Source organism: Toxotes jaculatrix, chromosome 1, assembly GCF_017976425.1.
Source record: "Toxotes jaculatrix isolate fToxJac2 chromosome 1, fToxJac2.pri, whole genome shotgun sequence".
Classification (NCBI taxonomy): domain Eukaryota; kingdom Metazoa; phylum Chordata; class Actinopteri; family Toxotidae; genus Toxotes; species Toxotes jaculatrix.
Window position 1 is genome coordinate 24,979,684 of NC_054394.1, and position 72,089 is coordinate 25,051,772.

General features: G+C 42.1%; 2 protein-coding genes across 4 annotated transcripts; one reads left to right on the forward strand and one right to left on the reverse strand.

The window, feature by feature from the left end:
• Positions 1-1,367: 1,367 nt before the first annotated feature.
• gldn (gliomedin) lies at positions 1,368-5,918 on the forward strand. Its single transcript, XM_041040926.1, has 10 exons — positions 1,368-2,155; positions 2,616-2,667; positions 2,757-2,774; positions 2,900-2,998; positions 3,532-3,633; positions 3,793-3,909; positions 4,195-4,278; positions 4,366-4,491; positions 4,625-4,775; positions 4,857-5,918. Exons 1-10 carry the CDS (start codon positions 1,616-1,618, stop codon positions 5,320-5,322), a joined length of 1,755 nt encoding a protein of 584 aa, XP_040896860.1. The 5' UTR covers positions 1,368-1,615; the 3' UTR covers positions 5,323-5,918.
• On the reverse strand, positions 5,900-42,782 carry dmxl2 (Dmx-like 2). Of its 3 annotated transcripts, XM_041040807.1 has the most exons (56): positions 42,395-42,782; positions 36,270-36,395; positions 35,929-36,000; positions 35,724-35,802; positions 35,376-35,520; positions 34,380-34,446; positions 34,088-34,260; positions 33,588-33,768; positions 33,274-33,454; positions 32,669-32,887; positions 32,305-32,576; positions 31,342-31,611; positions 30,976-31,205; positions 30,246-30,448; positions 29,787-29,908; positions 29,329-29,418; positions 29,121-29,229; positions 28,898-29,017; positions 28,494-28,721; positions 27,823-28,109; positions 27,137-27,309; positions 26,382-27,033; positions 25,830-26,159; positions 25,627-25,746; positions 25,050-25,185; positions 24,316-24,426; positions 23,976-24,145; positions 23,122-23,219; positions 22,851-23,016; positions 22,149-22,413; positions 21,790-21,992; positions 21,210-21,611; positions 20,650-20,832; positions 20,236-20,532; positions 19,929-20,120; positions 19,725-19,801; positions 19,294-19,424; positions 18,519-18,764; positions 18,025-18,210; positions 17,611-17,694; positions 16,141-16,331; positions 15,903-16,036; positions 15,706-15,791; positions 15,351-15,552; positions 15,115-15,232; positions 13,635-13,700; positions 12,675-12,761; positions 12,144-12,265; positions 11,858-11,996; positions 10,688-10,748; positions 10,376-10,503; positions 10,214-10,291; positions 9,988-10,079; positions 9,835-9,887; positions 9,513-9,730; positions 5,900-7,904 (listed from the first exon to the last, which is right to left on the reverse strand). In XM_041040807.1, exons 1-56 carry the CDS (start codon positions 42,479-42,481, stop codon positions 7,695-7,697), a joined length of 9,468 nt encoding a protein of 3,155 aa, XP_040896741.1. In that variant the 5' UTR covers positions 42,482-42,782; the 3' UTR covers positions 5,900-7,694. The 3 variants fall into 3 exon arrangements, with proteins under 3 accessions (XP_040896741.1, XP_040896667.1, XP_040896585.1); XM_041040733.1 differs by lacking the exons at positions 17,611-17,694; positions 18,025-18,210 and having other exon boundaries at positions 35,724-35,799; XM_041040651.1 differs by lacking the exons at positions 17,611-17,694; positions 18,025-18,210.
• Between the last annotated feature and the right edge of the window lie 29,307 nt (positions 42,783-72,089).

Sequence of the window (72,089 nt, forward strand, 5' to 3'; positions counted from 1 at the left end):
ATATTCACGCCACACAGTTCATTTCAATATATCCTCACTTTATCTGAATCATTTAGCAGCTTAGCAGACTTTAAAGAGTCCAAATGTAAAATGATCTTTAAAATCACCATAGTGCACCCTTTAGAGTATTTTGAATCAAAGATCCATGAGAGGAACGTTTGCTCCTCTCTGCTTTTTGTTATCGGTCTCAACTGGAAGTGCCCAGAACTCAGTGAATGAGAGATAACAAAGGAACGACCTCAATGCTCTTAAGATTGTATGTACATGCACATCTACATCTACACATCTGCTGGAGCGATCCAAGCTGTCCAGCTGTCACTGACCTACAGCCTCAGGCAGGAGCCTACACACTCCAGCCGTGGTCAACAGAGCTCAGGACCTGAATCTAACAGTAATGTTGCATGTCTATTTTCTTTCTCTCTCTACCTCTTCCAGCCTGTGTGTGTGTGTGCGTGTGCACATGTTATATGGGGCACAGCATTGCTGCAGGAACATGTAGGTCAGCTACATGAATCCAGCACTGCTTCATGTCACCTGAGAGGCCAATTAACTGAATTACTGAAACACACTGTTTTGTTGTTGTACGAATTACTTGGGTACTTACAGAACATGGACCAGCTACACCTACACTTAAGTCAAAAGAGGCAGCGACAACCACCTCTCACAGTGAAGAGTGCTTCAAATGCCTGGAGCTGATTTTTTTTCCTGCTGAACTGTCATTTTTCTAGTGATATGTCACTTTTCTGGCCCAAATCAAAGCAATGGAAATGGGTCATTGTTGCAGTTGGTGGATGGAGGCTGTGAACATGTGACAAGGACCAGCACCCAGGGGAGAAATGGAGGAAGGAGTTGGGAGTTGGAGAAGAGAGGGCACGAAGTGGAATGTATAATGATGTTAATGCATTTTGATGCGATGTATTTTCTTTCAATTCAAGACTGGTTTTGTTGGAACAAAAATAATAATAATTTCGATCATAGTAATAATAATGTCTACATGTCTGTGAACATCAATGACCAGTCAGTTTGTGTGTGTGTGTGCGTGTGTGAGATGTCAGTCTGCCCACGGCGGTGCAGTGGAATGGGTTGTGCTGAATATAAATCAGGTGACTGAACAGGCGGGGGTTTATTCCCAGACAAGCTCAGAAGATTGTGTAATGCCCACTCCTACATTACTGGTTTGCATGTGCACACACACACACACACACACACACACACACACACACACACACACACACACACACACACACACACACACACACACACACACACACACACATACACATGCCCACACACACATACACACAACCCTGTCTCCACTTGGCGAACAACACAACAAGCACTGTATTTACCAGTCTGCCTTCAGATAGACCACACGGCTGGAGCACAGACACTGAAGCTGACTGGACTCTATTTGGAGGTTTCTAATAATCTGGAAAGGAACCTTGTAATTCAGCAAACAACCTCCTTCCTGTTGGATTAGTTTGGGCTTAATTGGTTTGATTTGACTTTTGGTGGCAGCATCTGGGACTACAAGGTGATACAACTTGAACTTTCTCTGTCCTGTTTGACTTTTGTTCTTTTATATTCACTGTGCTGGAACTGTATTACCCTGTGAATGCTGAGGTTGGCAGGTGACCCTCAGAAGAGAGGAGGTGAAGTGGTGACCATGTGGATCCCGACACCCAGCATGACTCTCCCTCAGCGGATGGTGCTGTATGGGACGTGTGTTGTGGCGTTGATGAACTCTGTGGGCCTTCTGGTGCTCCTCGTCCAGCAGAATCAGCAACGTGCCTCGCTGGAGCAGACAGACGCAAGGCTGATGGAGGTGGAGCAAAGCTCGGTGGTGGAGTTCCTTCAGGAGGTGCCCAGGGGAGCAGCGGGGCTGCGAGCGAAAGTGGAGGAGCATCCGCAATACCAGTATCAATACCAGTACTCCAGGAACAAGAGAAGTGAAGAGCTGGAAAAGGAGCTACAGCAGGAGCTGCAGGAGCTTCGCCAGGAGGAGGGACAGGAGCTCTATCTGCAGGAGGTCAGCCAGGAGGTGGGAGAGCAAACAGAGAAGAAGATGAAGCACAAGCACCGACACAGCCAGAGTTACCACAAGGCGCATGTGCAGGACGACATGATGATGATGATGACTTACTCCATGGTGCCGGTGAGATGAGATATCTGCTGAGAGACTGTAAATAAGAGAGAAAAAATAAGTATCTTGAAATAATTTGATGAAAAATGCTGGATCACCAAGGCAATGGTCCAGACCATCAGGGGGACCCAAAGTTTCCAGGTCCCGTTTGTGGTAATTTGATTAGTTCTAAATTTGTGTGGTTATGCTGTATACACTACCAGCACAATACAAACTGACATAATAGGGACACATAATCTCAAGGCCCTATGTTGTAGAAAGGCCCAAGTTAAATTCTGCTTTTACGACCTCTGTTGTTTACGTTTTTACTGTGATCGCATGGATCTGAATACTTCTTTCGCCACGGGTGGGGTCAGTGCGTGCCCAAAGCTTAGTTTTGTTACACGTCCACATAACTGATTAATTAATCTCTGCTGCTAAACTTCCATCACAGTGTTTTAATTATATTTTGATATTTTCTCTTTTTCTTCAGATCAAGCTGTTGATCGACATTTGCAACAGCACAAAGGGAGTCTGCATAGCTGGTATGTCTTATTGGTATACTTTAAAATACATAATCACGTCCAAAATATCGCTTTTTATTCTCTTAACATGTTCAAACCTTCTGTTGCAGGACCTCCAGGACCGCCTGGTACGTGAACCCTTAATTCTGGATCCAAACTTAAAATCTAGCCATGCTGTACGTCTCCTTTGTGGCTTAGTGACCCATATCTGTGCTGAAAATGTTTTCCATTCAGATTTTTTGTGTTTCCGTAGGTTTGCCTGGCGCTGATGGTTTGCCCGGCCACAATGGGACTGATGGCATCCCGGGACTGAATGGACTGCCTGGGGCTGATGGGAAAAGAGGAAAAAAAGGTAAGGAAAAAGTGAGGCTCTATTCTGTTTTTACTCACCATCCATTTTTATTAATGCCTCGGGCTATGCTGGCCATTTAAGTGAAGAATGACTGTTACAAATTAACCGTAAAAGGGTTGAGAATCACCTAGGGGTAAAAAAAAATACCAAAATACCACACTTAAAATCAAATACACACAAAGACACCAACAAAACATACCAATCCACTCAGTTTCCTGATCTATCTGTGAATCATAATAACATCAGATTTTACAGACAGTGCAGTCTATATATAATTTATGAATGACTTGAGAGGCTGCCGTTCTCTCACATTCTCAGCGAATATTATTCATCTTTGTGGTTTTGGGCTTCAGCTCAATGAACCGGAAAACTCTCTTCTTGTATTCTCCCACTTCACTCTGTTATCCTCCACAGCGGAATGCATGATTCACCCAAGCAATTCAATGGTTTCATTCATAGTTTTAACAATAGGGTAAAGTGTACTGAGGTTATTAATGCATTTTCAGAGCTATTTTGCGTAATGTCGTGCACAGGGCCCGAAGGTGAGAAAGGAGAACCGGGTGAAAAAGGAGAGCGAGGAGAGCCTGGTCCGCCTGGAGAGAAGGGACAACCGTCCAATGATGTCATTATTGAAGGCAAGTAGAGCTCTACTCACTTCATGTTGCTTCCCCAAGTGACTTGAACTGATGTAGGATGGATTATAGTTTTTAAAAGGCCCACATCTGACATATCCTTATCATGAACCTACTTTTGTTTCCAGACAGTTTAGATGTTGTCCCCTCTTCTTTGTGCAGGTCCTCCTGGTCCCCCAGGACCTCCTGGGCCCATTGGCCCACCTGGACCTCCTGGCCCTCAAGGCCCTCCCAGAACAAGACATCACAGAGCCCACCTTCAGGCTGCTCAGACCCTGGGTGAGATATATGCTTTGTGACTGACATTAAAACTTTACCTTGGAAGCAGTCACTGGCAGAACAGTTTCTCCACAAGCTCCATTTGGTAGCTTTTCTGATCGTATCAAATAATCTTCCCCAGCAGATGGAGTTGATCACTTGTCATGGAACTGAAGATAATAATTTTCCCAATTTTTGAAAACTCATAAGACTTGGATGAGAAGTTGTTCATTGTCTCAGAAAGCTTTGCCAAGTAAACAGAGTGTGTGAACACTGAATGATGTGAAATGGAATTGTTTCTAACAGGGCTGTTACAGGCAATTCCAAATGATGAAACTTCATCTGCAAAGGAGGCTGTGAAACTACACGAGAAGCCTGTGAAGAAGAATGGTATGTTTTCAGAGAAGTGCGTACACATGTACAACATGTGCTGTGTGGTCAAGAAGTAAGCATCGCTGTTGTTTTGCTTCCCCTCAGAGTGCCTGATTAAGTCTCTGATCAACCCCAGGAATGTGTCAAAGATGGAGAGCACATTTGGCTCGTGGATGAAAGACACCGCTCAGCTGAACGACGAGCGAATATGGGTGGCAGAACATTTCTCTGGTGGGTTGGTCACAGAGAACCATAAGCACGGATGCACACAGAAAAAAAAAGTTAGCCTTTGTGTGTCGAAGCAATACAGGCATGCTAGACTACAGGATTTCTAATGCTGAACATGTCGCTCATTCTTCTCCAGGCCGTGTGGTGAAGGAGTACAGAAGCATTGCCTCCTTCCAGAACAACAGCAGTGATGTTGTGGATGTTAGAAAGTTCTATCAGGGCTGCGGACACACTGTTCACAATGGTTCCTTCTATTATCATATTGCTGGCACTTCCAGCATTGCCAGGTAAGCGAGTGATGCAGAGCTATTATTTCCATTTGTTCCATTCCTCCCTGATTAACAACATGCTGCTTTGTTTGTTCACAGATTTGATTTTCATACCAAGAGGCTTCACACTCTCACTGTAGACAATGCTTTGTACCACAACCTCGCCTACCTGCTCCACAACTCCAAGACCTACTTCAAACTTGCTGCAGATGAGAACGGCTTGTGGCTGATCTTCGCCTCCAGTGTGGATGAGAGCATCATAGTGGCCCAACTGGACCAGAAGACCTTCTCCATCACGTCCTATGTAAACACCACCTACCCCCGCACCAAGGCCGGCAACGCCTTCATTGCTTGTGGTGTCCTGTATGTCACTGACACCAAGGACACCAGAGTCACCTTTGCTTTTGACCTGCTGAAGGGGAAGCCGGTCAATGTGACCTTTGACTTGAGGTCTCCGGGTGGAGTGCTGGCAATGCTCTCCTACAGCCCAAAGGACAGACACCTGTATGTGTGGGACCACACCTACGTCAGGCTCTATGTGGTCCATTTCATCTCTGATGAGTGAACAACAGAGCCTGAAGATGCCAGACAACATGCAGACAGGCTCCAAACTCCACCTTTGGAAACTGGTCATATTTAAGTTTTCAAGAGAGGTGTAGACATCACAGTCTCAGCTCCATCGTCCAGTCAAACGATGTGGTCGGTTGTTAAAAATCAGTTTCACTCAAGGAAATGTTTGGTTGTTAATTAATGTGATATTGTCATAAATAAATACTGCTGTATTTATATCCTATTCTCAATGTACATGTGAGATTTTGGAGTAACTAACGGTGTGAATTCTTTTTTTCTCATTTTGTATCAAACAGTTCACAAAATGGAACTTATTACTCATCTTTTGTGTCTCTGTGTTGTAAGTTGTTAAATTATTTTGTGTGTTTGCATGGCAATTATGTTTTATGTATTTTTATACAGAGGAAAGTCATCCCCCAGATATTCTGTACATGTATAGACAGTCCACCTGCCTTTGTAGTGCAGCAACATGGTCCCTGATTGCTTATTCCTCTTCACAGAAAATGAAAAATGAAAAAACAAAGAAAAAAAAACCCAAAACAAAAACAAACAAAAAACAATGCCAAATCAGCCTGATGAAATAAAAAGAATTTATTCACTTTACAAAGGTAAAACTCTGACCATGACCTGTTCTCTCACACACCTTCAGGCTCAAGTGCCCTAGTAAGTGTCTACCCATGATATTGGCTTCTTCTGCATTATTACATGCACCACACACACATACACGCACACCAGACACCAGTAGGACCATTGGTAAAACACATAAGATACATACAGTACACATAGTGGGCAGAAAGAGGGAGAGAAACACAAATCTCTTTAATAAATACCATACATACACTTACAACTAATCCAGCTGGTATGATACAAACCAAAAATAAAGAAATGCTTTCATGTTTGTACAAGCTGTTGTGGTGTGTGTGTGTATGTATATATGTAAATATGTATACATATATATATGTGTGTGTGTGTGTACATATCTATATATATATATATAGATATATATACATACGTATACACACACACACGCACACACCTATTTATTTATATAATTTATATATTAAAACTATTTTAAACGTTTAACTACTTGGCCAAATAAAGCCAGACATTCATTTGTATATAACAGTTTCTTCTTCAATAACCTATTTATTTGAAATAAACTTTTAGTGTCTCCAGAATTTGAGTGCAAATATCTATTCCTTATGGATGAAACAGTAAAAACAACTAGCGAGGTAACACACTTACATACAGTAGACTGTGTTGCACATCTCCCAGTCAGATACAGTAAAACCCCTTACATTCCTAAAATAAAAGGCAATAAGTTAAATAGCTTTACAAAGGAATGGCCAACCAAACAAACACAAACATATAAATACTTTAAATAATAAAACTAAAAAAAAAAACATCTTGTGCAAAACCAGAAGTGAACCTTTGTGTTTCTGCTCTGGGTGGGTGGGTGTTTAGGTTTGGACCAGACAGATGGAAACATTTAAATCACAGTCACAGGAGTAAAACACATCATCTTCCAAACAGGAATGTTCTAGCAGTGACTTCGCCACACAAACAGGCATTTGAGGGCAGGTGAGCGGGCAGGCGTACAGATGGCAGACACAGCAGAGTGAACACACACTCCACGACCAACCCGGGCCAGGCTGAGCCCAAACCGGGAGAGGCCAGAGTGAGTGATGGGCAGCCAGTGCAATTGGTAGGCGGGGTAGGGGTGTGGTGTCATTATAGGAGCAATGCACCATCAACTCTTCCATAATGGCTGAGAAAAGCTGGGCAAAAAGGCAGGGGGGGGTGGGGGCAAAACCATTGAAACAAAATGCAGATTCCAACAACTCGATTCACACTGGAAACCACTGACTTAATAACAAACCACAGTGCTGGTTACAGTAGATGCTAAGAGATTTCAGCTGTGGGCACAAAATGACGACAGTTACACACTTTTAAAATTTTTGCTTGAGCACTTTTACAGAGCACTATCAATAGACCTGTGATTGCACCGCGTAACGAGAACAGGACATGCATAGCTTCCCTATGGACACACTCTAAGAGTAGAGATTCTTCAATAAAATTACAATAAATCTAGCTTTAAAATCAAGTATGATAACTTTTGCTTGTTACTTTGCTTTCAGCCTTTGGGAAAAAAAAAAATATTTGCAGCTCCGTTTTCTCATTCTGGATATGATTTACATCAACAGTAAACCCATGAACACTGCACACTCTGAAAGATGCCAAAAGCATGGTGATCTTTTGACTAACTCTTCCCCCATCAATTATACTATTAATGCCTAGTGAGTGTTACATAAGCTTTTTGTGTTTTTTTTCTTTTCCTCTTTGGACCCTCAGAAGTGGAAGTAGTCGTTACAGGACGTCAACCAAGCTGCTGGGGAAATTGTAGCGGTCAGGGAGGACCCTCATCTTCAGGGTGCCATCTGCTCCACACGTGAAGATGCGGTTACCGGGCCGCGTCTCCACCTGCATGACACCGGCGCCGATGTTGCGGAAGATGGACTGCTTGGCATGCTCGTGGCTAAAAGAGTGCATGAGCCCGTGGCCGGCTAACTTCCACACCTGGAGACAGAGAAAGTAAGAGAGGGGACAAAACAGATGTTAAGTATCTGATTGATAAAAACTGATAATCAAGCTGATAGATGTCTCACCATAACCAGCAGAACAAGTTACACTAAAGATTTAAAATCGGTTCCTGGCTCTGTCCAAAGGTGATATCACCTGCAAATCTCACTCAACAACACTTTATCACGCCTGATTACCCTGTACAAAAACCCAGGAGAAAAAATCAGGGTTCCTACAGATTTCTACAAGTTAAATTTAAGACTTTTTCAAGACCGCTTAGAACAGAATTTAATCAGTCAATTTCTCAGCTCTGCTCCCTTCGCAACAATCTCCTTTTCAATTAGCTCACCCGCCGCCGTAGCAACTGTAAATAGATAACCACACCGGTCTTTGCTCGTCTCCCACCATAGTCACAGTGAAGCCAAGCGTTACATGTGCTTTGTCATATTTCCTCGTTTCGGGTGACTTTCGTCTCATTATCTCCATCTCAGCGGTGCGATGCCGGGTCACACACACACACGCCCCCGCCCCTGGCATCGCACTGCGCCCCCCGAGGGGCTATTTGAGAAGGACTGTACTGGAGGCACTAGCTGGCGCTGAGAGGCTAACACTGGCTGATGGTCCCGACGCAGAGGCAAGCATAGCAGAGATGGCAGAAGTTTGCTGTATAACTTTTACGACAGCTCGCGTGACTCCAACGCCTTGATGCCTCCCATTGTCCCTAATTTAATCGTTTTCTTGCACAAGGTGCAGCGAGCCACAAACACATTCCCTTCCACCGGCGTCAGCCAAGATGAGAATGACATTTTCTGTAACCACAAACTGTTAAACTTGCACTTCCCCATACTGTTTACATTTCTACTTCTCGCGGTGCTGCCGCGCCCGCGAGCTCATCAGTGTTCGGGAACACTTGACGTCACCGTTGGGCCGAGTGTTCTGCGATCACATCCAATGGCGGGCTGCAGAGTCAGCCACACCTGCTGCTAATTTCAACACTAATTGTCAGGTTGGAACAGGTGGAAATGACGTTACTTTCTTTGCGGGTTGGAGATTTCCCACACATTCAAACACAATACAACGAGCGAGTTTAAGACAACACAATTTAAGACCTATGACATCAAATTTAATACATTTTAAGCCTTTTTTTAAGGTATTAAATTTAGATTTGTAAATTCAATACTTTTAAGACTTTTTAAGACGCCGCAGGAACCCTGAAAAATGTCATGTTGTGGTTTTGCGAGTGTTCAAAACTATTTCTTAGCCGGGAGTGTTGTTGTCCACATGCATTCCACCTTGGCAAGACACGTTTTGCTACTTAAAATACACCCAACATCATTGTAAAGTCCAGCTTTCCCCAGACCATTTGTAATTGCAATATTTGTCCTGCATCAGGGATGAAAGCTCTATATCTCACAGAGACTGATGATTAAGCCTCACTTCAAAGAGGTGAGGACTTCACACATAGATGGTATACTACTTGGCAATGAGGGGTGATGTTCTGATCTTATCAAGTGGGTACTTACCCAGAATAAGACATTAAAACTCAGCACAAACAAAACAATGTGATTTGGCAGGTCAGTGAGTGAATGATGACGCCTGAGTCACCTTCATGTTGCCCTCCGCAGAGCCAGTGACGAAGAAGTCCTCGAAGGCATCCAGTGCGAGGGCCTTGATGGCTGAGTCATGGGCCTGGAAAGTGTGGAGCAGCTGCCTCTGGCGGATGTCGAACACGCACACAAAGCCCTTTCTGCCTCCAGTGATTAGCAGCTGCTGTTTCGGAGCATACTGCAGAACAGTGGCCCCGTTCTCATGGCAGGGGAATGCTGAAGGGTGGGTGGGAAGAAAAGTGAAATTGGATGACAAATCAACTTCATACACAGGAAAAATCATTAAAATAGGCTTGTTTGAAGCATTTGGGATTTCTTACCATGGACCATGGTATTGCTAGGTGAAATCAGAGTATCCCACAGGCAAACATTTCTGGGGAAAAACCGAGGATAATATTAGTCAGTCAATACCAAGAGGAAGAAAAAACAGTAGTGCTGGTTTAATAGTGGTGTTCCTCAGTGCAGATGCTGACCTGTTATCATTGGACTGTCCGGCCGTGGCGATGAGGCTAGAGGATGTGATGAAGGCAAAATCGCCACAGGTCTTAGTGTGGCACTGCCAACTCTGTCGGCAAGAACAGGACAAGAGAAACAAAGAATACATATTCATTTTAATGATATAGTTAGTTTTATATCTAAACATGTGTATGTGTGCTGAGGTGGTGATGAAGAGGTGAGGTAGGTGGGAGGTGACCTCACCAGGTAGGGTTTGGGGTTGGAGGATGTCTGGTTGACCTGCCAGAGACTGAGGAAGCCCTCTCCATCAGCAACTCCACACTACAAGAAGAGCACATAGCAATCAAGAACAATCATACTAGATAGACAAAACACAGGCGTTGCAGTGCGTGTGAGTGTGTGTACCTTATTGCCTTGGGAGTTGAAATAGAGCCGGGTGACTCTAGCGTTGCCTGCTTGTCTGAAGCAAATAAGCTGCTGAGGTCTGTTCCATTCAAACATTCTCACACTGCCGTCCTGAGCCCCTGTCATGTCTGACAACACAAACAGACACACAGAAATAGGGACAAACACAGAGAAAAAGAATGGGAGACAGACATGGGGGGAAATGAAAGACAGATGAGAAGAAGATAAATAAAAATTACAGAACTATAAAACAAAAACTTAGCTTTATACTGGTGATGATTCATGTGCACAGGCTTCAATGTGGGCACTTACAATACTGATATATGGGGTGGGATGTCATTCTCTTCACATTATTTAAATTCCGCTTCATAATCTGGAAAAAAAAAGCAGATGAAAACATTTAAATAAAAACACAATTCATAAAGTATGACGTCCAGATGTGTTTTATGAAATTTAGCCTTTTCCAATTTATCAATATTTCTGTTATGATTTATCTGTTTATCAAAATTTTTGGCCCCAGTCCTATTTCTAAACACTAATTTGTTATCACACTTCATTCACTGGGAGTGGAAACGGGAGGATGTTTCACTGTGTTGGTTCTTTACTGCAGAATAATACAACAGTTTAGATTCAAAGACGAGTCTTAAATCTCTTGGCAGATAAAAACCACAGGCAGTCCTGTCTGCAAACCTATTTATTGCTCTGAGAAGATGCAAATTCTTGTGTGAGCTCCCCTGTTTGTAGTGTATGTTGTTTCTGTCATTTCATATGTTGCATATCAGGAAGATGATGATCCATCTATCAATCCAGGCACTAAATGGATGGGATCTTAATCAGACCCCTCTGCACACTTAAGAAACTCCCTTCAAAATTCACTGAACCTGTATGACTCTCACTGTCCTGTCTTGCTTAGTGTATCACACTCAGAATTTATCAACATGGCTGGGACATAGAGAACCCTGGCAGTGAATGCATATGACGCAAATCTGCACCTTGGGTAGCCGGCTGTGAGAGCTGCTGCTATCTGTGTTTACATGAATCCATCTCTGCCATGGAAACATGCCTCCTCTCTGTATCAGCCTCCATAGACTCAGCAGGTCAGCTGTTTAGTCGTTATGTCGTTAGTTTGGTTCAACAATGATAAGAATTAAAATACACACTTCTGAAAATGTGCAGAGGCCTCTTTCAAGAATCAGAGGCTTCTTTCAAGTTTACATTTAGAACCTTTGGGAGTTAATACATTTAAAACTGATGTATCTGTTGTGGACCACAGATTGTCAGGAAATTAAATGTCCACAGTTGTACCACGGAGATTATATGCTGCACAAATGCTCCAAAATAGAGCTTAGTTTCCCCCTAGTGGTGATTACTAACAACTGCATATGCCACCCTGCCTGGTTTGATTGTGTTTGTGTATATACACACACACACATATATATATATATATATATATATATATGTTTGTAGCAGATAAACTCATACCACACTGGCTCCCATGCTGGTCTGCCCACTGCCGAGCCATGGCATAGATGCAGAGACCGGCATCTGTGGTGGTGCAAAAGGGACAGAGCTAGCCTGGGCAATGTTGGTATGAGAAGAGCGATGGTCTATGTCATCAGAGCTGTAAAACAAAACATAACCCGTCATTTTTTTTTTCCTTCTTTTTTTTAGAGATGTTAAGAAAGTTAGCAGTTTGGGGGCACTGAGAATTCAGCTTGTTTCTTTGAGGACAGTGAAAATGCCATGTATTATCTATCCTGAATCTGACCTGCGGGACTCCTTATCAAAGTCCTCCCCTATCCACGTGAAGGGCTGGACAGCCACTAGAGTAGACACGTCCACCTCCTGGACATCATGAGTGGAGGCCAACACTATCTCATTGGAGTTAGCCTGGGTCAGGAAGGTAGCACGGAGAGGAGAGAAGTGGAGGGAGGAAAAGACAACATTAAAGGTGGACTAGGAGACAGCTTCATCTAATTTCCTGAAGAGGAACTGATATGTATTTGTGTATTCAAAAGAAGGTTCCAGGAAAGGATTATGTAATTAGGTTTTGTCACACAGTGTTGTATTTACCCTATACTTAGTACCAAATTACATAGTTCTTTCCAGGAAACATCCTAGAAAATAATTATTATGGGCTTGTACAACAAAGGGTTTCCCAGTATTTTCTAATCACACAAACACGCAAACAAACACACAAACACGCAAACACACAGAGAGAGAGAGAGAGAGAGAGAGAGAGAGAGAGAGAGAGAGAGAGAGAGAGAGAGAGAGAGAGAGAGAGAGAGAGAGAGCTTACCTTATTGATGGAAAATGCCATGATTATATCAGACTCCTTGTGAATAATTTTAGCCTTGCCTCCAGGGTACCCCAGATCTGCCTCTACCTGGAAAAGCCAAGAAAACCAATACGAGGTTCAACACTCAAAAGCTACAGGATTCTTTTCAGCTTTCAAAAATTAATGTTCAGAAGCCTATGCTTCATAAATACGGTTTATGTTATGTTAATTTCCTTCTATTAGGAGTAGGACAGAAAAATACATATTTCCATAACATTTTCTATGGGCCCTGAAGTTGCTCTATAAAAAAATTCCCACTTCACATGAAAGTAGCTTCAATTACAGCCACATTCACAAGGGGAGAGAAGCAATCATAGGAGAATGTAACATGTAGAGGTAAACGATTAAATTTTGACAGTTCTGTCTGTTGATTTAGGTTTCCCCAGTGACAACACCCTACCCGATTAGCAAGCTTCATTCAGCCCTGACAGTGAGCATGCAAGTTAGTAGGTCTACTGTGTGTGCCAACTCTCTTAAGGGAGCCTTTTTTTTTTTTTTTTTTTTTTTTGCTTTTGGTCCAGCAGAATCAGTCCAGCTAGAGGGAAGAGAGGAGTGAGAAACACAGGGAGACGTGTTATTGGTAGGGATTGGATGTGAGGTTTTGTGAGTGGATGCCGCAGGTGTCCCAGTGAGAGGGAAAGATCAGAAGTTAGATCTAAGCATAAGAGCCTTGGGTAGATTTTATGCCAGAAAAATTGCCAGGGCAGTCACTATCAGTCCAAGCTGGAGAGGAGACATCAAGAGCTTCACCCAGTTTGGTGCTACCTCTAACCATAACCTGAAAACGCCTGTGCAGCTAGTGCACAGTAATTATTTTTAAGTTTAATGCAATTTCTCCTTCAAGCTTGGGTTTGCAGTGACTCTTCCAGACAGACGGACAGTCAGAGCCAGGACCTGGGCTGGTACAGTAAATTATACTACCTTACGGGGACTGCTAGCTCCTGCTATGCAGTTTGGGCTTATACGGTCCATATGGTTCTCTATAGACTACACAACACACACAGAGGCAATATAGACACAGAACACACAAACACAGCACGACACAAAACACATGCACAAACACAGAAAAATAATACATGGAATGAACAGAAAATGAAAAAGGTTGACAGGATCTTTGATGTATACTTGGTGATAAAATATCATTAATTCCAAATGTAATAATAATAAATTGAGAATCTATGACTATAATCCCTGAGATTTTTGTCAGCTGTAGCAGCAGCCCGTCATAAAAGTGATTACATAATAATGATTATCTCAAGATATCAGAGATGGCACTGAACTGTCCTGTTCTCGATTAAAGATGCGTAAGAAGTCAAAGCAATGATAATAACAAAAATATCAACAACAGAGATAAATGTCCAGCAAGCACTTCCCTGTGCATTATAATGAAGCGATGGATTTAGATGAATGGGTCAGGGTTTCAAAATACCCCACGGGCATTTAAATTTATATTTCGGACAGTCATTTATGATCAGTGATAAGTTTAAAGGCTTCTGATAAAGACCTCAATAAATCATCATCTCCAAGCTTAAGTGTCTTCCAATGCAAAATGTCTACGTGGATATGTGTCTGTGTGTGTGGATTCGGTTTTCTGTTCCTCTGGGTAACCTAATGTAGACATGCTGTGCAAAAAGAACAGGAGTGAAATTAAAATATACACTGAATTGGCCCAAATATAGAATTCCCAGTACAAAAAAACAAAAAACAAAAAACGGACCCTTTTATAACACCTGTTACATTAAAAAAAAAAACAGGAAAAATTAAATTCTTGTCTGGTCACATATTTGCACACACTTCCTCATGTTCTCAGCAGCAGAAAGATTTCCTTTGACCACTTTTTTAGGCTTCTGCTTCTAACATGATTTTCTGACACTACACTTCTTGGCTGCAAGATCATTAGTGTCAGTAACCATTAGTGTGGATGTCATATGGTTATTATGGCATACTTTTTTAGGGCTTTTTTATTTGATAGGGACAGTAAAGACGGGAAATGTGGAGAGAGAGAATATGGGAATGGCGTGCAGCAAATGGTCGGGCTACTAGCTGCCTAGGGCATTTGCGCTCATAGGGTATGTGTCCTGACCACTCGGCTACTGGGTTGCCCTTTATGCTTTAACTTTACTTCCCAGCAGTGACCATGTCTTTTTCATTTCATTCTTTTTTTAAAAATGTAATTTCCAAGAGAATATAGTCTTATATTTGGGCCAATACAGTAATTGTGTTAGAGGAGGTGAACTAACTAAATAAATGACTAAAAGAAAAAATGCAAACATTCTGGTGTAAATATGAACTAACATGGCTGTTAAATAAAACAATGGAAGGTTTAATCGTCACAGCTAATGAACACTGAACTGGGGAAAAAAACAAGCCGACATTTTTTTTGCGCATGTGGGCCACTGACCTCACTCTGCTTCCTTTTCTTAGTAAAGATGTAACGGATCAAAGTCTCTTGAAGAACTTCCTGTTTGACCAGGAAATGCCAAAGACGCCGGGCTGGAAAAGACTGGTGGTTCTTTGTCCTGAAAGAAAAAATATGGACAAAAAAAGAAACTGATCACACGTGACTGGGGCCACTAAAGGTCATCATGGTTATGGTATATTTTCATACCATTCCATAACATCATATCTAATACTCACTTGAAGGGTGTGTTGTCTGGCTCTAGCATGGCCTTGTGTCGGAGGATGGCGGGGCCACCTCCTGCACTGAGGTCGGTGGGGTAGGTGTTGATGTAGTTGGGAGGCGGGCCATCAAACTTGTTCATTCGCTCCAGCAACAGCTGCTCCCAGTTCTCTAAAGTCTTCAGGACAGCGTTGCTGAGAGGGGACGTGACTGGTAGGTCTGTGACACAAACAAATACATACATGAATATTTATGTATATTTATACAAATTATTCTCAGATTATACTAAAATATTGTCTTCATAAAGCATAAATCTTACTATATATTAGATATAAGGAGCTGCTAATGATCAATGATGAGCTGAGCACATACCTGTGGAGTCAAGGCCAGTGAGAGGGAGAAAGTTCTTGACGTTGTGGTGAGCCAGTTTCACCATGACCAAGCGGATCAGAGCCCAGCTATGTACCGAAGGCAGACGGACGTGAAAATTAAAATATGAGGCACAGTCGGCAAAACTGGCATAAAAACAACATAAAGATGACGTAAAAACAAGAAAGGCTGTGCACTACCTGTAGGAGTTGGGGTCAGAGTGCTCCGTTATCTGCGTGTCAGAGAGGAAGGCGTCATCATCATCTTCATCATCCTCTGCGCCGCTTTCATCTGAGTCATACAGAGCACTGCTGTCTGACAGCGGCAGGAAGGGCTGAGAGGGAGGAAATAATGATGGAAGAAAAAAATGAAAAGGGCAGGTACGGAGAAAGAAATAGCCCGAAGACAATGAACCACAGACCTACATCAAAATCTTACTTTGGCCACAAAGTAGTCCCACATGCTCAGCTCTGGAGGAATGAACTTCTCCCTGTAGGTGGGTCTTTCTGTGGGTACAGGAGGTGGGTTGGCTGGCGTCTCCTTTACGGGGCGTCCAGGGACGAGCATCCTCATGTTGAACCTACGTCTGTATCGGTCCACGTCCTCTGCTGGGGGCTGAGGGGGAACCACTGAAGGGAGGAGAAGAATGAAGAGATGGTATCTTTCAAACACAGTGAACACAGACCAATGCTGAGGATGACCTGAGACTCAGCACCATTTTAAATCCAAAGGGAGGCCAAGAAATAGATCAGGAGGAAGCGAACTACATCCACAACCTACACAGGGCACAGTATAGTGTACATCCATGAAAGAGTTGAACTGTGACCATTTTCCTGTCTAAGGATATGGTTCTTGTCTGCAGTATAACTTTGTGCTATGACTGTGATGAGTCATAGCACATGAATGAAAATCAATACACTTGGGAAAGAGGAGATGCAAATGCACAAATACAAACATTTAGGATGGAGGCACAGGGCAAGACACACTAGGCTGTGCACAAACCTGCACCATTATCCTGGGTGACTATCTCTGGCAACGCACCAGACAAAACAAGACAAGACACAAACCAAAGTAGACAGTGCAGTTAGACACACAGATACAACACAGATCATTACATACTTGAATTACAGTAAATATTTGATGTAGTGCATGGAAAAATACACACAGAAAAACACATCAAACAGCAATGGCGAAATTGCTGAGTAGTTGTGTGCTAAGCCTTTTTTTTTGTATCCACAGCCTTTGAAGGACGTAAACACAATGAGACTGGTGAATGTCACATGTTTATTGTGTTTAAAAATGGGTGTTAATAGGAGCATGACTGGGAGGCATCGATATGTAACGTGTGTACGGCTGTGTTTGTGACATGCATGTAAGTTTGCAGCAGTGCTCAAAAGGGCAGAGTCTTAACATTTGGCAAAGTGAGTCCTATCAACAGACTGGCATTTAAGACCCCCAGCCCCCCTCCTCCATCCAGCTCTTCAAAAGGCTCTTGCTTTTGCTGAGAGCTATCTCTGACTCTACAGTGATATAGAGTCTAAATGCCAGCCCATATCTTCCTCCCCCACAAACACAATATGAGCACAGATTACGGTGTCCTAACGAATAGGAATGCTCAGTGTCAAGTTCAGTCAAGAGACTTAGACTTATACAGCAAAGCTACTCGGGACGTAGCTTAATTTCTGCAAATCTAAAAATCTGACAACCATCTGAGTCAAGTCACACAAGCGCTACCATCAGTCTATGATGCAGTTATTACCTCTGCTACAAACTATAGACACTCAGTAACCCTGGTCTATTCACATCCTATTCAATCATTTATTGCTACAAATAGGACAAAACAGAACTAGTAACGCAGTTCTAGCTCTCCAGTGGTATATCACAGTGTAATAACTTCTCAAGGTGTACCTGGTTTAGTCTCAGATACAGATTTAGTCTGAGAGGGCTGCTCAGCCTTGGCCTCTGAACAATCCCGGCTAGGCCCAGCAGTTGCTTCAGTGGCACAGCAGAAATGACACAATGAGATGAGCACAGAGGACATCACAACATATACATGCAAGGCAGTACACACACACACAGACCTACACAACCACACACACACTCACGCAAACACACACAGCTGTTGGCTTATCATAACACTGAACACAGATGACTATGTCTTCATAGCACTAGTGGGCTTTGTTGTTTGTAATGGGCATTCAATAGTAGCTGCACAAAAGAGAGAGGGGTAAGTCAAGCATCTGCAACAACGCAAACCTGTACAGTTACCATGCACCGCAATCCTGCAAACCAGCACTGCAATCCACCAGCCCAGTTACTCACAGCTGGCCTTAGTTGCTGGTGCCCCAGTGCCCAACCCCTCTCCCCTTGAAAGGGGAGGTGGGGGTCGTTTGGGGCGCTGGGTTTCAGTGGGGATGGGAGTGGGGTTTAGGGTGAGGCTGCTCTGCTCAGGTCTTCCTGTCTCTTCTTGAGACTCCTCTGGCCTGGCTGCCTCAAAATCAGCTGGCACTGGGACACAGGGCAGAGGGCACACTAACACAAGACACTACACAGCAGCAGCATCTTAGGAGCATCAACAGGACAGGACTTGGTGAATATCTATGTAATTAAGTAGATAGACCCAGAGGGATGAAAGCATTGCCTCAGATGCGTCTGACCAGAGATAAGTCATGATGTAGAAGGCCAACAAATGGAGTTAAAGAGGACAACAGGAAGGGCAGAATAAAGGGATAAGGATAGATGACGAAGACCGTGGAGGAAGACTTGATACAGCCACGACGTGTAAATGTATTAGTAATGCAAAATAAACATTTTACCTGGTGGTGCCTCAGGCCTCTTTGGCTTAACAATGACTTTGGCCCCTCCTCCAAACACAGCAGCCCACATGCGATTGTTGAGGGGATGTGCAGCCAGGCGGAAGAGTTCATTGCAGCTGTGAGTGCCCAGGCCATGAATGAGCAGTGAAAGATAAACAGCCACGACCGCTTCACACAGCAGCACATTCAGCCTCGGCTGGTCCTCCTCTCTGGCAGACGTCAACAGAGAAATCAGGGACGACACACCTGCAGAGAGAGGGCACACATACACACAAAATGGTATTTGTGAAATAGATTAACCTGTAATTTACAAAAAATAAGTTCCACAGACATACAAAAACACTATCTCTGCACAATACCGAACACATTTATACAACATTTGCATGATGGCGTGATCAGTCTCTGCCGTTCCGTTTCCTTCCCAGAGGCCATGAAGCTCCTATTATAGAACACCATCTGCCTTTCTGCATAAACACAGACTGCCTGCTCTGCTTTGCTCTTCCTCACCCTCTGCTTTTCATGCTCTCTCTCAATCATATCTTTGATGCTCACATGTACTTCCGTGCATTCTGTGACTCTGGAATATGATCTTACTTTCAATCTCATTAAAACTGTTTTTAAGAGAATTACAACAAAAGCAGAAATGAAGACTCAGCACCTGATGGCAAAGTTATCCTTTTTTTTTTAAAAATGTTTTTTTCTCCTGCCTTATGTACAGACTAACTCTATTTGACCCCAAAAATTCCACTGCTTGGAAAAGAAGGGGCTTTGTTACCTGGCCACTGTGCAGGAGCAGAGTTGGGAGTTATATGTTCTTCAATGCTTTCCGTGCGGAGTCGTTTCCGTTCACTGAGTAACAGGCCCTGGTACACCATCCCTGTAAACTGGTTAGCCTCTGTCTGGGTGCTGCAAAGACAACAACAGAAAGGTAAACCAGGAGTCCAGATCACATAAAACATACATATTCATGGGAAACACACTCATTGGTTTTCTTTCCTAGAATGAAATGAGAAGATAAACATCAGTCTTTTTTTGGAACCAAAGAGAGGGTGCCGTTTAGCCAAGCTTAGCATCCAGCTAATTTCCAAAAATGTTAAACTACTAATTTATCTCACAATGATGTTGACTTGGGCTTTCATTAAAGGGATGCAAATAGAATCTTGCAGAAACTGTCGAACCTGTGGCACTGCACTGAGGCATAATTACCTGTAGCTGTGGCTGTCACACAGTGCTTGATAGATGCAAGCAGACAGAGATGCTGCTAGCGTGTGTAGAGCATTCACCTGAGGGTGAAAAACAGATGCATTTCATTATTCAACATCAAAAAGAACGACTTCAGATGAGTGTGAAAAACGCTGTAGACTATATATTTTAATACTTATGAAGTTCGATTTTTATTTGAGTGCTGACCCGATCATCCATGATGTCAGGGTGTGGTGGGACCTCCATGAAGGTGATAGTGTGGAGGACGTCGTGAATGTGGTTGCTGAGGTGGAGAACGGGATTTGCAATGACTGTCTTGGTGGGGGCAATGCAAGCTGATAGCAGAGGCAGTGTAGTAGGCAGAGGCAGGGGGGACTGTAGCTGTTTCACTGTGGTCTCCTAAAGAGTGAGAGAGGAAGATGTAGATTTGCTTTTGCTGAACAAAGATTGTTTTGCACAAATCCAGCAGACGCACGTAACGTGTATGTAAGAGTATGTCCATATGCATGTGTACCTGCTGGCTCTCCTGCAGTAGGAACAGAAGTTCCATGCGAACAGAGGTGACTCCTCCTCCCTTGGCTCCATGAAGGCTGCAGTAGGACAGAAACACCCTCAGCAGGGCCTGGTTCTTCCTCAGCCACGCTTTGCGCCTCTCAGAGTGCTGCTGCTTGGCCTGAAGACGACGTCGCTCCATCTGGTGACGCTCGTAGGCCCCGGCCTCTGTGTGCTCCAGGGCCTCATCTGATATGTCCACCGATGCTGTACGCTCTCCCCAGCGCTCCATCTCTGAATCTTCCTCCTTCCCTTCCACCTATGTGTCAACAATTTTTAAGGTGAATGGTCAACCGGGAGGAGAAAAAGACTTTTTCTAATGCCTTGTACTGCATAAGTAAATATAAACACTGCATGAAATATTATCAAAGTGTACCTTGTAGTTGCAGATCTTATGCATGCCTGCTATTTCCTTCTCTAGCCAATTGTAGAGTTGAAAGCGGAGCTTCCCTCCATCCACCTCAAAGCCTGTGGCCAGAGTACGCAACTCTGTCATCAGAATTTTCAAACAGGCACGGAACTTGAGCTGCTCGGCTATCACATCCACCTCTGACTCACCCTGAAATATATGAGAGTGAGTTAAAGGAAAGAGTTTTAGGGCTGTCCAAATCCACAATTCCAAGTCCACGAGGGGTCTCAGGCACCCTTTTCTGATTGTTCCAGAGAGAGACAGTATGTTCTGGGTACAGACTTCGAAAGTACTTAGCAGACTTAGTACATAGTGAAACTTTATCTTGCAAACTGCTGGACAGTTTCAACTTTACACATTAAAACTGAACTTTGCAATCCATTAGAAATAACTTGTAGATTTCTTTATTTTAGGGCAGATTTAAAATGGAGATATTTTCAGCGTTTCAAGTATGTATAATCATCCTATCCTACAATAATTCCAGCATTTGTAACTGTTGTAGTGGATACTAGATATATTTTAGTTACCTGTGAGTCTGCTCTCTGCAGTTTAGGTCCACCGCTCTCTGAGATCCCATCCACTTTGGTCTCCGGCTCTGGTTTCTTCATGGTCAGACCACCATCATCATCCTCATCTTCATCTTCATCATCTTCCTTGTCATCTCCCCAGTCTAGCTTCAGCTCGTCTTCCTCCACCTTGACCAGAGGCTGACTCCAGTCCAACCCATCTGCACTATCATTTCCTCCCCAGGCATGTGCAGGGGCTGCTGGGGAGCCCCAGTCCAGACCTCCCTGTGTGCCATTCTCCAGGGGCTGGGTCGAGTTTAAGTTCGCCTTGGATGAAGCTTTGCTGAGAGGTGAGGAGCCAGATTTCTTGGTAACTTTGGGAATCTTGGATAACACTTCCAGAGCGAGAACTGGGCAGCCCACCTACAGAAGATTTAGACATGTCTGAACACTTTCTACAACATATAATCTTTGCATGTTTGATTTCGAAATTGACATTTTATCAGACAAAACAACTGTAATAACTCAGGTAAGTAAAAATGCCCCAACTTTCTCTGAAAAATTGGATTGGAGTGAGTGGCCTTATTACTTATGAGCCCACCTTGAAGTGTGCATTGGCAGTAGTGAAGAACAGCTTGCGCTCTATTAAGTTGATCTCATCTGCGCTGCTCTTCTCAGCAGTGAGGCCAACAGTTGTTGCTGTGGCCTCTGAATTTGCAAAGTGGCGACGGATGATCAAAGGGTGTGTCCTCAGGTAGTTATAGAAACTAAACACCACAGGATTGCAAGATTTCACCATCACATCTAACAGAGAGAGATGAGGAAAAGGGAGCAGGGAAAGAAACAACCTTTAAGCATGGCACACAATACAAACAATGAGCAGAGAAAACAGGTTTCAGTTGATCTTGTGTCAATCTTATGATCATGTAATCCTGAGTGAAATGTCTGCAACCAACTAACCAGGGTTCTCATCATCCTCTTTGGGGATTCGCTCCAACAGTGTGTCCAGGGCTCGTGTGTAATCCTTCATGATCCAGTAGGCTATGCTGCGGAGGAATGGGTCAGGGTGCAGTCTGGAACAGTGGTAACCACTTCCATCCCTGTTACAGCCCAGGACCTTCTCATAAAGGAGGCCTTGGCAAGTGGATGAATTCTCAAAATCAGCCTCATACAACCTTGCGACTATCATGGCTAACTGGAGATCCTCCATCTTCTCCATCAACACCTACAGAGAAAGTAGAGAAATTTAACACATTTTAAGGTGGTAATTTTCACTACTACATATATGTGGAGCTGAAGCATACAAGGCTCATATCTCTGTTTCTTTTTATGGGGGGGCTATCTGTATATTTTGACTGTGAGGTAAGGAAAACTCAGGCCAAGGAAAACTATGCTCGCTTTTAATCTTATCAGTGTAATTTAGACTTCTCTCATGTGATTTAAAGGTTGCAGAATTTCCTGCTCTCTCACCAAGATATCTGTACTATTATTGATGTAGCGATTCAACTTTCATATAGACACACCTTCACACTCTATTTTGTATTTCAGCTTGTTTCCATTGTGAGTGAAATTAAAACAGAGTGTTAGAGCACACTCATCAGAAATCAGTTATGTCTATCTTGTGTGTTGCTGAGTGTAAAAGTGTATGTGTATTGTTCACACCTCTATGGCGTCTTTGAGTGATCCAGCCAGCAGGAAGAAGGCAGCAGACTGTTCAAAGCGCTGCTTTCCCAGCAATGAGAAAGCATTTTTCAGAGCTGCCTTTCGCCATCGGTCTTCACTGAAGTTATTCTTGAAGAACTGAGTCATCTTCTCGTCATGCTGAGACCTGAGAGAAGAAAACCACACAGCTCAGAATCCCACAGGTTTTGTCAGGGTCACTACCGAAATTAAACTGTAACTCATATCAAAATAATTATTTGTTCAGTCCTACCTGAAGAGACCCCACAGGACAGCTTTCTTCTTCATAGCCAAGTAGAACAGAGCGGCATCTAAAGGGTCGTTGTGCCTCTGGAACGCAGCTTTACCTAACTGATTACACACAAATATCACAGTAACCAAATAAGTTAATACAGTTTTCATTTATTGGCTGGAATAATGTTACGTGCACACAAGAATCAACATATCAATGCACTAACTGCCAATCATCACATTCCAGTACAAATGCTCCCCTTATTTAGCAACTGTTAAAGATAGATGTGCATGAACTATTCTTTTTTTTTTGCACTGTGCTCTTTGGAATAATCCCAGCTGCTTAACAGTCATTATAAATGTATACGTCACTTGTGAATAAATTCAGCTGGTCAGAACAGAGAATAATGAATGTCTCCAGATACAATAAATGTCACTGACTTTAAATTTTGCTGGCAGTGCAGGCTAAACCACAGAGGGTGTACAAATGACAGGAGCACCTTATCTGAATGTTCTATTTTAAGATGTCTCTGTTTGCTGAGACATGCTAGTTAAAATGTGGTATATCTAGTTCATGGTAATGTTCTTACTGACTTCCTTATACTGCAAGGTGTTCATGTTTTTGGAATCTGGTAAAACAACATCACAAAGAACAATGAATTACTGTATTATAGCTGGAACCTCCATGGAAATAACTGTATTATATTGTCCTTATTTCTTTTTCTAGTTAATTCCCACCATTTCCATCACTGTCCCAATGTTATAAACTAAAATGACAGGGAATGAAATCATATTGTACTTGCATCATCGGGTGCTATTTTTTTTTTTATTCTTCTTCGGAATCTTGTATCAATAAGTCTGAATTTGTCCTGGTACCTTCTCTACCATTTTCCGCAGAGTGTTGATGTTGCGTATCCACCAACCCACTCCAACGGCTCTGAGCTCAGACCATTGTGGGTCGCCTCTCTGCATGGCTGGGATCATATTCAGCAGCTCTTCTTCCGCTTCTGAGTGGAAGGCCCATGCAAAGTGGCATGTTGATAGGCCTGGCACGGCAACACACAGAGGAATTGGGAGAAGGAGAGAGCTGATGTCTGAATTTCATTCCCAAGTTGAATGCACTAGAAATCTACATTTCACATGTTGTGTTATTGTCATCAAAATCAATATTTAATATATGTGCCACAGCAGCAGAATAATGAGCAGTGTATTTTACCCTGGTGAAGCAGCTGCATACGGTAGAGGGGGGGAAGAGAGGTGAGCAGGCAGGTATGAAGACGCATGGCCAGAAGGTACCTCAGCCCGCACTCATCGAGAGCCTCACCACCTATACAAACACAACACCAGGGAACGGTCCGCACTGTCACTATTATTCCACAAAAAACTACTAAATAGGAGCAAGAAATCATAGCCCTTTAAAACTCCAGTATTACTTCAGTTCATACAATCCTGTCAGAGACGGTGTCTCTTGTCCCTGAACCTACTTACCCTCTCTGTGCTTACTTAGCCCTGGAACAACCTGCTAATGTCTTCCTCTCAAAAGACTAAATAAACAGAACGGAAAATTGGAAAAAAGTGCAGTGTCTGCTTATATAGAGCTGAAGAAGAACAGTACAAGCTCTGTTGTTCTAAAGATTTGATGGCTGGAGATAAACTATATCCAGGAACACACAATCAAGAAAAATGGTGCTTAGCTTTTAAGTCTATAACCTTTAGTCAACTTTTATACAATATTATCTCTTACCAAGGGTAACAGTTTATAGACTGGTAGACATTAAGGCGGTTAACATGCCAAATTACAATACAAGCCTATTCTGCAGGTATGGTTGAATCTTGTATCTGACTGTACATTCTAAATAAGACAATATTTCATTCATCCATTTAGGAAAAATTCTTTTACTTCTTCCACTTCTTTTACTTTAACCTATGCACGCAAACATATGTGCTGACCTGTGTACTGTTGATCGGTGGAGCTGGTGACCTCAGCACTGGTGGTTGCAACAGTATCAGCCAAGGCCACTAAGAACATCTGCTCTAGTCTGGTCAGCCCTGGTAGGCTGGAGTGCATGAGGTGACTGGACAATACCTAGACACACAAAGGAAGAGTGTGAGTAGAGGCGAGACAGGTATGCAATAATGATGTATTGATGGATTGACTATGCCACACTAAACGCATCCTCACTGAGAGACTATTTCTCTGATAGAATTGGATTATTGTGTGCACATTAGCATAGTATTACCATGTTTCCTCCCCATTACTACCCTTACAGAAACTACACAGCATTATCACAGCATATTCCCTGTTGTTAATAAGATATTACATGGTTGTAATTGTATTGCTGTTACTATGGTATCAAGCCTTCATTACCCTGTTATTGCTACACTATTAATTCTTCATGGACCACTTATTTCCACTTCAACAGAGGAACAAGAAGAACATTTATTTTTGGGTTTTATCATAAATAGCTCACACTGATGGTGCACTTTCAACTTTTTTTAAATGGGAAATGTGAGTATTGAGCAATACCTGAGCATGTTCTGGTCCAAAGTAGGTAGGTCCATATTGAGAGAGGTTGATAACTCGAGACTTCTTCTCTGGTTTGTCGGTGGCAAAGTTCACAAAGTCATCTGTGGTAACTGTTGGCACCTGTTAACACAAGAGGGAAGGAGTTAAAATTATTAACGGACGATAACTTTAACAACCAATTCAGAACTCTCTTAACTACCTACCTGGAAAAGGTCAGCATACTGGTCCTCTGTGGATTTCTGGGCTCCCTCACCATCGGCTGCCTTAGCTCCCTTAGAAGCTTCTTCTGCTCCCTTATACGAGGTGTCTAGATCAGCCAACATGAGTGCGTAAAGAGGCAAGGGAGGGATGGAGTTGATCTCTGTGTAGTCCCTGCCCCCATCGCGGCCAGCCACAATGGTGTCTTTTGCTGTGCTGCCAGTCACACTGATGGTTCGTGACAGATGTCTCCTGGCGCCGCCTTCACCTGCCTCCACATCCCTCACCACAGCAACTTCCCCAGCAATACACTTTACCAGGTGAGCGAGGATGGCCTGGTGTATAGAAGAGCAATGAACAGTGAATACAACAATGTAGATTAGATGAGCTAGATCACCACGTCCCAAATTATCTATCAGACAGTGTGGACATCTGTCTTTTTGGTTAGTCTAGTCCAGAAGGAGGGCTTCATTGTATGCTAGTTTACTAGAGCTTTTAAGACTGAATCACCATTTTGCATATTTTGGGGTCACTGAATGAGGTAGACAGAGACTCACCTTGGCACGGCGAACCTTGCCCAAGTCCATGAGTTCCAGCAGCTGGGTGGGATGGTATTGGGGTAGTGTTGGGGACAGGGAGTGAGCTGCCTCAAACAGTCCCCCTTCTTGAAGGCCCGCCGGGGCACGAAGGGCCTCATCCACAGCAACATTCCCTTCAAACACACTCTTAGACCTGGCTCTCCCTTCAAAGACTGAGGAAGAATTTGTGGTTTGACCCCCAGCAATGTCTGCAGATGATAGGCTGCCCTCATCTCCCTCACCAGGCTTCTTGTCCTGATGCCACTGGGCATACACATGCATTTCACAGTCCATTCCCACCACCAGGATGCCGTCCCTCACCCAGGACAGGGAGACTGGTAGAGACGGTGTGCCGTCCACGGAGGACAGGAGGTCCACAGACCGAAGCAGGATCCAACGCGAGCGGATCCCCTGTTTGATACTGCCTCCTAGAGGAAGGGTGATGACAGCCACCCCCTCTTTGCTGCTAGTCTGCTCATTGACCATGCCAGAGATACGGCCATACATGAGAATGTTGGATCCAACCCCCACAGTGAGGATGTGAGATCCGTCCTCCTTTGACAGCCAGTCCAGATGCACATAGTGCTTAATGTTGGGGGAGCTATGGTCCCTGCTCATGTACAGGTCAGACCTGGCATGGAAAATATTATTATTAAGTTATGAGACACCTGTAGCAGTAAATATACAATGACAGAGAGAGTATGATACAAACACATAAGCAGTGCCGTCCTGACCTGCTGTAGACAAAGAGGTTGGAGTCCACACTGACTCTTGGATCCAGGGTTGACGAGGGCCTGGTAAAGTCGTCCAGGTGGAGAGTCTGCTCTAAAACCCACTCCGAGCCACCAGTAGACTCACACTCATAGATGGACACATGCATAGAGAAGTCCTCTCCTGAACCCTGAAGCTGAAGACAAGAGGAGTGCTTACTTAAAACATCCAATTTCTTAAAATATGTGATACGGTATGATACTACGGACAACGTGAAGCTCAGTTCAATCATATCAAGCTCCACATAATTCAAATGTAGAATTGGTATTTGAAATGGAATTAGATTCTCAGACACTGAGATTTTATCACTTTCTTTTCGCTAATGACTAATGACTGTTGATGAGAGGTTCCAAACAAAGTGCAATGTCTAATGTGCATTATGCATGTGTTTATCTATTCTAGTTCCACCCTCAACTCGCTCTGCTTTACATAAGTATTTGTATGCTAATAGATGGAATTATTATCTATTTTTGCAGAGTCAAGAGCATACAGCCAAATGATATTAATTCACTGCATTTACACTTTTATTGTTATATGTGGTTATAAGTTTCCACCTCAAGGTGACTGCCACACTTAAATTAATTCCCACATAGATTTTTCATACAATTCAAAGAAAACACCAATACAAAGCCAAATTCTAATTTCCTACCTGTCCTTGGCGTGGCTGTTTAAAGGCCACAGCCAGCCTGCCGATGTATGAGCAGGACACAGCTACAGGCCGTCCAGACACACACACAGCGCTGTTGTTGTCTTCCTCCTCATTCATCAGGGCCCAAGGCTCCCAGCGGTATGCTCGGTTGTCATGCTCATTCTCACTATACCCGTCATCACCCTCCACAGTGCAGTGCCAGAACCGCACGCGAGAGTCAGAGCAGGTAGTAACAATCAGGTACGGAGCCAGGCACACAGGGTAGATAGAAGAGGAACTTAGATGACCTGGCAGAAAGAGGAAGCATGAAAACTGAGAAAATTTCAAATAAGTTAATGCAAAGCACTGAAACATGTTCTGCCATTTCTTGAATCAACCTGATCTTTTGGTTTCTAGCTTTCTGCATAACATGAGGCAAATTGATTTTTCAGGTATGTCCTGTAATCTGCCTGACCTGACTTAAAGATGGAAAACAAAGTAACAGAGGCGCCTTTCAAATGTCTTATTTCACTGCTAAACCAACTGTCAGCATACCCAAAAATAAACATTATAAATATAGATCTTACACTTTGTCAACTCGGGAAAAAAAATGGGTTTTACACATTCTTTTTAATTTGGCAACAACAAGGTGGTGTGAGTCATATGTGTGGTAACTGTGTGCCCATCCTAACCTGCAGAGGGGGTGGCCCTGGTAACCTCCACCCCATGGGGCAGGTCAAGCCGCTTGCTGTACACCAGCTTGGAGCTGAGGATGAGTTTGCTGGCTGATTGCAAGTTGGCTGTAGAGGCTGACCGTGGCAGGGGTTTGATAGGAGAGGTCTCAGGAGACGAGTCAGCATTCACAACTTGATTGGGAACCATAAGCTGGCTCTGGAAGCTATAATCCGGACTCGGCTCATCTGGACACAGAGATGCAGAGATGCATTATAGCTGGCCTACACCTCAACAAAAGTGGTTTGATGTAGCTATAAATGTAGGATTCACATTTAAAATTCATGTTTTCATGCTAAAAAAAAAATCCAAAACACTTCCAATTATGGTGGTAACTGCTCAGCTATGTGAATGCTACACCTACCAACACAGGCCTGCACAGACTTGAGGTGCAGGTGCCACATCTGCAGGACAGAGTTCCTATTCAGATCCTTTTCTATCACAACCAGGAAGAACTTCTCAGAGAATGGGGCAGGCTGATAATCTGGACACAGTAAAATGAGATTTTTTATCATCTTCTAATGACAGACAGGCTTGAAAAAGTATTAGGAAAGAAATTTTAATTTTAATTTAACAGTGTGCTATACCTTCACCAGCTGGAAAGGCTGGTGTGTATGCTTCTGGTTCTTTGTGAGGTTTGTAACCCAGAATGAAGTCCTCTTGGAAGACATGCAGGAGCTGCGTGTTGGCGCCACACTGGATGCACATGGACATAGCATCAAACAGGTGACTATGACTATTGATCAGAAGGTTTCAGGATTGTAAGGTGTAAAGAAAGGCAAAGCAGTTCCTAACCTGGTTTGTGATGACGTCCAACTCTATGATACATCCAGGTCTGGCAGTGGACTGCTGGCTGACAATGTTGAACACTTCACCCACCAATTTCTAAAGAGAGACACATGAAAAATAGTAACTTATCCATTTAGTGTGATGCATTTGAAACCACAGGTGTGGCATTATTTTGATTTGAAGTATAAGATAATGTAGGCTGGTGATTGTTTATGAAGCAAGAAAGAGGAAGAATTAGCTTTCTTAACAGCATAGCCACTTTTCCAATAAATGTGTGAGATCCGTGTGCCCGATGCAGGGTATTGTTTTGTTTTTTGATAACATTAATAAATAAAGGCAGCATTAAAAGAGTGAGACATAAAGTGAGACATAAAGGCCCAGAGACTCTAAATAAAAATGATCACATCCCATTGACCAATAACATTATTTTTTGTGTGTAATGACAAGAGTGTGTGTCCACTCACAGATGTTTCAGGATCTGACAGCTCATCCAGCAGTTTCCTGGCATCCACCACAGCTTGATAGAGACGAAGGTTTTTACCATCTGATGCCACGAAGCAGGCACTGGCACTGTTACAGTAGGTTCCTGAGGGACACACAAAAAGTTTGTAGGAAAGTCCTGCAGTGCCAAAGAATGTGTTAATTACTATTTGATCTACAATCCGGGTTGATCCGAAAAAAATATCATTAGAAATGATAATGTTTTTATACAAAGCACAATTTTGTCTTGACAAATAGTGAACCAAATATATACTGCTCCATGAACAAAAGCAGAAACTAAGGTGATTCAGCAAAAAATGAAACTTCCACCTTTACATTTAAGTAAGTGTTAATTATTTACTTATAACAACAACGTTTCTGCGCTACCACTCATCATCGAGGCTAAAATTTACATCTATAATAAAAATGTATGGTGTGTTTACCAAGCACAGAGCTGGGTACTAGTGTAGGTAGCCAAGCTACATTGCTGAAAGCAGAGGTGTGCAGAGAATTGATACGGGCCAGTTCAGAGACCCCTCCAGTGCAAGACAGAGGTCCAATGTGATCCACCCTCCACAAGATCAGCTCGCTGTAGATGGCGTTGGGGTCATGGAAGGTCCTTGTAGCTGCATTACGAAGCTGCTTCCTGTTAATACAGAAGTAACACATGCTCAGAACTCATCTGTGACATTTCAGACAGATACAAACTAGAAGGCAGCTTCTGGCCTCTCATGAAGCTGCAGTTTTTTTTGTGTGTATGTGTGTGTGTGTGTGTGTCTTGAATATTTTTCAGACTGTTCGAAGAATGGACAGTTAGTTCTGATTAAAACATTATTGAAACTGTTTTAATACAACAAAGGCACCTGAGCTGGCATTACTGACTATTACCGCAGGCCTGTATCTAAGCTGGAAGCAAGTAGTGCCTGTTCCTGGAGGCATTAAAACAAGCATGACTGGCTCTTGCCTGGCTGTTGCTCACATTGAGTTGGAGGACATTTGCATAAAGTTGAGCTTTTCTCAGTTTTCCCCTGTAGTACCACTGACCTACAGAGACAAAGGTGCTCAGTGGCTCAGAAAAGCTCAACTTTAAGCAGCACCAGGCTGCAATATCAGGTCTCATTCACAATGAATAGCAGCCTATTGCTCCCCCAGCTTGTTCCCTCTGTTCTTTACCTGGGTAGTCCCTTTGGTAGAGGAAAGGTAGGAGGCTGCTCTCCTTCCAGGCTGCTAGGGGCTGATGGAGGGGTGAGCAGGGCGTTATGGTGAGAGGAGGTCAGCAGCAGTGGCAGCACTGTGTGGCAGGCTTGGTCATTCAGATGGAAGCGGTGGCCACAGTATCGGAACTTGTGAGATACGGTCAGTACATTGGAAAAGGCAGAGCGCTCAGCAAATGTCACTGCCCACTGTAGACAGAAAGTACCAAAAAACGTTTAGTGAATACATGAAATGGTAATGAACAGTGGTCATTTTTAAAAACATGTATGCAGAAAAAAGTGGCACATTCCAAGCTCTCAACGTTTGTTTCTAACAGTCTTTTACCTGGTTGAGAGATCCATCAACATGCTTGGAGACCATCATAACAGCAGGACTAATACCAGGGCGAGGGTTGGTAGAGGAGGCCAAGGCAGGTGAACCCAGGCCGGCCGAGACTGAAGCAGAGCGGGAGACACGTTGGACCATCCTCCCCTGATCCCCTGCCCCAGCACTCTCACCCTCTGTCAAAGTGCAGGCGTACATCAGGATGTTTTTACTAAGCGAGTTGGCATCACCTGTAGGAAATGCCACTGGAATACGCGAAGAGAAGGACACCTGGTGGGAGAGTTGGTGGGAAACAAAAACCATTAGGAAAACATGTTTTCAATCCTATAGAGACCTAATAAGCAATTTGTACCAACACGATGTCATCTCTCTAGTTCATCAGTAGCGACATTAACAATATGTTACAACATTAACAGTGAACTAATCTGCAGAGATGTCATGAGCCGATCCCATCAGGGCTGATACGGGGATATTAAAGTCCTTTATTTTGTGCTGCCAATGAATCTGTTATTTCTCCTCCTTCTTTCTCATTAGTGAGGATCACAACATGTACACAACATGCACAACATACACAACTTCTCATTTTTAGTGAGTACTAACCATCGTTTTTACTGGTTAAACATTGCCAAGAGCAGGTCATTTCACCTGCTGCTCATTAATGATAATTCTGTGAACAACTTCATTACAAGCCAAAATCAAATTGGTCTGTTGTCTGGTTGAAGTGCTCTCTGCAGCCAGTGTCTGTACTCAGCCAAACATCGTTTCTGAGTGAAGAGGCTTCACAACTTTGACAACTACACGGCTGCCACTGTGTGTGTATGAGCGAGTGCATGAGCAAGTCATTTGGTACTGAATTTAAAGCAGGATAGTTAGTACTTAGGAAAAAATGTTTATCACTTGCTTGTATATATTACAAGCAGGATGTAAAAACATTTTTTTTCATGTGTCTGATTCTCTGCTCACCTGAACCTGTCTGAAGATGCCCTGGTTGAATTCGTCCAAGTATTTCACATGCCAAACTAGGAAAGATCCATCAGTAGGGTGTATGGTAAACAGCATGTCTGGGCTCTTGTTCCACTCTGTGGTGAGAGTCTCCATCTTCCTCTCCAGCAGCATGGAGGGTAAAGGCATGCTGGAGCTGGATCCTGGGGAGGATGCCTTTGTGCTTCCCTGCTCTCCTGGCTCACCCTCTTCGCCAAGCTCTGAGGAGGCTTTGTCAGACATGTCGTCCAGGTCTAGAAAGCCAGAAAACATTGTGTTTCCACAACATGATGTTGCTTTTAAGCTAATGTATTGTAAGGAATAAGTGTTAGCCTGGTTGTCATACCAAAGTCAAACTTCATTGGGGATCCTTCTGGGTCCAGGGGGTCCTCAGTAGTCTGGTCCAGCTGCTGTTCAGAGAACTTACGGAGCTGCAGCATAAAGAGGTCCATGGAAGAAGTGAAACTAAGGTCCTTATTGTTGAGCCAGTGAACCACGAAGCCTCCGCCACCAGTGCCATCATCTGGGTTGAACACTGCAGAGTCAGCCAGCACGGATGGGATATCTGACAGAGGAGGAGGGAGGAAAGAGGAGGAAAAGACGTATGGACAAAGGTTGTGAGAAAAAGGGCTAAACAAAATATTATTCAATCTAAGACTAGGTTCACAGCTGCATGGAATGCATAGCTCACTGACGTGATTCATTTATTTCTAGTAAGAAGCCATTTCTGCTGCATCACTCTGGCACAATGTACATTATATGCTAAACGAATTCTCTGCAATTGACGAAGGCTTCTGTGTTTAACACATTTTGCAGCAACTGAAATGTGTTATTGATTTTCTGTGATGTCACTACAACAGAACAAGCCATTAAAAACCTGGACATTATGAAACATCCTTATAGGGTCAATAGTGCAACTGTTCTGAGCCAGCTCACACAAAGACACCCTACCTGTGTTGGGGTTAATACTGGCTGAGATATGGAAGTGACACAGCGCATTGGCGTGATGAGCGATGTGGCGGTGGGTATGTGCGTCCTGTGTGCCAAGCTGAGAGGGCAGCAGCTCACTGTGTGCTACCAGAGCAGAGGACCGTCGGCGGCCCCGGCGCAAATGTTTCAGGTGGTGGATTGACTAATCAAGCAAATCACAGGGATAAAACACAGAGAAGTTTTTGTCATTCTTTATTAGAATTAGTATATATTTTATATCTTCTTCTTCTTATGATTTATTACTGGTCAGATCTGACTTGAGCAAGTAAATGCACCTCCAAAGCATGTTGGATCTTGTCCTTATTGCCTGCCAGGCCTGGCAGGCTAGAGCTGAAGGAGTGTGTGTTCTCAGAGATCTGTCCCCCAAGCAGGCTGTCTTCTGGTAGCAGGGTCTCTGACCACAACCTACACACACCATCCTCGCAGGATGTCAGCAACACATTGCACACTGAACCCCTAGAAAGCAGCAGGAGAAGGCAACAATCTTACACAATCAGTAATTACTTTGCTTTTGATCGATCTGTCCAACATTTTACTCTCAAAATGTGAAAATACATTAAAACACATTATGGGAAAAATAATTATATTATGGAAGAAAAGCTCAGTGTCCATATAATTCTAAAAATACATATTGTCCAACTTACTCGTTGGACAAAAAAAATCTCTTTTTTGAGCCAAAAAATTATGTCATGCTTTGGGTGACAACAAGCATGTACTAAAGGGAGCAAAAATAAACATGTAACCGGTCACCCTGAATGTGTGTGTGCTTTCTTACTTGGGCATGTACTTGCTGGTCTTCCTCCAGGACATACCAGTGACCGAGCGAGGATGGGCCAGGTAAACAAAGGAGAAGTGAACAGGAAGAGGCTTTTTATCAGAGGGGTCCTGGACCACCACCGCAGAACGCCAGCCCGTGGTGGGATACCACACCTTAAGTAAACAGTCATCCTGCGTACACACACACACGAGTGAACATACATTATATACAAACATCACCACAAGACTTACAATTAAAAAAACTGTTCAACAATTATTTGTTTTGAAACATGTTTACATGAATCTTATACCTTTCCGACTGTTGCAAAGTACTCCCCATCAGGAGACCACTTGGCAATGTGAACAGATGCAGCAGTCCTAAGAGAAAGACAAACACAACAGCATAAACAACAATATCAGCAATATTCACTTCTCCACAGGAAATTCTAAATGGGAAAAAATACACAAGTGGTTCAGCTGTCAGCTGTATGTGCGGTTGCTTTGTGCACAACCAACTGCTGGTTTTCTCAGAGACCTCACTTCCCTGTTCTAGTGGCTTTCCTGGGCATGCATGTGTCATCAGATGACAATTAGTGATAGGGTATTATACTGTATGTCTATGTCTGTTTGCACAGGTTAAAGCACAGGCCACAGACTCAAAAGAGTGGCTTTCAACAACATCTGCAAACCTTTCATGTGAGGTTGTGTGCAGATGTGTCTGGTTAATCAGTAACTGCCCACAAGGTTTTATTAGTAAAAATTATGTAATTCCTCAGCCGACAAAAACAGTTTACTCCTGCTCTACTTTGAACTGGCAAAAGTTAAAAAAAAAAAACAGTACATGGGACAAGAATGTCCCATCAAAGCTCAAAAAAAAATCCACATCAATTTTCAATCACAAAACTAACAGTAAACTTTGGTATTTTCAAAAATGAGCAAAGCATTTTCACTTAAAATTAGCTATGACAAACTTGGCCAAAGAAAGCTTTTACTGACTTGGCATTTACAAGACGACAGAACAAGAGCTGAGAGAAGAAGGATTGAAGAAAATGATGACACACACAGCTCTAATCAATTTACTGGAGCTACGTGTCAGGACAATTACGTATTTGCTTCATCAACAGACAGCACTGTTAGAGACAGCAACTGTTACTCCATACTCCCAATACTCAGCTCTTCACCAAATTATCTTTGGATTTTGATTGTGCTGCTGACCTAATGTCCATTACCTTGAAACAGCAATGGTTTGTCATGCCATGTCAATCCTTTCAGATGCTTTCACTCTATGTACAAAAGCATAAACATACTTGCACTGCCAGACGCAGTTCCAGTCATTGAGGACAGGGTGGGGCTTGTCCTCAGTCATCTGCCCATCCTCCTCCTCTATCAGGGCATCTGCCAGCGGAGGAGCCCACAGCTGGAGCCGCTCAGTTGCTGCTAGGATACGGTTCCCTGAGGACAAAAAAGCACTATGTTACACACCTCACGTCCCACGTTGACTACTACAGTACACAGAGCCACATGCACACAGTGACTCTTACATAATGCACATGTCATTGCAGACAAACCAGGGGGGCTGTGAGTAGGAGCTCTGCTTAGTGTGGATTCATTTAGTCAGTCAGTGAATCAGTTAAACACAGAAAGCGCAGGCGTACCTTGTGGGTCCCAGGCCAGGTTGTAGGTGATGGCATCGAGGAAGAACTGTCCTGTCTTTTGCCACTGATAGTTAAGCTGCTGTTAGTGATAGAAGAGCGACACAAACCATGCAGTGTTACTGGCACACAAGTGTGATTAAACTCCCTAGATGTTGATTAAAACCGCTTCATACAGAATGTCTAGAATACTGACATTCATGCTCACCTTATGGCGTTTGTTTGGGTTGGTGGAAAGAGGTTCAAAGATGCAGACTGTGTTTCCGTAGGATGCAGCGATCTAAAAATAAAGAGCTGTGTTCATCATCACAACATTACTCACCCCATCAGTGCTTCTGCACAGTCATTCCCACAAGAGAGGGGTAGGTGGGGAGTGGTGTGGGAAAGCAGGACAGCAAGGAGAGGAGAGCATGGCCATACAAGACAGGAGCAAATGCGGGGCTAAATGTACTTTTTTTTATGCTGAGCGTAACTAATGATGTCTTCTGGCTACAGGGAAAAATGAAAACTGCAAGTGGGAGTGTGTCTGAATGTGCCGTCAACACTTACCCTGCCAAGCTGGTGGGAGCACTCCACACAGCCCACCTGTATGTTTCCATTCTGAGCTCCAGGGATAATTTGCACACACTCAAAGTCACTAGCCAAGATCACAACATCACACCCGGAGCCATAGGCCTGAAAAAAAAGGAAAAAGAAAAAAAAAACACACACACACCCATTTAATATTAATAAACTTCATATTTGATATAGTCTGCTGCTTTACAGATCTGTCCAATGTGTTTCTTATGTGCTTGAATTCCCAAATGAATACATATATATTGGATATATAATATAATGTCATATAAATGACTAAATGCAGACCATCATGGTAGTCAATACAACTAATATGAATATTTCATTAGCAGGATGAGATATGACAGCAGGACTAACATAACATGGCAGTAACTAACATAAAATGCTGTTTTACAGATCCACTGCATGTAACCAATAACACCTACTCATGCTTAAAAAGTAGACTTACACAGCACATGTTTATTGCCCACACTTAATGGGCAGACCTGTGTAAAGATTTGGATAACGGGCAGTAAGGTAAATTGATACAATGGTGGTTGTTGGCAGTTGGCAGCCATGTGCAGAATGGCAGCAATGACAGCAGCACCTGGGAGACAGGCAAGCTGGCCTTGAAGCAGCAGTACAGTCAGGATGACGGCTTGTGTCTTTCATTATTCACGAGAATAGGAGGAGAGGCTGGGAACCGCTGGGTCACAAAACAGGACAAGATTACAGCCAGTGGTATAATACAGAGTGACAGTGGAGACTGTCATAGGATTGTGCATAGTATAATATAATATTTGAGAAACAGGTAGGAAGAGAAGTGAAGGAGATGTGATCTATGTTTTACTATTACTGCAGCATTTGCTCCTGCACATTACAGCCGGAATTAGAAGCGGTCACCGTCACGCACTGTCACGGACTGCTCTGCACCCTCTCTCTCTCTCTCATTCACAAACACACACACATAAAAGAATGTGTGAGCCCATGATACTCTCTTTGTAATTTGTACCTGGTAGGACCTTGAGCCAGCCTGATAAGTTTGAGTGCATCATTGTTCAGTTTGTTTGGATTGAGCTTGTGTGTGCCCTGCATTTCTTTCATCATCCACAAACACACACAGACAGAACAAGGTACGGAGGAATGGCAATGCAAAGTAGGATGATTCATTAGCAGCAGCAGCTCAATGCTGATGGACAGCATCATGGTAAACACTGACAAAATTTGATCTATACAGATGGAAGACTTAATAGAGTAAACAGTAAAATGTCATTAGCATCTTCATCAACGAAGAATTGTTTTTATGTTGTTGGTTTGGATATTTTAATAGGGAATGAAATGTTCAACAATGATTACTAGAAAATTACAATCTCTCATCTGTAGTAATGTTTGGTTTTTAATTAACACTAGATCTGTCAACACAACATGGCTGCGATCATATGCTGAGGGGCAATAATATGGGAGAAAAAGTCTGACAGATTTTTACAGTAAATCAACTACAGGATTAGAAACTTTATGGCCGTTAGTCAACTAAAAATTTATTTCAGCCAAAAGCAGCCCTTCAAACTAATAAAATGAAGAGATTGAGGTCTGCTGGGCACCCGTTCTAATCAATTTAATGTTTAGCGAGCTGATTCAGCAAAAAAAAAGAAAACAAATACAGCAGTAAGAATCTATAGACTCTTTCAATGAATGTACTTGGATTTATACCCAGGTACCTGTAGCTAATAAATGCGCTGACTTAATGCGTGCGACCCTGAAGCAGCAAAGTTTCCTCCGTGCCAGTCATGTAAGCTGCTTACATCAAGAATATTGCTGGCTTTAGATAAACTATATCCTTTCTCTAAGACATTAACAATGACAAATCAATTGCATCTAAGATGAGTAGAGAAGCAATACAATGTAATTGTATTTGTAATGCAAAAAGTTTCAAATACTGTCTACCTGGGACTTTGTTGGGAGCATGTTATTATTGTGTATACACTTCTTCATGGGTTTTTACAGAATACTGTATTTTTAATTTAGCCAGAGATACAGCATCTGAAAAGAAGGATATGAATAATATTGCCCAACTCTGGGAAATCCCTTTGTCATCCTTTGAAAGCTTAGGCAGTAAACTCCATTTGTAGTCTATTCAAAGAGACTATGGCTATCTACATGACATGTTTATAATACTGATGAAAGCTACAGAAGTCAATTCACATCTTGCTAGTTAAGAGTATGTGAAATGTCATTTGGATAAAGTTAGCTCTCATGAAGCAGAGGTGTAGCGGCTTTTCAGGCTAAATTTATTTTCAAAGAAAGGAGTGAATGTAGTCATGTGCTGTCACAATGAAAATAGATAAGAGGAAGTGAGAAAGAGGTCACTTCTGCCTGAACTCCATCAAATGCTCCCCACGCCTAAATGCAATCATGTGGACACACTACACAGTCACAGCTGTTACCATGTGGACCATTTTCATGTTTCAGCTAGCCAGCTTGCTCTGAATGTAGTCAAAGGTTTCAGTGGCAAATATTTTAGAACATGAGTTGATTAGTTCTGACCTGTAGTGACCTGGTCCTTCTGTCAATCTGTATTAAGACATTATCCCTGGGAAAGCCTATAGCTCAGACCTGTACTTTGATCTCATTGTCTATAGTCACAATATATGGGCCTTGTTACTCTCTGCAGCATGACTGTAGTGAAACAGCAAGCGTTAACAGCCAAACTACACCAGGTCCAGTTTCAGTATGTCTCCATTTTGTCTGTTGGTCATATCCAGCTTAATCAATGTAGCCAGCTACACTGGCTGCATTTTCAGTAACTTAATGGAGCTCAAAATATAGACAAACGAGCCAATATTCTGTTTGACTATATTTCTCACAAATAAATAAATAGAGAAAAATTACTGAACAGATTTCATTAAAATTTTGTGGACACTTACACCAGGCTAAGGAACAAGTCAACAATTTTTGGCATGGATCTTGAGCAAATAAGAATGTTGTGCTTTATAACACATTTTGCAATTGTGAGACACAGAAGCCATTTTTCATTGCATCAGTTCCTTAGTATAGGCTGCTCCCATGTCTTCCAAATTGTCTATCGTTTTGAATTTTGGTAAATAATTCATGAGCTTGGAAAAGGTTAGTCAATTGTGTTTTGATATATTTATTTCACTGCTTGGTAATTGGCGGCCAAGTTCCTGTGTAAGTGGTGTATTTGAAATAAACTGCCATAACTGAATGCATTTCGCAACTGTAACCACTGCAAATGTAAATATTTACTTGTAGCAATCCTACAAAATCTGGTGGTATTTCGCCTGTACTGTAGGCGAAATACGTTAAATTTAAATGGCCGTAAGTCAGTGGTCATGAGTCTGAAACACTTGAAATTTTCCAAAATTCATACTTGCACAAGATGAGGAAACTTGGATGAGATTTAAGTAATCTCAGAAAATCCACCTTCAGGCAACTGGCATCACTGTCTCACATTATCTGACAATATCTGTGTTCTGATGTAGATCAAGATCCAGATACATTAAAATCATCATTAAAATAACTAAATTTAGGGAAAAAAATGCAGCCTAGGTGGGGTAATGTACTCTCTCTCTGTGCTTTGTAGTTTTTGCATGTGTTCTATTTTTAGCAGAGGCTCTGCATATCAAACCTTCTAGGATGTTTGTATGTGCATTTACAGTATAACATCAAACACAGGCCAAAAGGTAGCTTTAGCGGTTTCTTATTTCTTACCATTTAGTTCCTTCACATTCTTACTCATAAATCTAACAATGCTGACAGTGGAATTTTCAACACAAAACTATAGCCAACATCCACTAACCGGACTGGCAACAACAGGAAACATGTGTTTCGCAGTCCATCATTCAAATTCTATCTGAATACATGTCTCGCAATCACTGTCAATATGCCAATGCACAAAGTTAAGCATTCAACATTGCAGAAAGCATGCTGGAACATTGAAACAAATAGCAAGGAGACAGAATTATTCCACAACCAATGAAGCTCAAGCCTAATGCTTGCTCATCTGAGCTGGTGAACTCGTAGATGTAGGTTAGCTGTAGGTTAGCTGTATGTGTGTGTGTGTGTCAGGGTCTGGCCTAAGAGCTGTAGGGGTCAGTGTGAGTGTAACTGCATTGGACATGATGTCTCGTGTTCTTCAAATACCCTCCCAGACACAGAAAGAAAACACCAGGCACAGAAACTGGGGCCCTCTGGCAACGTGCAAGGCTTTAGTTTCACAACCAGTTCTGTCCTGTGTTGTTGAGTAGATATGACCCTTGGTAAAAAGCCCGCCTGTTTACATTCAAACTGCCTTGATCTGGGGTCAGTGTAAGGGGAGTAGGTGACAACTCCTCTCTATGCTTGTAACACAAATGAACAAAACAGTAAAGTACTATACTACATTTTAATGGACTGAGTGAATCCGAAACTGAGGAGAGGTGTCTGTGTTTCTGGAAAAATTAAATAAATAAATAAAAACATAAAACAACACCACCCTGTTAATAGGCACTAGAAACAGACCAAGCCCAGATTTGGCAGCCATTAAACAGGCTGAGAGTGTTCTCATCATGAGCGAATGGTTGGATGCAACATAGCTGTTCAAGAATTGAATGTGAGCCTGCCTGATGAAATCGCATTGCTTTTGATATGAACTAGGGTAGTAATGACAAAGTAGTAGCATACTGTTTTCAGCTTTCAGTCTTTGAGGACAACAAACCCTAAGTTTCAGGTAAATACTACTCTAAAGAATGTACACCTGTCATTTTACTGTAGAAAATGATAAACTGCATGAAAAATGCTTTTAGTATAAACAGTATGGTAAACAAACTGAGAACCCCAAAAGACTTGTCAAGATGACAACTCAATATTAAACCACTCAGGTAAAAGAGAGTTCTGTAATGGCTTTTGAGGGGTTTTCCTTATAGAATCCATCATCAATCACTATCTGCCCCCAAAACAGGAGCTGACTAAGGCCTAACTCCGCTCTGCCCTATCAGGTTTTTTGCAAAAGAGTCACAAGATTTGTAGGGTTCATGAACTACTGCGCACTTTCATCTACTTGCCATAACAAAAGATGCCATAATATTATAGGTTCAGATCATCTTTCGTTGCACTAAGAATATTGATGATATATTCTGGATTCTGTCACCTTAAGCCACAAAGACAAATGCTGGGAAGTTGCCAGACCACAGAATATATACAGTCTGTAAGATATCAACACATAACAAACATAGAATTTGGTTCAATGTATAATGTTTGGTCAGCATGAGTACAAAGACATTAAACCTACATGACTGGTGGATCTTGAATATATAAAGGGGCAAAACAAGTCAGTAATAAAAAATATATATATTTTATTTTTCTAAACCCAGAATGATGACAGATGGCAAGGTGATTTTAAACACCAAAACACTTCCATTCAGCCCTCTAGCTCATGTATCCATATATGGCTCTCTACGTCACGGCTGGCGCAGCTGATGCTGGGATGACAGCGAGCTAATGATCCGTGAGGAGGATTTAACGCCAAATGGTAGCGAGCTTAGCTAGTTCTGCAATCACACATAACACACGGCTTTTTTTTTTTTTAATCATCCTGTAGTGGTGCGCAATTTTGCCAAGCCCCTGGTATATAGTCGCCTGTAGTGTGTACTGCAAATTTTCGTCGGAGCGTGTCCCATTGTAAATATCTGGCAATAATGTTATGGCTGCGCAAAGGGATTCCCTTGCAGTAATTCTAACATTACGAGATGCAGCTAAAGGTCATTTGAGTGGCTAGCGTTGACTGTTTTGGAGCGATAAATAATATAAGGTTACCGTAAAAGAGCAGATGCAGACATTACACTTCAGCATCTACTTGAGGGTGTTCGCTCGTCGATGTCTGGCAGACTGTCAAGGAAAACGAAACGGGGGCTTGTGATAAGGATGCCCCGAGTAGTCTCGACTCACTGTTTGTGAATCTGTCGGTGCGGCAGTTTGGCTAGCACACCACCCGGCTAGCCAGTGCTTTAGCTCGCTAGCCAGCCCGTTTACAGCCTATATAAGGCTAGCCAGCTAACTATCCAGCTAGCTAGTCAGACGTTAGCTTCAATGGGTGTCATCTAAATAATATCTGTATAAAACCTCACCGTGAAAGGAATGTCATTCACGCTTCCCACCGAATAGCAGCAATCTCCAGGGTTTACAGCTCCCGTCAGCACCTGGTGCAGATGCATTTTCCTTGTATTTTAGCAGCAGATGGGTTTTTTAATTATTTATAACGAGTCCACCCTTTCGGTTTCTCCGTTTAGCAACGATCGGGGATTCCATCAGTAATGTTAACGTTGTCCACGGCCTGACAGTGTCGTCTTCCTCCACAGACGGAAGGGTAGCGGGGAATTTGTGCTCGACCCGTATAACTGCAGTTTCACCCGGTCCTGTCATCCACTTAAACATGTAAAACTGTCCGCCCGTCGCCTCTGCCTCTCACTGTCAACACCATCCCCACGATTAATCGTGAGAGCCGAGGCAGCAGGATCTCTGCAGCGAACCTGACATGCGCGTTCACGACGTTATCCAGGCACGACTGAATTGTTATAGATCTTAGAAATCTAGATTGGGAAATGTCAACTGGTGGATTTGACCCAGTGCTTCGCCGGGCTTATTCCCGAATAAAAATGTCTGTAGTTTACGTTGTCTTGCCTATTACTTAGAATGACCTGAGATACCTCAATCGCTGATTTGCCGTGCTTCTTTCCGGGACACTGTGCAGCAGTTCTACTACTACTTTTCTATATTCACGGCGCGCCAGTTTGTAAAGCTAGCACCCCTCTGTGGAAGATTTTAGTTCATTGATCATAAATGTTGGGTCTGGGCTAAAAGCAAAACTGGTGGGGTAATCATTTTGTCAGTGACCGCAAATAAATTATCGAAAGAGGTGGAAATGTAGACATAAAACAGCTTTAAGATGCAACAGAGATGCCACATTCGGACATAAAGAAATTTATGTCAGTGTGTGGTTTTCTCATGTGGGGTTAGTGGTGGCCCACTTCTCGGCTCAGTCCATGCTTAACAGTTATTCAGTCACCCTTTTTACACGAGTAAAAAGTAATGCATGGAATTTAACTTTTTGATTGGAAATTATTAACTGGGTCACTTTTTCTTTAGGTTAGAAATTGTCATGAACAGCTGAAACATTAATCCCTTACTTGATCAACAGAAACTATTTTGATTATAAATTCATAGGTTAAGTATTTTTTAGGCAAAAATCCCAGTTGTTAATAGTTTCAGTTTTCCAGATGTGAGAATATGCAGCACTTCCTTGTCCAACATTACAGTAAATTAAATACTTTTCGTTTGCTCTTGGACTCTTGACTGTTGCAGATTGGCATTTTTGAAGTATTTTCTGGTGTCTTGTAACCCAGAGAAAATAACAAATGGTTTGTTTAACTGATCAGTGCAATATTCATTGTTGCAGCCCTTATGGGCATATTTTTTGACATGTTATAATTATTATCCTCGGATGGCAGTGTATGTAAACTGTGTAATGTTGAGCCCTTTAAAGGAAACCTCCACCAATGTGACCTCTCCTTGAATCTAGTGGCTAGAAGTTACATCAGCCACTACCAGCATAACACACCCAAATCTCCAGCCAAACTGTCGACAGTCTAGTCCATAGGCTTCATGGTTTAGACAGAGGAACAATTCATGGAATATTTTTTTTAAAAAGACGATACTTGATTTTGATTAATTTTTAAATTGTCCATTGTGCCATGTTTAAATTGGTGCAGTGATTTTCCAATATACATTTTTTTTAATGTCATGGGCAAGTTTCCTGCCGTTTCTTTACTTATCCCTCATGGGACTATGACACACCATAAGACACCACAAGATGTGATACACTGTGACAATGATGTCCACTACTCTTTGACTTTATACAGAGTGAGTGAGAATAAGACCTAGCTTGGGTTCAGTGTAACTGTCCCTCATCTCTTTATCTACTCTCATTCATCTCACTGATGAGATTTAATAGAGCAAATCACCATGACAATGTTTATCCCCTTTCCCTTTTGTACCCCTTCTTGCGTTTCTCGGTTAGGGTTATTGTCACACTCTCCTTCTTTGTTTCTAGATAAATGATGATAGGGGTCCATGGTGGTGATACATAACCAACCATCATAGCATTGGCCTAGTTATTTAAGCCACATTGACATCATCATGCAGGGCCTGCCTGCTAGCCAGCATGACACACAGGACAACAGAACAGAAAATTGCAAGGCAGTAGCCCAGAGAGAATGTGACATGCACATAAACAGTGTCAACAACAATGGCCCGGGACATTCATCATGGACTATGTGTAATATTCTGTCTGTCCATTTAGCATTTTCTGATGATTGTTTTTTGAGCTGCAAGTATCAGACTTTAGAGCTGTTCGGTATTCACAGAGTGGCCACAATAACTGATGCACAGCAATAGATGGAAGGTTGGCAGGTTGTTGGTGGGTACTTATCCCTAGATGAGTACGCAGAATAATGTAATTCAGATAATCATCCGGTAAATTGAAAGTCAGTGAAATCTTGCCAGAAATCTGCTTCTTTCAGCTCCTTTGTCTTTGGCTAATTTTAAAGGGCAGACGGCTGTGAGGGCATGTGAGTAAGACTGTGAGTGCATCTCTCCAGGTTGGAAAGAAGTCTTTACCTTGAAGCACTTTCCTCTGGCTGAAATAAATAATGTAGCTAACGTCTCAAATGTTTTTAAGACCATTTGTGCTGCTGACCTTTTTAATCCGCTCAGAGGACAATAGATGGACAGGTTCATACAGATTCTCAGCAAGTTTATTCAAGTGTGCCTGTCCACACTGATTATGCTTGAGATGACAGAAGACATCAGCTTTTGGTCATTAAAAAACAAGATATTCATCCCTCGAGAACTAGCGGTATTGTGCAACTGGCCAACCCCTGAGAGTATAGAGCCAATAAAGAAGTACATACTTTAAGGACATTCTATTGCTATTGTACACTATAGCTAATCTGTGAAGACAACAGTGTAGTTAGAGCAGGAAATCACCCTCATACAAGTGTTTGTAAAGCAGGTGTGGCAGAGAGGCAGAGATGATGGACACTGTGAATTGTAGCTGCTGTGTGTCTGGGTATTGCAGTGGGGTTGGAGGAAGGTTGATGCAGTGTTTGTAGTCCCTGCGGTGCCATTGGGAGACAGAACCCTGATCTACAGAGAACGGAATTAAATGCATTATAGATTTTCTCATTTCATGGATGGCTGCAAGCTGAAGGGAGCTCCAGTGTAGCCCCGAGGTGCAAGACATTCTGCTCCCCAAGACAAAAATGTTATGGAGCTTCTTCACACTCTGAAGTGAATAAATCAGGACACACTGTTGAAATGTAATGAATGATGTGTCAGTATTTACAGTATGAACCCCTTAGTTTTTGTGTCAAAGCAGAACACATACACAGAGGAAAAAAAAAAAGCTTGAGCTTGATGGTGTGTTGTGTCTTCACATTAAATGAAGAAAAGTGAATCTGACTTTTCAGTCAGACTTTGATTAAAACTAAATTATCAGTTTGAGCTCCAGAGGAATCTTGTTAACCAATTTTATGACCAGCAGAAACAGCATTTATACCGGCCTATGTGTTTTGGTTAATTGTGATTACTGGCATGCGCATTTTGCAGTGTTACTGTTTCAAAAGAAATGGGCCTTGATGAGCAGAGAGCATAGAATAATTACAATAATTACTCACTGGCTCTCTGAAAATGTTTGTAGATTTGAACAGAGTTATGTTACTAATGACAAGATAAAAGCATTGTGATGTTTGCACATAACACTAATGGGGCCCAGGAGAGCAACAAAGACTATCCATTATGTAGACTATTATTTTGAAACTTTAAGAGTATGTGGCGAGTACTTTATGGGGAAGGAAATATTCAGTTTTCAGACCTGCCACAGAGTTTCATTATTAGATCCTAGCTTTCACACCGAAACACACACTGATGGTAACTGTATGACTTTGAATAATGAGATCAGAATGTTTCAAGGTTCTTTTTTAACATGGGACATGAGCTGATTATGTTCCTTTTGTTGTTTTAAACAGCACCCCACCGTCACAATGTATTAAATTAAATCAAACGACGATAGGATGTATGCATAAGAAATACATGCAGCCCTACACTTAATGTTTTTTCTACATTATGAATTATAACTTTACAAGTTTTTCTTTTGTTTCAGTGCTATCTCCTTGGAAAGGAGTTGAAATGTGTCATGTTAATGGCGGAATATTTATGCTACAGGTGAGAGAATAAGGGTACACCCTCATGCCAAAAAGGGTGATTTATGACCCCTAATTTAAGACCCCCCCCCCCCCCCCACACACACACACACACACACACACACGTGGTGTAAATCCCGCCCCGTTATGGCGTCACTTCCTAGACCCTCCCACTGTATCCCCCCACCCCTTTTCTGACATCACTTCCTTCATTCTACCCCCTTCATTGTTTTTCATTCCCTTCAAGACAACATGAAATAAATATAAATATATAAATAAATTAGTGTGCTTGATGTGAACATTTGGGTGCTTGATGTAAACATTGGTTGTAGAAGCTCCTTTCTCCTTGTGCTGTGGTCACATGGAAAGGAGTGCTAAGTGACAGTTTCAGATCAAAGAGTCAATATGCAATGTTGTAGACTCTAAGGCGTCTCCTGACGAGGCATTTGATGATTCGAGCGTGTCACAAAGGTGAGAAATAATGTCTCCTTCCTCCGTTTGCTACAACCCGCTTCAACCCCCCTCCCAATTTGCTTCCGACGCTCCTATCCCTGGGAAAACCCCTCCCCGCATCATCACACCTCTCCAGCAATTTTCTGCAGGATGATATAAATGTATATATAAAAGCGTTTATTAAAGTTCTAAAAATACAAACTTTCAAAGTTGCACAATAAAATAATAAAATAAAATTGAGGAGCGACAAAAGTCCTTTTCCCGTTCTTCCATGGTCCTTACTCTCTGCAGAATGTCTGAAGGTCCGGATCTGCAGAAAGTTTCACAAAGAGTTTCATATCAAAGGGTCAGTATGCAATGTTGTAGATTCTAAGGCGTCTCATGACAAAGCATTTGTTGTTTAGGGTGCATAAAAATAAAAATAAAAACAGAGAAAGGTATGTGCAAGTGAGAAAGTAACGTCGGTACATAGGGATCGGACTACACCGGCAAGATGACCCGTGGTAGGAATACGATTTTATCAGCTTGACCCTACGGCTTTTAAAAAACACACACAAAAAAAGCAAATAAAACATTTTGTTTTTTCTTAGAGGTTACCGTTTGTGCCGAAATACACTCTCCTCCGCGTGAAAACTTGTTTACCAGTCTCCTCAGAACAGCTATTCATTTAAACGTCTTATTTTTAAAATTATTTAACGAGGGTTTCTCTTGTTAAAAAGTGACTCCAGAGGAGCTGGAAGGCCCCAACTTAAGGCAGTCAGACTACGGTAAGAGAATATCTGAATGAGAAAAACAGCTGTTGACAAAGAGTTGTACGCAGGTCACTCACTATAAATACTTAGAGATTTAGTAGAACGCGATGAGCGGTGTTTTGGGAGATCGGATACGTCTGTCTGAGTGTGCGGACGAGACAGCGGGGTCGAGGATTTGTATCGACCGTCCGTCGGTCTAAAAACCGTCTGAGACTCCGCCGTGTTAAGCGGCAACATCAGTGGCGGTTTTTGGCATGGACGAACCGGACAGCCGCCCGGGGCGGCATCACATGGGGGGCGGCATCACATGGGGGGCGGCACAGCCACGTGAAAAGAAAATCATCTGCGCCGCTAAGCTGTTTTCTATTATCTATCATATTACTGTGTGGGAAATTGGCCAATTCGCGCCGTCCCCATCTCCCGGCATGCACCACCAGCATATGCATGTAGAAACGGCACCCTGACTGAAGGTGGTGGTTAGGTTACTACTACTACTAATACAACTGCCTCATGCGGTAGCGTGACGTTTGAAACAGGTGAGTGCTTCAGACGTCATACGAATCACCTGATTGGTTCGGTTTGTCATGTGAATCACGTGACGGGATCGAGTGTGTTCAGGGATAGAGTAGCTCTGTATAGTGGCGGTCATTTGAATTTTTCTTTGCAGAGTATGTCGGTTTGTTGCCTTTGTTAGGTGTTTTGAGAGTTAGTAGTGTTGATAGTGTATATTTGGAGAATCAGTATATAGAGCAATAGATATATATAAAATAGATATAGTTATATAGATATATAATCCTAAATAACATTAGATATAGATAAGACATATAGATTCATTACATATAAACACACACACAGACACACACACACACCCACACCCCAGCCTCATCTGTGCCATCTGAACGGGTTTTTTCCAAGGTTGGGGAAATAGTTTGTAAAAGAAGAAACCGATTGAGTCCAAAAACTGTAGAAAAACTGTTATTTCTTAATAAAAACTCAGTTACAAATAAACAGTTACACAAGCACACCCACTGCCCTGTTCTTCAAGCACACCCTCTTTACCCACGTACACATAAATCTCTTTACCAACGAAGCCCAAAACATACCATGATATAATCTGTATTTGCACCAGTACCATGTGAAAATGACATCACTCTGTATTTGTAGAGCACATCTCATGAATGTAACAGCACCATTTCAATGCTTCACAACACAATATATAAGTGAAGATTATTACAATCAGCCATGCATATTATTAATCCACTTGACACCACATTATCATCTGGTGCAGTCAAGCAGAAAAGTACTATTTATCTAGCTCCATCACAATCAGACTCCCCATCTCCCAGCATATGCATGTATAGACGGCACCTTAACTCAGGGTGGTCGCTTTATGGGCTTTATGGAGAGTGTGGGAGCATCTCACACTCTCTCCCGTTCACAGTGAACACGCTCTTTGCTCAGGGGGCTCGACTCAGGGACAAGCATTCACAGCCCTCTGGCCTGTGTGCTCTTTTTTCAAAAATGTTTTCCTTTAAAAATGATGTTCATTTTACATGAACAATACGTATTTGAACACTTAAATTTTGAAAAATTTTTATGGATATCATTTTAAATGGAGGAAATCAGATATAGATAAGACATATAGATTCATTACATATAAATACACACACACACACCCCAGCCTCACCTGTGCTGTCTGAATGGTTTTTTTCCAAAGACAGGTGACAAACAGCTATGAACATAAAAATCATGGGTGTCGGCCACTGTGCAATGTTGTATTGTGGGACACACTGCCGCACCGTGGGCGAAGGCCACTGTGCAATGTTGTATTGTGGGACACACTGCCGCACCGTGGGCGAAGGCCACTGTGCAATGTTGTATTGTGGGACACACTGCCGCACCGTGGGCGAAGGCCACTGTGCAATGTTGTATTGTGGGACACACTGCCGCACCGTGGGCGAAGGCCACTGTGCAATGTTGTATTGTGGGACACACTGCCGCACCGTGGGCGAAGGCCACTGTGCAATGTTGTATTGTGGGACACACTGCCGCACCGTGGGCGAAGGCCACTGTGCAATGTTGTATTGTGGGACACACTGCCGCACCGTGGGCGAAGGCCACTGTGCAATGTTGTATTGTGGGACACACTGCCGCACCGTGGGCGAAGGCCACTGTGCAATGTTGTATTGTGGGACACACTGCCGCACCGTGGGCGAAGGCCACTGTGCAATGTTGTATTGTGGGACACACTGCCGCACCGTGGGCGAAGGCCACTGTGCAATGTTGTATTGTGGGACACACTGCCGCACCGTGGGCGAAGGCCACTGTGCAATGTTGTATTGTGGGACACACTGCCGCACCGTGGGCGAAGGCCACTGTGCAATGTTGTATTGTGGGACACACTGCCGCACCGTGGGCGAAGGCCACTGTGCAATGTTGTATTGTGGGACACACTGCCGCACCGTGGGCGAAGGCCACTGTGCAATGTTGTATTGTGGGACACACTGCCGCACCGTGGGCGAAGGCCACTGTGCAATGTTGTATTGTGGGACACACTGCCGCACCGTGGGCGAAGGCCACTGTGCAATGTTGTATTGTGGGACACACTGCCGCACCGTGGGCGAAGGCCACTGTGCAATGTTGTATTGTGGGACACACTGCCGCACCGTGGGCGAAGGCCACTGTGCAATGTTGTATTGTGGGACACACTGCCGCACCGTGGGCGAAGGCCACTGTGCAATGTTGTATTGTGGGACACACTGCCGCACCGTGGGCGAAGGCCACTGTGCAATGTTGTATTGTGGGACACACTGCCGCACCGTGGGCGAAGGCCACTGTGCAATGTTGTATTGTGGGACACACTGCCGCACCGTGGGCGAAGGCCACTGTGCAATGTTGTATTGTGGGACACACTGCCGCACCGTGGGCGAAGGCCACTGTGCAATGTTGTATTGTGGGACACACTGCCGCACCGTGGGCGAAGGCCACTGTGCAATGTTGTATTGTGGGACACACTGCCGCACCGTGGGCGAAGGCCACTGTGCAATGTTGTATTGTGGGACACACTGCCGCACCGTGGGCGAAGGCCACTGTGCAATGTTGTATTGTGGGACACACTGCCGCACCGTGGGCGAAGGCCACTGTGCAATGTTGTATTGTGGGACACACTGCCGCACCGTGGGCGAAGGCCACTGTGCAATGTTGTATTGTGGGACACACTGCCGCACCGTGGGCGAAGGCCACTGTGCAATGTTGTATTGTGGGACACACTGCCGCACCGTGGGCGAAGGCCACTGTGCAATGTTGTATTGTGGGACACACTGCCGCACCGTGGGCGAAGGCCACTGTGCAATGTTGTATTGTGGGACACACTGCCGCACCGTGGGCGAAGGCCACTGTGCAATGTTGTATTGTGGGACACACTGCCGCACCGTGGGCGAAGGCCACTGTGCAATGTTGTATTGTGGGACACACTGCCGCACCGTGGGCGAAGGCCACTGTGCAATGTTGTATTGTGGGACACACTGCCGCACCGTGGGCGAAGGCCACTGTGCAATGTTGTATTGTGGGACACACTGCCGCACCGTGGGCGAAGGCCACTGTGCAATGTTGTATTGTGGGACACACTGCCGCACCGTGGGCGAAGGCCACTGTGCAATGTTGTATTGTGGGACACACTGCCGCACCGTGGGCGAAGGCCACTGTGCAATGTTGTATTGTGGGACACACTGCCGCACCGTGGGCGAAGGCCACTGTGCAATGTTGTATTGTGGGACACACTGCCGCACCGTGGGCGAAGGCCACTGTGCAATGTTGTATTGTGGGACACACTGCCGCACCGTGGGCGAAGGCCACTGTGCAATGTTGTATTGTGGGACACACTGCCGCACCGTGGGCGAAGGCCACTGTGCAATGTTGTATTGTGGGACACACTGCCGCACCGTGGGCGAAGGCCACTGTGCAATGTTGTATTGTGGGACACACTGCCGCACCGTGGGCGAAGGCCACTGTGCAATGTTGTATTGTGGGACACACTGCCGCACCGTGGGCGAAGGCCACTGTGCAATGTTGTATTGTGGGACACACTGCCGCACCGTGGGCGAAGGCCACTGTGCAATGTTGTATTGTGGGACACACTGCCGCACCGTGGGCGAAGGCCACTGTGCAATGTTGTATTGTGGGACACACTGCCGCACCGTGGGCGAAGGCCACTGTGCAATGTTGTATTGTGGGACACACTGCCGCACCGTGGGCGAAGGCCAGTCCTTACCAAAAACTCCATCGATGACTGGAGTAGTGATGGCTGATCGAAGCTTTGTTGAAGCTTCGACACCTGCTTCAAAACAATGGTTCATTACCCGAGGCTTCAATGACACACCACTCGAGTAGTACATCTAGTAGTCAATAAAATGAAGTGCAATCAAGAACTGTCATTTATTGGTTCATGAATTGTTTGGGATTTGATTCGGCATGCACGTTCTTGTTCGACTACACTATATGTCTTTATGGTTTCAAGCTGACACAATAAAATACAAATATTAAATATATATATTAAATACATATTATTTGACACGTCTGATTGTTGTAGGAAACAGCGATATACTTGGCCTGATAATTTGTGTTATGAATCGTGAGCTATCCTAACATAAGTCTGCTGTGTGCTGCTGTGTGTCCCACAATACAACATTGCACAGTGACCGACCCATGATTTTTATGTTCATAGCTGTTTGTCACCTGTCTTTGGAAAAAACCCATTCAGACGGCACAGGTGAGGCTGGTGTGTGTGTGTGTGTGTGTGTGTATTTATATGTAATGAATCTATATGTCTTATCTACATCTGATTTCCTCCTTCATTTAAAATGATATCCATAAAAATAGTTCGAAATTTAAGTGTTCAAATACTTATTGTTCATGTAAAATGAACATCATTTTTAAAGGAAAATTTTTTTGAAAAAAGAGCACACAGGCCAGAGGGCTGTGAATGCTTGTCCCTGAGTCGAGCCCCCTGAGCAAAGAGCGTGTTCACTGTGAACGGGAGAGAGCGTGAGATGCTCCCACACTCTCCATAAAGCCAGCGACCACTCTGAGTTAAGGTGCTGTCTATACATGCATATGCTGGGAGATGGGGAGTCTGATTGTGATGGAGCTAGATAAATAGTACTTTTCTGTTTGACTGCACCAGATGATAATGTGGTGTCAAGTGGATTAATAATATGCATGGCTGATTGTAACCCTACATAATCTTCACTTATATTTTGTGTTGTGAAGCATTGAAATGGTGCTGTTACATTCATGAGATGTGCTCTACAAATACAGAGTGATGTCATTTTCACATGGTACTGGTGCAAATACAGATTATATTATGGTATGTTTTGGGCTTCGTTGGTAAAGAGGTTTATGTGTACGTGGGTAAAGAGGGTGTGCTTGAAGAACAGGGCAGTGGGTGTGCTTGTGTAACTGTTTATTTGTAACTGAGTTTTTATTAAGAAACAACAGTTTTTCTACAGTTTTTGGACTCAATCGGTTTCTTCTTTTACAAACTATTTCCCCAGCCTTGGAAAAAACCCGTTCAGACGGTACAGATGAGGCTGGGGTGTGTGTGTGTGTGTGTCTCTGTGTGTTTATATGTTAAGAATCTATATGTCTTATCTATATCTAATGTTATTTAGGATTATATATCTATATACCTATCTATATAACTCTTTATCTATATCTAATTTATATATATCTATTGCTCTATATACTGATTCTCCAAAAATACACTATCAACACAACTAACTCTCAAAACACCTAACAAACGCAACAAACCGACATACTCTGCAAAGAAAAATTCAAATAACCGCCACTATACAGAGCTATTCTATCTCTGAACACACTCGATCCCGCCATGTGATTCACATGACAAACCGCTGCCGCGCATGTGTGTGAGTATTAGAGGACCATCACTAGGGACGACTCCCACACTCTTCCAACCTAACCACCACCTTCAGTCAGGGTGCCGTTTCTACATGCATATGCTGGTGGTGCATGACGGGAGATGGGGACGGCGCGAATTGGCCAATTTCCCACACAGTAATATGATAGATAATAGAAAACAGCTTAGCGGCGCAGATGATTTTCTTTTCACGTGGCTGTGCCGCCCCCCATGTGATGCCGCCCCCGGCGGCTGTCCGGTTCGTCCGTGCCAAAAACCGCCACTGATGTTGACGCTTAACAGGGTGGAGTCTCAGACGGTTTTTAGATCGATGGACGGTTGACACAAAATCCTCGACCCCGCTATCTCGTCCGCACACTCCGACAGACGTATCCGATCTCCCAAAACACCGCTCATCGCGTTCTACTAAATCTTTAAGTATTTATAGTGAGTGGCCTGTGTACAACTCTTTGTCAACAGTTGTTTTTCTCATTCAGATATTCTCTTACCGTAGTCTGACTGCGTTAAGTTGAGGCCTTCCAGCTCCTCTGGAGTAACTTTTTAACAAGAGAAACTCTCGTTTAAATGAATAGCTGTTCTGAGAATAGAATAGAATAGAATAGAATAGAATGCCTTTTATTGTCATTGGACATCTTTTACATGTACAACGAGATGGAAAGCATCTCCTTCTCCAGTGCAACATGTATGAATATACAACATAGAATAGAATAAAAATAAAATAAGATTAAGTTAAGTAAGTAAGTTTAGTGCAAGTCAAAAATATAAAAGGAAAGCTATACAACAATATGAAGAGAAAAAAGCAAAATACAGGGGGGGGGGGGGGGGGGGTCAGGGGAATAGACTGTGGGGTTCAGTGCATGTGTGAGTTCAGTATGGTTATGGCTTTTGGGAAAAAACTGGTAAACAAGTTTTCACGCTGAGGAGAGTGTATTTCGGCACAAACGGTAACCTCTAAGAAAAAACAAAATGTTTTATTTGCTTTTTTTGTGTGTGTTTTTTAAAAGCCATAGGATCAAGCTGATAAATTCGTATTCCTACCACGAGTCATCTTGCCGGTGTAGTCCGATCCCTATGTACTGACGTTACTTTCTCACTTGCACATACCTTTCTCTGTTTTTATTTTTCTTTGATGCACCCTAAACAACAAATGCTTTGTGATGAGACGCCTTAGAATCTACAACATTGCATACTGACCCTTTGATATGAAACTCTTTGTGAAACTTTCTGCAGGTCCGGACCTTCAGACATTCTGCAGAGAGTAAGGACCATGGAAGAACGGGAAAAGGACTTTTGTCGCTCCTCAATTTTATTTTATTATTTTATTGTGCAACTTTGAAAGTTTGTATTTTGTATTGTAATTTATATATACATTTATATCGTCCTGCAGAAAATTGCTGGAGAGGTGTGATAATGCGGGAAGGGTCTGGGAAGTGACTTCATACAGGGGTGGGGGGTTTCGACGGGCGGGATTAGGAAGGGACGTCATAAAGGGGCGGGATTTACGCCACGTGGTCGGGGGTTGGGGGGGGGGGGGGGGGGGGGGGGGTCTTAAATTAGGTGTCATAAATCACCCTTTTTGGCATAAGGGTGTACCCTTATTCTCTTATGTGATTAGCCATGATCCTCATCCAAGCACTTAGCAGGAGCTATCAAAGACCCTAAAGGAGACAGAACAAGGAGAGAGATTAGGAAGCAGGCTCAGAACAGACCATTCAAGTGTTCCTCCATCTACCCTATTCATGGACAGATGTGTAGTACATGCCTCTGGTCTCAAACCATGCTGCATGCAGACTCTGTGTCTATATTTCTGTATCTGCCTGTCCCTGACATTTCACAAAGCCGTATTCTATTCAAGTGTAACAAATGACACTAATGACGACTGCTTGAGTGATGAATTGATTTCACAAATAAATAAGATATGTAAATGAATAAAAAAGGCACAATCCACAATATAAATGTAAAAAGAATCACCAACAAACATTTAAAACACAGGATTGGACATAGTTGTCTTATTATACGTCCAAAATATGGACTAATCTTACAACTACTAAGTAACTGAAGTTTTATGATAATGGTTTAGTAAAATTTGTAAACACTTGAGTAAAACAGGCCAATTTTGCCTCAAAAGCAACATACTTAAATTAGAGTAAGTAAGTAAAACATTTCATGACAGTGTCAATAAAACTTAACAGTTTTACTGAGGTAGAGAGATTGCCCTTAAACTTTATGTAAGGTCAGACCATTTTTAAAGCCTGTAATGACACTTTACCACTTTGTACAGTGTTTTGTGCAATGCAGACTGAAAGCTGTGGTTAGGGGCAAGGTCTGTTCCTGATGAGGTGGAAGTCATTTTTTAACCCTGTTGGTTACTTGTGTGAAAGAATAGAGAAGTGATAGTGTCACTTCAACAGGTCAGTAATGACATTAGATGACATTTTGAGTCACACGCTTAGATAAACGCATGTTGGTCTTTCAAAATAATATGTTAAACCATACTCAAAAATACTACAGTATGACAATGACAGTCTGTTTCAGGAGTACCTGCAATTTGAACTGCATGGAAACCAAAGAAAAAGTCAAATTTGGTTTTCATGAGAAAAACTGACATTTTTTTTCAGGCCTCTTCTATTGTTTGTCTTCTTTACTAGACTATTATAATGCAATGTTCATAGCAGTTAACCATCTTCGCACTGTCCCCTAATGCAGAATGAAAATTTGAACTCAGACATGTTATGTGACATACACTGCTCTTGTGCTTGGCATCCTTCATTGCTCACCCACTGAGAGCAGAAATGGGCTTAAACAATCTTTTGTTCAAATCTGAAGTAGCCTACTGCACAAGCAGGACGAACATTTGCCTGTGTCCCAGAGCAAAAATGTCCCATTTCTTCAGCTACATCCAAAGCATCCTATGACAGCTTTTTAGGACTAAAGTAGGCCAACATTTTTGCTGTTGTGTTTCCCAATCTCTGGTATAATCTGTCATTACAAATGAAAAACATCCAGGTCAGGGTTGCTCTGGTACTCTAATGGTTAAGTTATACACAGGCTGAGGTTGAAAAGCCTGTCTGTCTCATATTCAGTCTGAGTATTTTATAGCAGTACCACTAAAGAAGACAAAAACTGCTCTAACCAGATGGCAGCCAGGACCTCTGGATGGATGTTAACGTTTTTTTCTGTCGTGGAGGAAAAATTACAGCTGCTCACAATTTGCGATTTTAATAACAGGTTTATTTGTTTTTTTTTTTTTTTATCAGTAGGCGTTTTCTTGCAATGATTGAGTGTAATTACCATTCCTCACCCTTTCAGCCCCAGTAATTTCTTCCTCCATATTATTTGATTTTGGTGTGATTTCTTTTTTTTTTTTACCATAGACACCTGCTTCACTATTATACAGTAAGTCTCATCTGTTACTTTATATTTCTGCTTCCTCCTCTATCTCTGTCTCGCACACGCTGCAATCCTCCTCAGACTCTCAGAGATTTCTGCGTCTGCAGAGATACTGAAGATTAATGACAGCTATTCCAGCGCATCGTCTCCGTCTTTGACACCGTCCCTTCTTTTCCTTCTCTCTCTACCCTCTTGTCGCTTTCCCCTCCTCTTCCCTCTCTGGAGAAGGTCAGCCCCTCTTACTGTGGTTAAACTAGTCCATCTGTCTCTCCCTCTTTCCTGTCCAGCCAGCCTTGAGCTAACCGATGAATCTCTCACACCTGCAGTTGTTTCAGGGATGATTCACTACCACTGCTGACATGTGTGTGTTTGTGTGTATGAATTATTTCCTTCCTTATTCAGGGATTCACATAAGTGCAGTTGTGTTTGTGTAGTGAAGTTTCTTCCATCCTTTTTGTGCTGTAACAGGATTACCTGTTTTATTTTTCATCTCCACTTTACTGAGCTTTATTGTGTTCCACCATCTCATTCATATTTGGACCGCCTGCTAACCCATTCTATTTTTAGCAGGTGATTGTGCTCACAATGCGTGTGCATGTGTCTACCTTGCAAGTACTTGTGCAAATGAGTGGTATACTGAAGTGTATAATAATTTGTCAGACACAAATATGAGTTCCTCTATGCAAAGTGCAGTATATGATAGAGGACCAGATGGTGGGTGTGAGCAGATTTCTAAGGTGGCTCTGAAGTGTGAAGAGAAGATCAAGGGCTTGGCACACAAACAATCACACACACACACACACACACACACACACACACACACACACACACACACACACACACACACACACACACACACACACACACACACACACACACACACACACACACACACACAAAAGAGGCCCTGCCAAAGCTTATAATCCCAGCTGAGTTGCAACAGGTTACTGAATCATTGTGACAGAAAGAAAGATGAGCTTCTGAAAGGAGAGAGCATGTTAAAGACAGCATGATAGCCATTTTGTTTCTTTATTATTATGCACTGCCTTCATATATGAAATGCCCCTTCTATGACCTCACTTTGGCATTCACTTCTGCACACAAATCTGTAAATTTGCATTTCAGTTTATTTCTCTGCAATTTCAAACATTTGCATAGAGAGAGGTTTACGCATTTGTTATTCATAAATGCATCATGGGGCTTCTGCAGTTTCATACTGTGTTATCCTAGCCCAATTTCTCCAATGAAGAATACCAGTTGCATTACTCTATCAATATTGTGCTTTGAGCAAAACTACAAACTGTAAATGCTACAACATGTTTTAAAAGTGGACAATAACAGAAAAAGTGACTGTGAGATCAGTCATTGATATTGAGTTTGTAGAACAGGGTCAAAGGCTGGAGCTGCCACTGCAGCAAGCACGCTCTCTAAAACTTGTGTCACTGAACTAGGATTATGCATGAAATTTCCTCTAATCTCCTCTACATTACACTGCCTACTGTAGTGTAATGTATTTGTATTATGACAATTTCACATTTTCCTTGAATTCACCCTGCATTTCATAAGGTTTCCAAACAATGCTTTGAAGTGTTGAAATACCAAGAAGAACAACATTGTGAACACCAGTAGCAGAACACTACTGTGACTATAAGCAAATGTTGATTCCTGTATATGTGCAAATAAGCCTGGCATTGGTTCGTCCGAGCTACAAGAATTTGAAGGCAAGGGAGCTTTTCTGCAGTCAATCACTAGAGGTCAAAATAGGAACAAGCTCTTTCATTTTGACTCCAGAAGTAATGGTCAGTCAGACAGCACGCTTGAACACAGGTCATGTACGCTACTGACCTCTTCCTTCTTTAAATTGTAAAGCCTGTCTTCTTTTTTCTGAGAGTCAGTACAAATATCTCACACTGTTATAGCCAAGATCTAAGGTACGTTTCAGCCACAATTTCCTAGTTTGGACTAGGAACCTTTGTCCTTATCCCCTCTCTCTTTCGTCTTTTCATGTTTTTTTTTTTGTTTGTTTTGTTTTTTTGCTACAAACAGACAGTAGCCCTTTCTGAGAGTGGTTTGTTTGATTTCAGCAGAACAACATCATTGTAATTCATGCTACAGTGCAGCATTATTAAGGTCATGGCTTCGGTAGCCCCTTTGGCTCCCACACAGTGTGACAATGTTGACACAGTGTCAACATTGTGCCCACTGTAGTGTAATGTATTTGTATTATGACAATTTCACATCTTCCTTGAATTCACCCTGCATTTCATAAGATTTCCAATATTTGATGATGAGCATCTGAACATCTGTTTCATAAAATAATGTTTTGCTTCCATTCCCTCATTTCCTACAACGGAAATGAGGGAAAATTCTATTTAAATTCTATTTAAACAGATTTTTTAATTATGACAGTGGGGTTTAGGTGCTGTGATTAAATTCCAATAACTGAACTGATTTTACTCACGTCACCCTGGACGACAGTGGTAACTGTTTAAAATTAAAGAACTGTTTTGTTGACTCTGCGAAAGTTTTCCATTTAAGGCACAAATGTCAAAAGTAGACAGGACAAATGTACACTGAATTTCGAAATGCAGGGACAAACAACTATTTTGGCAGGGCAGTGACATGTCTCACATCATGAGTATGGGATGTTAGAGGAGAAATTGTAGCTTTTGGCTGCAACTTGTACTGAAAAAGTTGTGGTGAAAATTTAATGTGACATATTTGCCACAAGAGGGCGCTGTTGACCAGTGACAACTCACTAAGACTCTGACAGCTTTACCACCAAGTAAATAGGATACAGAAGTAACTGATCAGGGGCCTCCTAAAAAATAAACTACACAAAGCATGTTAGTGTCTTGGATTGTGAGCTCTGGCAATAGTTCACACCAGGAAATGTACTTATTGAGATAGATATCTGTGTGTGTATGTTTGTGTATGTCTATACTTGTGAAATCTAATAATGCTGAGATGTGCCAAATTTGTGAATAAAGTGCAAGGCTGTCTGTGTTTTTATATGTGTCAGCGTCCTTTAGCTGTGAGCATGTGTGCATTTGCTTGTGTGCACGTTGTAGCATGCTCATATGCAGTATGCATTTACACGTGTGTCTGGCTTAGGCAGACGGGTGAACCCCAGGAATGCAGTAGCCTATAGTGCAGGAGGAAATGATTATACCACACGGTGCCACTGCTGCTGCTGGGCAGTTCTGCCCCTCCCTTCCCCCCAGTTTACACATGGCTCTGTTGGCTCAACAACCTACTGTGAGATTACCAGGATTATATCGTGACACAGACCAATATGATAAATCAAAAAAGAACAGACAGCAAACAATAAGATTAGGAAAGCAACCCCACAAAGAAACATGTTTTCTGACTGTCTGTATGTTGTAATGTAAGATCAAGAAAGGAAGCAAATATGTTTAATCACATCTACATGTACTACGCCATTTTTTATAAAATAGAAGAAAATGCCCAGATTTACTACTTTTGTCAGAGATGAGTGAGTGAAAATTAACACCTAGTGTCAAAAATCCCAGTCCAATAGGTGGGAATAAGGCAGAGATTTAGTCCTTTTACTGCTTGTTTCAGAGTTATACAATAGCCTGTATTGACTGAAAGACAGTATTTAATAGAAACTACTTTAGTGTTAGGAAATGTTTTCAGATTTGAAAGGGAGTTTTTATTTTTTTCTAATGGAGATTAGATATGAGAGAAAGGCTGCAATAATAAATGGTGTTTTTGAATAGTGCCTGATTTAAAAGTGGAATGTTGTAAATGGTCCTGTCTGTGTGTGTCTTTCTGCTCTGGCTGATCATTAATCTGAACTATCAGGGCTGATAAGATGTTTCTAAAGAGAGAAGAAGCTAAAAGATCACTCTCAGAATGATGTGTGTTTAAGAGAGAGAAAGGGAGTGTGTAAAGCCATAGCCCTTTGAAAGACCTGGCTTTGAAAGACCTTGAGTTTGATGATGGCAATACTGCATTCCTTGTAAATTGTAAAGGAAGCTCATAATAGACTTCTTATCTGAGCTGAGGAGACAATGAAGCCTATCAAGAGAGAGAACAAAATAAAGGGAACAGGTCTATGAGGTGGAGAAGTGCTGAACACTATTCCATACCTGTTCAAACAAGAGCCATTAGACAGTGGCAGGGAGAAGAGAGAAGTCTGATGACATTCAGTCACAGGTGAACAGCTAGAGGTTCAAAGATAACTTTGATTATTTTTACCCTGCACCTCATTTTCTGACTTTTTATTAATTTTGTCTACTATTTTCTAATTAGGTCGGTTCAAAATTTCTCAAAACTGTTAACTGACTATAACTAGCTGAGCCACAGATGTCTTCCTTGCCAGTGTGATATTGCAGTTAAATCCTAATCAGCAAAAATTTATTCCATGATTCAAATGTTTACTCTTAAGAAGGTGTGTTCATTTAAATTTGATTTACATGTAGGCACACATGGCCAAAACTGACTGACAAGACTCTGCAATTTCATCTACATATTTTTACTTATCTGAGTAAAAGCCAATGGAACAATTAATAAGTTGAAAGATATGTGTTGACGGGATGATTTCTGGAGTGTAATTTGTTGGACTGTACTTTGTATAATGACACTCAGTGGCAAACAGAATTTGATTCCCCTGCAGTAAAGCAATTAATATTATTTTTTTTAAAAACAGTTCCATGTCAGCCATCCTTCATTATCACTTTATTAATTTTGCATGACACTTAGTAATTGGTTGGACTGATAAGTTGAAAACACCAGGCTTAGTCACATAATTTCCCCTGACAGTGGGTGATGTGAAATGAGGACACTCAGCAAGTACAGTGTTGCAGATCCTGTCACTGGGCTGACTCAGATATGTCACATTCAAACTTGTTAAGAAACAGTTCTTCTTTCTTTGTTTTATGCCAGCAATGCATTTTGCCTAACTTTCCATTTCAAAATGCTGTGGGATTTTTGTGGATAGAAAAGAGGCTTCAGTTCAGATCTCACTATATCTAAATTACTCATGATGACATTGTCTTCAGGTTAATGTCTTAAATGGCCTGTTGTATTAAATCATATTCTGGATTAACCTTTCCTACTGCAATTATTGTAATCAGAAAATGTCTGTTTACCATCATTAGGGGGCAGTAGAGACCAAGGAAAAAAAGCTTAGACGCAAGTAGGTGGAAGTGCCATTTTAGGGTTGACTAATAATTCTTATACCTGAAATTTCTATAAAACCATTTACGTCATCAGTAGAGATAATAAGAGCATTCAGTGTTTCCCCGCTCAGTTACATGAAAGGTAACTAATTAAAAACAGTTTTGTAAATCAGCCAAGATGGAGAAAATAAAAAAGCAACTAGAAACAGAAACATACAGAGGCAGAGAGAGAGAGAGAGAGAGAGAGAGAGAGAGAGAGAGAGAGAGAGAGAGAGAGAGAGAGAAAGAGAGAGAGAGAGAGTTTGAGAGAGCGGCATGGCAGCCCATTCAGCTTTGTTTTTATGTCCTCCTTGTGTGTACTGAATGACACTGTTATGATTGTCTGTTATGGTTTCTGGTGGTGATATATGAGGGAGGGATTCAGTTGCCCCCGACTGTTCTCCACTAGGCCAAATATCACTCCTCTCTTCTAAATGGCTGCTGTCAGAGATGTTCTTGAGTGTATATAGGTATGTACACATGAAAGACCTTGAGTTATCGCATGTGTGTCTGACAGTGTAGGTGACTTGACCCAGATGGGCATGTTAGGATCAAGCACTTCTCTCTCAGAGACTGTCTGCAGTTTGTTTCTGTGATTAGATTGTGCTGTTATGAGATTCCTTATATAATCACCTCATAAACAGCTCCTGACCTCACTGGTCACCATTCTCCGGCTCTGCCACCTCTTCTTTCCTTCCTTTTTGTCCCTGCTTCTCTCTTCTACCTTATCACAGCATCCGCTTGCCTCTTGTCTCTTAATGTAGTGCATCCTCTCAGCCTCCTGCCCCCAGTATGCACCTGGCCTATAAGAATGAGCAATGAGTGAAAGGAAACTGTGGAGCACGTAGTGGCTCAGGGCACACGGTTGCCATCATGGGGCTAAAGCACTGCCAGCGTGCTTGATGAGGGGGAACAACGGAGCCTCGCCCTGGGACACTCCATTAAACTCCCCCTCTTTGTCTTTCTGTCTCTGGCTTATACGAGCACACACGGGAACACACACACACAGACACACACGCACACTCATACAATTCCATGTGGGTCCCTGGTGTGTTCCCGTACATGACCAAAAACCATGTCTTTTATCTGGATGATGGTGTTAGCATTAGTTACCCCTACTACTCTTTCCTCAGCCCCCTTTGTCTTCTCATAAGCGCCTCTCAAGAAACAATGTATTAAAAAACCTTTCTGATATGCAATACAGAAAGAAACGGCCCTCAGCTATTTGAGGTTATTGCGGGTCAAATCAAACAAAACTGCCAAGGATGTATTTCAAAAACTGAGCTAAACACAAAGAAATGTTTAAAAGAGAGTGCTTTTGCAGTGTATGGCACTTAACTATACTCATAAACCTCAGACAAAAAACAAAATAAAAATCAATCGAGCTTCCAAGAAAAGCTTGGTGGATCACCTTTCATGGCTGTGGATATTGATCATGAATGATGCTTGTTTGCAAACAGTAATGCGGGGATTGCTTAATGTGACTCCCTCATTATACTGACAATATCATTTTTCAGCAGTTGGAATTGAACATGTTTCCCACAATTTGTCTAAATGACAAATGGGTCATGAAAATACATCTCAAAAATTCAAAACACATTGCATACAACTAAAATGACCTGGTGGGGTTGAACACCCATCCCTCCATGTGTTGTTATTCGTCTGGAGTAATTAGCATGCTAATGGGTTAATAAAAGTCTCCTGGTCCTACGTTGCCTTTGGAGTTGAAATATGACAAAGCACTTTTTAATGAGGATGTGCTACTGTTATTGCTTTTTATTGGACTCATCTTTCATCGTAAAACTTTTATTGAAAAACTTTTACAAAGGATTTCTATATCTCTTTCTGAGCGAAATAATTGAGTTCGACCAAAGAGCAATCATAGATTTAAATTATACTTTGAGAGAAAACCTTAACAAAGATAGCGAGGGAACATCTTTAGCACATTCACAACAAGGAACTGGAAGGTGGGGGTTTTGTGGTACTGCGGTGTAGTTTATCATTTATTTTTTAATCCTTTAAAACTCATTTTTACACCATGAGAACTAAAGATTCATTAATGGATTTTTCAGGGGAAAAAAGACACCAAAACAAACTCAGATAAACACAGCCTGTAAACATAATTGGTTTCCCAACTTGTTATGCCCAGCCTGTATGGCTAACCAAATAAATACCTACATAATCATCAAGAGGCCAAAAACCATAAATCCCTCAAAGAACATGTTTAGGAGGAGTCTGACTGGCCTTTCCAGACCAGAATGTTGGATAAAATTAGGTTAAGGTAATAAATAGCCTGGGATAGGTAAAGATTTGGTGTGGTAATGGAGTAACTTAAAATCCCCATAAAATCATGTTTTTGATGACCCCCATTGGTATCAGTGGTGTAAAAATGTTCCCTCAACGTGTGTATCAATGATACTGGACAGTGAAGCACTGCTTTTTAGACTGTTAAGTTACTCTTAAAGGTTGGTAAGAATGTGGGTGTATTTCTATCCTCACTCATTACAACTGGATCTGACAAAAACCAATATGAGCATTGTGTTTCTGGCTCCCTCACCAATCCCAAACCACATTCACTAGCTTTTTAGCATATGGGTGGTCCTCCAACTCCAAAAGAAAAAAATTCTAGATCATACTGGATTTTTAAACTAACTACTCATGATTGAAGCTCATAAATGTGGCTAATGAGCACTGCAAGAAGCCCAAAGGACCAGAACAATGAGCTATACAACACAAGGGGGGAAATAACAAATTACATTTACTTTGTTACAGTGACAAACTCATACTATTTTGATTCTTAAAAAAACAAACAAACAAACAAAAAAAAAAACAGTTATTTTCAGTTATTACAGTTGAGTATTTTTTCTTTTAATCTCAAGTTTTGTCCTTTGCTACATTTCAAGGAGCATCCCGTAAGGAGCACGAAAAAGTCAAATAAAATAAATCATAAGAAAGGATAAGTAGTCGCAGATGGTGGGCTTGCGGCCGCAGAGCTCCACATCCGGGTCTCCTTAATACGCCCATGGACGCAGGTGCACTCTTGCTAACATCCGGGGAACAAGGCAGGTGTGCTTGATCTGTCCGCGCCCGGCCTAGCAGTTTAACACACACACACAAAAACTGCACAACAGTACAAGGCTAAGAGAAGCTCTACCTCATCATGGGTTCAAAAAATGGTCTCATCTGCACAGATTTAACGCATCACCACTCTTGCACGCTGGTATCAAACACACCTAAGGTGTTGCGTGACCCACAGGTGTATGCTGAGTCCAGCCAAAATGATCATGGCGGATCCTTCTACCTCCTGTGTGATGCGTGAGGCCATCCTGTCGTTTCTGACCGTCCCGGTCACAGTTGCGACTGCAGGATGAACGTTTGAGAGAACTTTGTGGAGCGCAGAGGAACGAGAGAGAGAAATTGGACGTGGAGCAGATTGAGGAGGACTTCGCTCTGAAGAATCGAACATTCAAGGCTCGACAGGTGAGTACAACAAACTCGCTGATGAGTCGCGTTGTGTGTGCAAAAACTGTGCAGGCTCTCTTTTTGCGTTTTTGTGTGTTTGTGGCCTGTAGCTGCTGTTAAAGTTAAATCAGACTAATGCTGTTTGTTGCAATCATTGCGGAGCCCTTTGCTCTTTGTCATCATTTTTGTGTAATTGAGTTTTGCCGTCTTTTCTAGTTTAGTAGAACGGTCACAATGAGGAAGCAGTTGAATGTTTATTGATAATAGTTTGTGTTCACAGGGTGAATCTTTGAAAAAGCAGTTTGTTTGTTTGTTTGGACATTAGGGGCTTGATCTTGCAGTTTACACCCAAGAATAGTGTGCTTTTGTACCTTGTGTTTTGCCATCAAAATGATTAGTCGCTACTACTACTTGAGCAACGCCAGGCAAGTGAAAAGTGTTTGTATCTGAGTAAAGGTCTAGGTCCCCATTAGCTGGGTACATTACAGATGAGGTAGAAGAAGAACCCGAACCACTGTCAAGTTCTCACGTAGTGTAAGTGGAGTTTGTGTGCCATTTCCCTTCTGCAAATGACTCAAGGACATGAAAATAATGAATATCCTATCAGTTTGTCTCCAATTCATTATCTCTCACGGTGGCACGACAAGACAAACTACTGGAGCAAAAAATTAAGGATTTATTTCACATCCCATTCTTTTGGATGAAGTGGGTGCACAACCCAAACTTACCATTTTTCTATCTGTATGTGTATATATGTGTACACACACACACACACTAGATAACTTTTACATCACACCAAGCTATACCTGCTTCAGTAGTCAGCATAAAGCACAGACCATCATGAAATAACTTTACACATTGATTTTATGTTTGCTTTCATCTGTCATGCTGTATGTAATGTATTTTCCAAAATCTGTGCCTACCTGTGTACTGACTTTGATATAAAAAAAAAAAGAAAAACTTTATGATGTTACAGCATAGGGTTACTGAGGTTCCAGTGAGAAAAAAAGAGATTACGATCTCCTCCCTGACAGCATGGAAAGGTATCGAAAATGCAAATTGCTTTCAGTCATATTCATATGCATCTCTGTAAACCATAAAACAGATGAGACTTGAAAGCTGAAACAAATTCTTAATTCAGTATGCTGGACAGCTCACATTTCTCCTGAGGTGACATCCTCAATATGATACTCATACATCTGTGATCCTAACAGCATTTGGCATGCAGAAATGAGGTCTGTGTGGACTAGAAAGTAACATATCCAGAACAAAAATAGCCAACCAGGCAGAAAAATGTGCTTTCTTTGTGCTGTTAATCATCATCGAATGGGCTTATTGATTTGATGTTGGAACAGTGTTTGGTATGTGTGTGTAACTGTGTGTTTGTGTCTGCAAGTGTGTATGAGCTAGAATGCGTGTGCTTACATTGGGTCTGTGCACTAATTGTGTGAGATAAGGAGATATACTTGCGTTCTGGGAGAGCTGGGAGAACTTGGAGGACATCAGAGGACATCAGTATGTTCTTGCAGCCCTTATCGTCACGCTATGTTTCATTCTAAGTGAACAGCGCACTAACAAAATTGCCACCATCTAGCAACACAAGCTGTTTCTCTCAGCATAAATAATAAAAAAGCAAGGTTATCGTCGATAAACCGGTCTACTTTAAGTTACTGTGTAGAAACTGGATTGTACAACACAAGAAATTTGTGTTCTAAAAAAGGCTAAAAAGCTAAACTTGCTGAACATTATGTAAAATTATTATGCTCCAGAGGAAACACATGATGCAATATCTGACCATAGCTCAGCAATAACACCATAAGAAAGAGCAGAGGTGCTGTCTCAGTTACTGCCTCCTCCCTCTTTTACACGCTCGCTCACATTCCTTTCTGTTCACATCTAAATAATTCTCTATCATGAGTCCACCTGAGTGAGGATGGGTTGCTTTGGGAGCACCCAGCTTGACTCAGAGTTTCCCCACTTTATGAAATATTAACTTCAGGTTAAGAGCAGCAAAACCATTGATCCTGACCATGGCTTTGAGAGTGCAGCATTTAAAGCAGCCCCGCTGGAAAGCATGACATGACAGGCATGTTAGCAAGGTTCCACATAAAAGGACACAGAGAATTTGCATCGTAAAGCACTGCTAGTACCTTTCTTCCAAATAAAAAGGAGTGAATCTGTGTTTGGCACATCAAACTGGCAGCTGTAGGTGCGACAGGTCAATTCCTGCACTGTGTGTGTGTGTGTGTGTGTGTGTGTGTGTGTGTGTGTGTGTGTGTGTGTGTGTGTGTGTGTTGAGGAGAGGCTTAAGAGGAGAAAAGGGCCGGAGAGGTGCCCCCTAAGCATCTGCTGCCTCAGCAGTCGTTCAGGCCCTTAATAAGGGTCTTCACCACTAGAGCTCCCTTCACACCCCTGGTAAAGAGATAACAAATATGGTGGAATGGCTGGTTTCTGTATTGTATCTGCCACATTGATGTCTTTGATGTAGTGTGTAGCTGTGATTACAACAGATGGATCATTTACTCTGTGATGTAAGACAGGACAAACAGTTTGAATTTCAGGATTGCCTGGCTAATTGGGATTGTGTCATGACAGTTGAAAGGCCTTGTCATACCACCAAATTTTATTTGTCTTTGTTCCTTTCAAAAGACCTGAGTGTGCCCTGAGTTTCTGTTTGGTTGTGAAGGTATCTTGCTTCATTTGGCAGTTTGTATTATTTTAACAATGACCTGTAAATTCCCATGACTGAATACAAAAAGAGAGGGCAGTACAAACTGTGGAATGTATATATGTATATGTATGTGATGATAAAGAGGACTGCCTAGAGGAAAGAGAATCCTCTTTGGGCTACTTATTCTAATTTCAATAAATTCCAAGGGTCTACCCCTTTTGGCGAAAAAGGGAATATGAAAATTATGCAAATTTAAATCGTTTGCATTGTTTGAATTGCTTCATACATGTTTGCTTTTGTGTAAAGAAATCGAAACTATCAGTTATATTTTATTTGCTGCAAAGCTCCATTTCAAATTTTTGCTATTTACATACACCCACACAAAAGCTGTAAATTACACACGAAAGCCCCCCTGGTTTTGTGGGTTCTTTTGCAAATAACCTTAAAGTTATTTTTATTATTATTATTTTTTTGTCTGGACATATCAACTACTACTACTGATTCTCACCTGCATGAACACAGTAACGACAAGGGCTTCATTCCTCAGGTGGTGTAAAAGTCAGCATAGCAGTTTCTTTTCTCGTTGCCTCATTAGCCAAGCATTCATTGCAGGTTGATTGTTTTGTTGTCCATTTTCTGGAATGTTTGTAGTTTCAAGATTATCTGAGTCGATTATGGTTGTAGTAGATTATTAACTGTGATTAACCAACAATCCTACACCTTCTTTCCAGTCTTTAATGTTTTATGAGTATGTAGTTACTGTGGCCTCTAAAGGACAAAACACATCTAAGAGCAAAAACACGTTAGGATGCTGCAAATACCAAAATACATAGGACAGGTGAAGAGCATTAAGGAGAGTACAATCCACATCACTTATAAGTACTGTAATGCTACAAACATTAAAATACAGACAAATTAATATTTAGTGTGAACATATTGATATTGTGTTGTATTGAGTGTGTGCTATTTTTGACTTTATTTAATTTAATGGACATGAAATAACAATATTAAAGTACATTTCCCGTTTTACGTCATCTACTTGGTGACTAAAAAAAGTACAGTCTACAGTAAAAGAAAAAAAAATACAGTCATGTCAGCATTAGTTGAGCCTTTTTTTTGTTTGTTTGTTTGTTTTTTAATATTTAGTTATTTAACAGATTTATTTTTGGTCAGCACCCTGAAATAAGAGGACACTTTCCAATCAAACCTAAGTGTTTCCATTCATATAATGTGTGTTTAGTAACTCAATTAGAGCTGCTATAGTGACGTCGATATGTTAGTAATGAAGTCCAGTGAGGCTTGCCATTATAATAATAATAAAAGTGTATGCCACTCTGAATATTTCTATATGGAAGTTTGGGTAAATAATAGTCCAATAAATTTGATTTTAAATTCAGTTACTGTGTGTGTGTGCGTGTGCGTGTGTATATCATCCAGAGACAAAATTCCTCCTACTTGTTCTTTTTTCTCTGTGGTATCGTTCCTCTTTATCTTCTATCTGAGCACAACCACATTCACCAGTGTATACACATGTACATGACTGTTTTAATATATTCAAACACTCTCTCTGGCTCTCTCTTACACTCACTCACACATGCATGCATGCAAACACACTCCCTACAGAAGGCTATCAGCCAAATATGGCCAAAAGTGTTTTATTGTGTTTTTCTCCCTAATCTAAACCATCTGGTGATACTAAAGGCTACTGCCGGCACCAGAGCAGAGTGGCTTGTAGAGAATTTACAACTTAGTGCATTAGACATGGTTAAATACACCAGGGTTTCGATGTGCGCTGCAGCCTGCTTGATAAATGATGACTGCAGGCTATTCTTAGATGGGTTGGGAAACAGTCATTTTTGTGGCAGTTGATGTTTTAGCTGCAGAAGCGGAATAGATCAGGGTCACCGGGCCCCAATTTCACCCTTTTAGCCAAACTCTAGGAATCAGAATTTCCAAACCTGGATGGAAAACATTATATGAAGAGAGGCATCTGTAGAGTCAGAGGTGAAATAGTTGGGAGACCTTTTAATAGAATCAGCAGATGTAGTCCAGACATTTTAATACAGCAATTTCCTCAGATTATAATTTGGTCCACTTGTGTACTCTTTTCGTTTAACACAGACATTGATATTACATTTTGAACCTTATGGCAGCATTTAATAGACTGGAAAATTAAGTCTCCATATGAGATGGCATTTGAATTATAGGGTATGGGTGGTATCAAATCTACCAATTAAATGGATAAGATCATTTTCATTATCATTACTATTTGTTGTAGTGTTTTGTTGTTATTAAGATGTAGAATTGGGTGTCACAGTAGACATTTGCTTAGCCTTCATTAATGTATGTGTAGAGTTCTTTTTTTAGTCTGGATAAAAGAAATGGAGAAAAGCCAAGTCTGTGTATCTTTGGAAAAAATGCGAAGTATTAGTCTTAATTATGTGACAAGTAAACATGAGTTAAGATGCATTTTTTTGTATGGTCCACTGTGGGTTTGCCAACTTTCTGCTGACACACATTATAAGAACATTATGTCACATTCATTAACTTTTCCAGTAGATTAAATGCTAAACTGGAAGAAGTCGCTACCCTTAAATCTCTCCAGGTCAATGGCTGTGTCATTGATTAGCAGTTATCTTGAGTGGTGCTGGGTCAAGGCATGTTAAGCAGAATTTTATTGTGATGAAACAGCTTTTGATTAAAACAAATGATCTGCTCTGTGACAAAACACAGAATAAACCCAGGCCTGCCTTCATCTCTCACATCACCTCAATTATTTTTCTTACTCACCTCCTGACTGTGTAGGTTCCCAGCACACATGCACACACTCTCAATTAGTTCCTTCAACACATTTTCTATTGCCCTTTGACCCCTTCCCCTCCTTGCTAATAAAATCAGCATAACCTAGCAGAAGTATAAAATCTGATGTAATTAGAAGTTAGAGAGCAAAACAGTCTCTGTGAAGAGTTTAACAGGGAGCAGCAAGAGCTGTTTCATCAGCAAAACTAAAATTAAGCTGAGGAAATACAGAATAAAATATCTACACAACCTCATTTCATTTCTCATAATGTGGTGGACACAGTTCATAACAGATAAGCTCTGCAAGTTATTTTATCTTGCTTTCCCATTTAGCAAACTTTTAAACAATATTTAAGTGTAAAATATTGCACTGCATTTGCAGTTTTTTTTTCCAGATTTGAGAAATTTCACTTATTTCATCACAACTAGATCTGAAAAAAGCTGTAGCATCTGCAAAGCCAGTAACATTTTTTTGTTCTCAGGAGAGTTTAACTTGTTTTGGACAAATCCCTTAAAATGCATGAACAAGTAAGAGACACAGGCTTATTTTTGAAATAGCAGCACGGTTAGATTTTTCTTTTTTGTTAGACTCTAACTACCTGGCTCTTCTCTCTGTTGCCCAGATCATCCTCAGTTCTGCTGAGATTCACTCCCAGCTGTGTGCTGACAGGCAAAGTGCACAGTCAAATAGCTAAGAGGTGTTTTCCCTCCAGATGCACTGTGTGAGGAAGTACGGAGGAAAGTCGCAAATTACACTCTTTCATTCTTTGCCTCTGTCTCTACACAGCTGCCCAAGTGGAAAATAGGAGTCATTCCTCTGAAATATTCATTCGTATAACCCTTAAACACACTTCGGGGTCAGCCCCTTTTGAGCATACAGACATGTTACAGAAACAGATCAGAGGTCTGTACATAG

Bases quoted from the DNA above. Each gene is read 5' to 3' on its own strand.
- gldn (XM_041040926.1), top strand. From the start codon at position 1,616: ATGCTGAGGTTGGCAGGTGACCCTCAGAAGAGAGGAGGTGAAGTGGTG. The intron at 2,156-2,615 runs GTGAGATGAGAT...CTTTTTCTTCAG, and splicing joins TGACTTACTCCATGGTGCCG to ATCAAGCTGTTGATCGACAT. The intron at 4,776-4,856 runs GTAAGCGAGTGA...GTTTGTTCACAG, and splicing joins GGCACTTCCAGCATTGCCAG to ATTTGATTTTCATACCAAGA.
- dmxl2 (XM_041040807.1), bottom strand. From the start codon at position 42,481: ATGCATCTGCACCAGGTGCTGACGGGAGCTGTAAACCCTGGAGATTGC. The intron at 33,455-33,587 runs GTGCATTTACTT...TTGCTTGATTAG, and splicing joins AGATCCAACATGCTTTGGAG to TCAATCCACCACCTGAAACA. The intron at 19,425-19,724 runs GTAATTATGCCT...TTGTCTTTGCAG, and splicing joins TGTGACAGCCACAGCTACAG to CACCCAGACAGAGGCTAACC.